At 34.7% G+C, this 59,853-nt stretch overlaps 1 protein-coding gene across 1 annotated transcript; it reads left to right on the top strand.

The window, feature by feature from the left end:
* The first annotated feature begins 11,600 nt into the window (after positions 1 to 11,600).
* LOC146914289 (lupeol synthase-like) lies at positions 11,601 to 51,067 on the top strand. The gene is made up of 17 exons (XM_085717158.1): positions 11,601 to 11,838; positions 22,516 to 22,701; positions 23,261 to 23,350; positions 29,863 to 30,060; positions 30,663 to 30,747; positions 33,303 to 33,469; positions 34,708 to 34,896; positions 35,142 to 35,255; positions 36,470 to 36,712; positions 37,853 to 37,951; positions 38,261 to 38,317; positions 38,410 to 38,456; positions 39,003 to 39,146; positions 42,237 to 42,414; positions 43,072 to 43,152; positions 43,246 to 43,329; positions 50,663 to 51,067. Exons 1-17 carry the CDS (start codon positions 11,644 to 11,646, stop codon positions 50,792 to 50,794), a joined length of 2,289 nt encoding a protein of 762 aa, XP_085573284.1. The 5' UTR covers positions 11,601 to 11,643; the 3' UTR covers positions 50,795 to 51,067.
* The last annotated feature ends 8,786 nt before the right edge of the window (positions 51,068 to 59,853 follow it).

Here is a 59,853-nt window from a genome sequence, read left to right as displayed (position 1 = left end):
AAATATATTTATGGACAATAAATATATTTTTGTAGCATATGAAGGAAGATTTGATACAAATATATTTTTAAAAGGAATATTTGATGCAAATATATTTTGTGCTAAAGGGAAAAAAGTAAAGAAACGTATCTTCAGCGTGATATCCGTTCCAAAATGACAAGTTATATTTCACTATAAATACAGATCTTGTATCAGATGAAAATTTGGAGAGAGTAGAAAACAAGGGTTTAGAATCCAACAACAAAACTAGTGTTTGTAGAGTTTTTTCCTGGCAAAAAACACTAGGATTGGGATTGGATCATCATTAATTCACCTTGTAGAAACACTATTAGGATAGAGTCTCTTGGTCACGGGAAGAGATTCCGGACTTTGGGTAGAATTAGGTTTGAAGACTGATTCTTGTAACCCTTTTGATATCTCTTTAGTAAATCTACTCAATCGATATAGCAGAACAGAGAGATGATCTCTCCCCCAGACAAATATTTGTGTGTTCTCTCTCTTTCTTTCTCTTTTGTTGTTCTAACTTTTGTTTGTGTTTGTAACTGTCACCCACGTTTGTTTTGGTTGCTTGATTAACTTGCTCCACACATCAATTATTTTATTGGTGTGATTTTTAACGAATTCACAACAATTGGCGCCCACCTTTGGGCAAGGAGAAAATTGATAATCAAGTACCATTAGTTCAAAGTGGGATATTGAGAAGTTTAGCGGAAGTAATGATTTTTGGTTATGAAAGGTCAGGAAGGAAGCGATTTTCATACAGAAAAAGTGTGCACAACCTTTGAAGGATGAAGGTGCGTTACCAGTCACCATGTCACAAGCGGAGAAGACCGAGATGGTGGACAAGGCCAGAAGTGCCATTGTCTTGTGGTCAATGTATATGACCAACTCTTTGGCTCATAGGCAATTCCTAAAAAAACAACTTTACTCATTCAAGATGGTGGAGTCAAAGGCCATCTTGGAACAACTTACGAAGTTCAAAAAAATCTTTGATGACTTGGAGAACATTGAGGTGCATCTTGAGGATGAAGATAAAGCTATACTCTTGTTGTGTGCTCTACCGAGATCATTTGAATCTTTCAAGGACGCAATGTTCAATGGAAAAAATGGCATTGTCACCTTAGAAGAAGTCCAAGGACTTAAGAATTTATGAAAACGGTTATGGCCTAAGTGTTTCAAGAGGAAATGCTGGAGGTAGAGGTAACCGAGGAAAGAGTGGTAACAAGTTCAAGTTTAAGTGTTTTAACTGTAACAAGATGGGTCACTTCAAGAAGGATTGTCCTTAGATCAACGGTAACTCCGCACAAATCATCTCTGAGGGTTTTGAGGATGCAGGTGTTTTGGTGGTGTCTCTTTGGGCTGATGAAGAAGGTGATGTTTCTCACATTGGGAGTGATGCCTTGTAGAGCGATGGTCATCTGATGAGACGTTAAACACTTAACATCAGGCTGGAGAGGCGGTGGGAAGAATACTAATGGTCAGTTTGAAAAGGCGGAGGTAATAATATTCATATTCAACCTTAAAGGTGGAGTTTCAAGGTGAAAGACATAGTGGGTGTACGCATTTGGAAGTTGAGGTAGAGAAAGCTCAGCTTGAGGTGGAGTTGATGACACCGGGAATGGTACGACTATGGAGACCTTGGGTGCTAGGCTCTAGTTGTGAGCAAGGGAATTATTCAAGAAGACGGAAGGCATTTCGGAGTTTGAAGAATGTATGACATGGCTTGTGGGATTACCATAAAAGACCAAGGGTAATTGGAAGCAAGAGAAGATGAAGCATGGAGAGAGCATAATGGTGGTTGATGGTTAAATTGGCATCATCACTAATTTAGAGTCAAGATGCAGAAATTTTGAAATTGACTCAAGATATGATGGATGAAGGATATTGTTGCTAAAAATATAAAAGATTTATTTTAAATATATTTTGTGTGCTTCTAGAAGATTGTTGTTGAAAATATATTTAGGGACAATAAATATATTTTTGTACCGTATGAAAATATATTTATGGACAATAAATATATTTTTGTACTGTATGAAGGAAGATTTGATACAGGCAGGCAGAACATAGGGTTGAGGAGAGAGACTCCTCTTGATGATCCTAGTGTTTGCCTTCCTCTTCAATTGCCTAGTTCTGAAAGAATAATTGTGAATGAGAGATGTTATGTTTATAGGCATATTTCTAGTTGGGTTTGAGTTGAAAAACTGGGATTTTTCTCCAAAGCTAGAGAGAAAATACAACAAAAAGTTGTATTTTTCAAGAACAGACGTGTGTCGCGCATGGGAACACACGCCTAGATGCGTGAAACATGACAGAGAGCAACACGCCTAAGGCGTGTGATGATCACACCGGGGCGTGTGGCTTCAACTCATGTGACAATATTGTCTTTTTGTTCATATTTTTAAGTGTTTTCCTTCTTCAATTTGGTCTTAGGACTTGGGACATAATTTCCCTTCCTTATAATGTCTTTAAAGGTCCCTTGAATCTTAATTTCATGTCTTCCATAACTTCATATGGTGTCTTGTTTGCTGAATTACATGATTTTCAATACAATACTAAAAAATATCTATAAAATTTCCTGATTTAGGGAAGAAATAGAATTGTATGACTCTATATGAAAATATTACAAAATGTCCCTTAACCGACGATCAACTTCTATAAAATACCTATTAATGACTCCAATAACTACTAGATGACATAAAAACATGCTCGAAAAAACATAAAATGACATGTCATCAATAGTCAAAAGTTTGTTGCTGGCTAGCAAAGCATCACGTGTTTTTGGGTCAAAAACAGATATTTGCAAAATGAAATTAGTTACTCCGTAATTATATGTAATCACGATGATAAAGCTAAAAAAAAATAAAAAATCAAAATAATAGGTAAAACACCTTCCGCGGTCCTTTAAGTTATATGTTTATAATAAATTAGTCCTTTAAGTATTTTTTTTTGTTTCCAATTGATTTTTTAAGTAATTTTTTGTTACGAATTGGTCCTTTAAGTCATATAATATTTACATTTTCATCCATCTTTTCAACCAACTTCGTCAAAAAGTGCTTATAGACCATTTAACATTAAGATGGTAGGTCCAAAAGTGTTTATGACAACAAACATGATTACTTACACACATTTTCTTCTTCTTCTTCTTATTATTTTTGAATTCAAGCCTAATTTTACAGATAAATGTTTGATCAACAACATTATACATCAAGTAATCGGTCAATTTTGGTTTGAATCAAGATCGAAAAATCAACTTAAAATTAAACATCCACACAAACACTTTTTAATTGAGTTTGATGAAATTAGGATAATTGTGCAAATATTTTATGACTTAAACGACCAATTTGTAACGAAAAAAACTTAATGGACTAACTTGTTATAATCATCTAACTCAAAGGACCATAAATGATATTTGGTCTTTTTTATTTTGCAAAATGACAATTAAGCACATAAAATTAAAAAAGATCATGAGTTTAAAAAAACAATTATAAAAATTTGCTGGAGTACGATTTTTATATATTGTTGGCAGATAGATTAGATGATACTCAACCAAACTTTAAAGTACATCATTTAATATTATTTCTCACAAATCCCATATCTTCAACGAAAATCAAGCTTAATAACACATGTAGCTGGAGTAAACAAGCTTGTGCCTTCATTAACCAACCAATAGGAAATAGATATTTTTACTCATCATAATATTTGGAAAGATGCTTTTAAATTAACATCGAAAAGTACCATTCACAACTTGTTAGAGAAAGTAAACTTACATTCATTTAGGTGGATGAAGGTCAATTAACATCTCATATTTAATCGAAAAGTACCATTCACAACTTGTTAGAGAAAGTAAACTTACATTCATTTAGGTGGATGAAGGTCAATTAACATCTCATATTTATTAATTGGCATATAACAACATATTATTGAATGCATGTGTAAATTAATTACCAGCGGCATAACATTTTTTCTTTTTTTGGTCAAGTAGTCTAGTGGGTAGAGCTCACAAAATTTAATTGTGGAGAAGTGGAGTGTCCGGGGTTCGAACCCCGGCTCCTGCATGTAAAATACAATATCCCTACCAACTGAGTTAAGCTCACGGGATAGTGACATAACATATTTATTAAACCCTATTTCAATTAGCAGTACGTCTCTTTTGTATTATTATAAAAAATGGCCTGCATAACGAGCAGCATAATTATCGGAATAATTAAATTCTAACAGAGAAAGCTATAACTTTAAGATCTGTATAGTAAAAAGTCCACGGTCCGACGTAGAGTTTCAGTTTCCTTTTGCCACTTTTCAATAGTTTCCCTTTGTTATCACAACAATGCTATTGAAGCACACCCTTTTTAAGACAAAAAAACTTGGAACATTTTATTTGATATTAATCCAGTAATCCATGATAGTACATTAATAAAGATATAGCCTATATTTGGTATTGCGGTGGGTATGCCAGAATCACGGTGACCCACCATAATTTTCCAAAAGTTACCATTTGTAGCTTCTGCACAATGCATTGACTCGCCGTGACTCGGACATATTCACCGTGACACCGAACATGCACATAGAAATTAGTTTGAGATGTTACCCGTGATAAAGCATAAACTAGGTCATTCAATAGTGTTTGTGAGCCTCCATAATCAGGGGCGGAGCTACATATGCCCTTGTGTGGGCATGTGCCTCCACAAATATTCTAATTCTAATACTAGTAATAGTGTTAAGCCTACTTCATGCCTCCATTAGTTAGTAAAAAAAACTTATATTATCAAAGTAAAATTAGTCAAATTATTTAATATCTCAATTATTGATAAATTGATCTATTAATCATGATATATTTTTCCGTGAGTTTAGCTCAATTATTAGGGACATTGCATAATATATGTAGGAGTCGTGTTTTGAACTCGGAACACCCAACTTCTCCATATTTAAAATGTGTGAGCTCAAATTACCAACCCCCAAAAAAAAATCATAATATATATTTTTTGTGCTATGAGTGATTCATTTGTAATAAAATTTTGTTTTAAATTAAATGATCATTTCAATTTTTAATGCAATCTTAATTACTTTTTCTAATTGTAAACTAATAATTGCACTATTCTTAATTATGAGTGGAAATAGAGACATTACATAATATATGTAGGAACCAGAAATTATATTAGGGACAATTGCATAATATACGTAGGAGCCAGAAATTTCTGGCATCTGAATATTGCCCCCACAATCTAAAATTTCTGCCTCCTCCACTATCCATAATGGTGCCAAATTCAGTTATATCTATGCTACATCCCTGGTACTAGTTAGCAACTTTCTTCGAGTTCACCTCAAAATTAACATTCACCAACCGTCATTCATTGATCCACGTAATAGCATGATAGAGTCTCAGCCCTCCCGTGTCAATTTAACAAACGGGTGAAAACCAAGAATTTAGCAAGGAAACATGCACCGGTGTCATCACAAATGTACATGCAAATACCTACTACATTGTTTGAAGTCGAGAAAGAAGCATCAATATTACACTTTAGCGTCCCTAAAACCGGTTGTTTCCACCCTTGCATCGAGGTCAACGGCAGATGGTGATGTTGCGTCCTCAAACATGTGATGCCCGTGCGTACAACACCAACAACATTGAGCTGCTTGTTTCTAACACGTACACATATCTTTCTCTTTCGATAATATTACTACTCAATTCAAACTCTTATTGCCATAGTCTCAAATTACAGATCGTCATCAAGATGCCCGTAGGATAATAGCCATTAGTTTCGTTTGAGAATGGGACAACTACTTCAATAGTACAAACATAATTTCATCAATATTGTTATGCTTCTTTTTTTTTTTTTAGGGAATATTGCTACGCTTCTATTGTACCATGTCGATATTGTTGGAGTAAACCCTAATAGCCAATATATATATATATATATATATATATATATATATATATATATATATATATATATATATATATATATATAGGAAAATGCTACTTCTTAAGAAAAAAAGCTTCAAGAATTTTTCAAGAAATAGTTGGCAAATTTTAATTGGATGATTTATTTGTCCACTTCCTATTTTTCAGCCACACCTCCTTGAATTGTGGCAAATAGTGCATTGTGATTGGCTATTCTTTATTCTTGAAGAATTCTTGATGTTATTTTTCTAGAAATATAGCATTGCTCATATATATATATATATATATATATATATATATATATATATATATATTTGACTTTGTTTCGTGATCTTGATATAAAAATATATTTGTAAATATATAATAATAATAATAATAATAATAATAATAATAATAATAATAATAATAATTATAAGATAGCTTCTTAATGATTTTTTTGTATTTTAAAATAATAAAGTCCCTAAAATAGTTTTTCCATTTAATGAAACATTAAGTACGTCTTAATCGTGAAACCTCATTAAACGTAAGGACATTACTCTAAAAACATCCATAGACTAGCTTTATCGTAAAACATCCGAAGAAGATAAACAAGTAGACCATTGAAGGTGTCGATGACTACAAAATCTTCAAAGTAGCTATGGCGATCGATCACCCCAAAGATTTCTCTTCATTTCCCAAATGTCTCTAGGTAACCTCTTAGATGATCAAAGGAGGAGGCTACCCAATGGTCAGTCATTGGCTACCCAATGACTGTACCCCTCATGAGACATCATGTACACCAACTTATTCGAGACTCTTCAGCTGATGGAGAAAAATTCAGTACCTTATGATGGTTTCGAGCTCTATGGATTCAACAACTCCTCAACGAAGCCCTAGGAGCATGTCGAGCTCCTGTTCATCTAATTTGGCGAAAGAGCTGGGTCAAGATTCTTCAACGACCCATCTCAAAATGAAATATCACACCAAGAATGATGTAGTTGCTACACTTCATGTAGATATTGAAGTTGCACGCAGATGTTTCCTTGCTGCAAACAAAAATTAAATCTCGGTCTCTATTCTAAAAACCTTGCTAAGGGTAAAGAAAAGAAGTCTATTGCGAACAACTGTTAGCCTATATTTATTAATGTGTTTTTTGACAGTCAAGGTGGTGATCAGAGTCACATAATTCTCTAAGTCCAAGATAAAAGCCAGTTGATTTCGACACGTGAAGTTTTTGACTAGAAAGGATTAATTCCTTTCAAGAAACAAGCTTAAAGGTTCAGACACGTGGAAAGAAGGCTAAAGTTATCGAAGGGATGTAGTTTCTAGCCGTTAGTCTAATTAGTTATTTTCTCTTATGTGTATATAGTAGTTTTTCATAAGAAAAACAGGTCACAATTAATCATTATCAAAAGTTCTTATACTCGAATTATCCAAGCACACAAAGAGAAAAAAGTCAGAATCGATGTAATATGATTTGATGTACCATTTTCATTTCAATGCAATGCAATTACTTTTTCTTTAAGTTTCTTTGCCTTTAAAATCTTAAGTATTTACTTGTTTCATGTTGCTGATTTATGTCGAAAAGACATTTATCTTCATCCTAAAACCGTTTCATTCATCTTATTCATAATCAAATTCATGAATATGATGAACATTCATACATTTTTTGGAAAATCATTCCACAACAAGTTCTAGGATTTCTAGTTTGATCCTGCAAGTAATTTTTAAAAACTAGTCTTATTGTTTACCAAAAATACCGGTAAACAAATTAACACGCCCAATAAGACCTTGTTTGTGCAATTTTTGGAAGAAAATTCCATTACACCAAAATTTTTCGAAAAAGTTCTTGTGAAAAAAAGTATTTTTGGAAAAATTCAATTGTCTTTGATAAATTTTTTTGGAGAAAACTTTATCTTGTGCATGCATTTAAGAAGTGGCGGCAAAGCCCTTAAAGAAATGACTCGTCCCAATAAAAATACTATAGGTACTTCTGCATCATCTACACAAAGTAGTGCACAATCTTCACATATTTCATTAGGAAGAAACTAGAAACTTAAAACTTAAGGGATATGGCCCAACTGACTGTAGAGTTTGACGGGCCAAAAGACTGAAGGCTGAAAAAGCCAGAACTAGTAAATATCATAAAAAAAAGGTTGCTTATATTGAAACTAACAATCGTGACCAGGAATTCGGCATATAGTCTATGAGGATGTCAAAGATAATGAGGTTAATGTTGCTGAATTAAAATATGGGTCTGTTTATACATGTAAATTGTTAAGGCCATCTGACGGGAAAATCCTGTCGAACCAAAAAATGATAAATATGTCCCTAAGACTTATACATTTGAAGTAACTAAATATGATGAAATTTTCGATCTCTTAGTTGATGATGGTCAGGGTATAGCGCCTATGGGTTTAAAAACCCCACCATTAGAGCAATGTAAAAAGAGATGTTTTTGTAAATTTCATAATTTTTTGGAACATAAAACCTCACACTGTGTTCTTTTCAGGGATTTGGTTCAGAAAGCTCTTAATGAAGGTAGGCTGAAATTTGGTAAGAAGGCTAAGACCTAAATGCAAGTAGATGTTGATCCCTTGAAGGTTGTGGATGTTATGTATGTTAAGTCTCTTGATTGTATGTGGTAGATGCAATCATAGATGCTTTGGAGAATTCCTGGTCACTATAGCCTTTTTCAAACCACCCTGGTTGTCATTATCCTTTGTGAAACCACTTTTAGCCTGTATGCATTAATTTTTTTCTTGGGTACTTTTATTTGTCTCCAAATTTTAGTTTCCCTTCATTCATAGCCTTTTGAACCAAATTCATGAAGAGTACACAACGTGTGGTTTTATGTCCCATAAATTATGATATTTACAAAAACCTCTCTTTTCAAGCCCTTAGGCATTACCACTTAACCATCAGCAACTAAAAGATCAAAAATCTCAACACATTTGGTTACATCAAACATATAGGTTTTAGGAAAATATTTCTCATTTTTTGTTTCGACATGATTTTTCCCATCAGATGGCCTTAACAACTTGCATGTATAAGGAGGCCATGGCTTTAACTCAGCAACATTAACCTCATAATCTTCGACATCTTCAAAGGCTACGTCGAATTTCTGGTCACTATCATTGGTTTCTACATAAGCAACATTTTCTCTTTTGTATTTATGATTTCTAGCTTTTTCATCCCTCAGTCTTTTGACCTGTCGAACTATATCGGCCATATCTCTCAAGTGTTGAGTATTTAACTTCTTCCTAATGGAATAGTGTAGACTACCAGCGGCCATTTCGACTAACTCATGTTTAGGAACTTGAGTGAAAACATCTAGCCTTTAACAATCTGAATCTATTCAAATAATCATCAATGCATTCAGTTGTATTTCTCCTAACACTTGCCAATTCCTTTAGACTTATCATAGATTGTCCCATGTAGAATTGTTCATGAAACAACCTTACGAACTAAGTCCAATGTTAAATCGAATGTGGCGCTAATGTGGTAAACCAAGTGAAGGCATTTTTTGTTAGAGAATTTGAAAAAAAAAAAACTTCAATATTAAATTATCATTATTTGATATGTCTGGGAAGCTCAGTTTGTAACACATACTCTGACAAAGAAGGAACAAAGTTTGGCCTATGTAACCCTATTTTTAAGCCATTTTGAGCCATAATGGTTTCGACCAAATAGGCTATGTTATTATGTGCCCCTATGTTTTGTTGTTGGACATTCCTAACAACTTCATCTGCATCATGATTCCTATTTACCAAAATCACTTCTGGTTGTGTCCTAATTACTAGTTCAACTGGTTGGGGTTGAGGCACCGATTGTTGACTTTGAACCACAGGTTCGACAACTAGCAAAGGTTGATGAGTTTGGATTTGAGGAATTTGTTGATGAACAGTTTGTGGAGGAGCAAAGAAATCTGTTATTCTTCCGATTTGAGTGGCTAACGCTTGGTAACTTTGGTTTGTGCTTTGAATCAAATGATTAAACATTGTACCAATTTGTTGTGTTAACATGTTAACTATCTCATGATTGCTCGCATCCATTTGCTGCCTTAGGGAAATCATAAATTTTGTAGTTAAGGCTGGTGGAGTATTTCAAACTTGAATGGCTATGTGTATTAAATGGTGTAAGTGGATTTGTATGGCCTGCAAATGTAGATGCATTGTTAAGAAAACTTGTGATCATAGAAGTTGGCATACCAAAAGGTTGTTCCCTAGAAAGGTTATGCATGGTTATGAACCTATCATCAAGTCTAGCCCTAACTTGAGGAGAGATAGGAATGCTAGTAGACACAGGGATACCAGCCGTGAATGGAGGCAAAAAGGTCCCCATTTCTGGTTGTGTCACTGTAGCAATAGTTGTAGAAACGATTGCAGGAGCGATTACTCCCATTTCCGTCGAAACTGGCATAGCCATGGCAGTTGACATACTGGCACATATTGTCGGGGCAGAGACCTGCGTAGATTGTGCTTGTGAAGAAGACTGTGATGATTGTGATGACGCAGAAGTACCACTATTGGTGGGTCTAGACATTACATTCAAAGCTTTACCACTTCTTAAATGCATGCACAGATAAGTGTATTACCAAAAAAAAGTTCACCAAAAACAGTTACAAATTTCTAGAAAACGGTTTTCACAAGAATATTTAAAAAATAATTTGAAAATTTATGGAAGTTACTTCTAAAAATTGCACAAACAGGGTCCTACTGAGCGTACCAATTTTTTTACCGGTGTTTTTGGTAGACAAGAAGACTGGTTTTGATAATTACAAGAAGGATCAAACCAGAAATTTGAGGACAAGAAGACTGGTTTTACCGAAGTTGTGCATGAAAACAAATGTCTTTCAACACAAAAAGGTAAAGAAAATGCATGTAAAATACTTAAATCTTTAAAACACAGAAACTTAAAGAAAAGGTAAATTGCATTGCATTAATGTAAAGGTTGTTCGACAAATCAGATTACATACATTCTGTATGACTCTTTTCTCTAAACGCTGGTACTTCGAGTGCTAGAATTCTATAAGTGATTTGCGACCTATTTTTCATATGAAAAACTATTATTTATACATAGTGAAAACAACTGCAAAAAGCTAACTGCCACGAACTGCACTTCTTCCATCGAAAAACTACTTGTCCCCCGCGTCTTCAATAAGAAAACTGCTGCTTTTGAATTTGAATTATGTCTGCTTCGACAACAACTGCTTAGCTTTGACTAAACTTCTCTCTACTTTGCCTCTTGTCGAACTCCAAAGAAGATCCGCGGAGACCAAATGGGCATTAGGAGTGAAAGGCGTCCCACATGTGAGGGTGCGGTAAGCCCCTCTAACCGTATACCTTGCTACTAGATCAGGTAACCAAGTCAAGACATCATCAATATTAACCTGCATACAGCACAATAGTCAACAATTTACATGTAAATTTATTTATGTTTATTAGTTACTAATAAACACATGAATCTTATAGTAAAAAGATTTCAAAATTTCAATTTACATTAAAATATTTAATATAAAAATATGCATATCATTAAATGATTGAATGATCGATATACACTCAATCAAGCTTCAAATATCAGAGCGTTCACCGTTAAACTATTATTATTATTATATTTATCTTTAATGTCTTGTGGGTTGCGATTATATATTATATTAATGTAATGACATTATAGGATTCATAGTTTCCGTATTTATATATAGCAGCTGCGGTTGTCACATAAGAACGAAGAGCAACGTAGAAAAGAAAACATAAAAGGAAAAGATGTGGAAGTTGAAGATAGCAGAAGGAGGAGAAAGGTTGATTTCTGTGAACAATTTCATAGGACGTCAGCATTGGGAATTCGATCCAAATGCTGGAACTCAACAAGAACGAGATGAGATAGAAAGGCTACGCCATGAATTCACCACAAACCGACTTTCCATCAAACAAAGTGCTGACCTCTTCATGAGAATGCAGGTAATTAAGGAGATATACTCATAAAAGTATATCTCCTCTCCCTCTCTAGACCTCCATTTATCATTTTTTTAAGAATTTTTTATATTTTTTTTAGTTTGGGAGGTAGGTAATATATGGTCAAAGTTGTTGAATATGCTTTATTCAATTTGACCACCTAAAATGTCATTAGATTGAATAGAATCTCAGACTTTAAGGAGGAACACACTCTCAGGTCCCAAATTATAATACCACCAAACCAATCCAAGTAGTTGAATGAATTCAACAATTATCTATGTTTGGATGTAAACATGTTCTAGATCTAACATAATATAAAAAAATGAGAAATGATATTTGTACAACCATTTTCTAACAACTTTTTCACAACTTTCTCTCTCATCTTTTTGACACATCTCTCTTCTTTTTTCTCTCTCTATTGTTTTTGACCAATCATATGAGAGAGAAACAAAGTTGTCATGAGAGTTGTAAGAAAGAGATGTACAAATATCATTACTCATAAAAAATATACATACTTTGGATCTAACAATATTAATATATTCCTTAAAAAAACAATACTATTATACTAATATATAGTACAATCATGTTCTAGATCTAAGAAACTAAAGACGTAAAAACTTGCATGATCTAAGAAACTAAAGACGTTAAAACTTGCATAATAATTAATATGAAAAGAATCTCGTGGGGAAGACATTAACAAACTATATAATAGGAGAGGAAGCGTTGAGAGAAATGGTTGTTGCATTAATGAATGTGAATACATAAAGTACAAGCTCACGTGCCCGTCTTTCTGACATTAACAAACTCACTTGTTCGTCTTTTTACTTTATTTATTATGTTAAAGTTTGAAAATTATGAACGATAATTTTTTATGAAATTTTGATTAAGACTAAAAATATAAATGTTTGTTGCTTTCAAGTTATAACAAACTAAACTAATCATGATTATCTTATTTCAATGACACCAATAATATAATAAAAAAATATAATCTAATTTTTTTTAATGACACCAACAATTTTATTATAGAAAAAGTTGTTTAAGGGTATAATTGGAATGATGAAAAAGTAAGTATAAATATACTCATCTAGTTTGTTACACTTTTTAAATGATAAAGAAAAAAACAAAAATATATATTCATATCATGTTTGTTACGTTTGTTTTAATATTTAAATGTATTCATATCAATTTGTATTGAAAATTGAGGGTATTTTTGGAAAGAAAAATCCAACCCAAAGTGCTGAAAGGGATAGTTTTCTTTATATATAGTATAAATATAGTATAAAAGTATAGATACTTCATCCGTCTCACAATAGTATAAAAGTATAGATACTTCATCCGTCTCACAATATTAGTCGTTTAAGGTTTGAGCACGATTATTAAAGAAATGATAAATTGTGTTGATTTCAATAGTCAAATTAGTGACATTTATTAAAACACCCTTATTAATTGTAGTTAGTTGAGTAGTTAATTTGATTGAAATTCAATAAATAAGGGTATAATAGTGGAAAAAAATAATAAATGCTGCATTAGTATTGTAAAATAACAAAAAAAAAATGCTAAAGAAATAATAATTAAGAGACGGAGGGAGTACTTAACTTGAACTTGTAATCATAGCTAGCTATCACAATCACTCTAACCATAATATTCTAACTAACTTGGAGCTGTCATAACAAAAAAATCTAGTTGGAGCATAGTAGATGTTTACCATGCCCAACTTAGAAGCATGTAAAGAGAAACTATTTAGAGTATGGCATTTGATAGAAACCCCCAAGCTGAACTGATGAAGATATAGGAAGAAGTGTCACGGTTCCAACTTTAGCCTTTTCTCGAACAAGATGACAATTATTTCCTAAGTGTTTAATGTACCACGAAAAGGGTAGGACATAAGTGCAGTGTGCTTTGATTATCACAATAGAGGACAAGGGTACAACAACATATGATTTTTTTAACGGTATAATTTATTTATAATTGAGTCCGTGCACAAGAGAAACATGGACCGACATACAAAAATTACAAAGCAAAAGTGTCGTATATACGTGAAACACAAAAAAGAAACCCACAAAAACACCAATACAAACATCACTTAATTGAGGGACACCAACACCAAGAAGAAAACTAACCACCAACACCAAAGTCAACACCTAAATCAAAGTGAAGCCCCAAAACTTCCTCGCGAATGACAAAAGAAACAAAATTCAATTACCTATCAACTGCTGCTGACGAAACCCTTCCAAAAAATCATCCAACCGACCAAAACTCTGAAAATAGAACTTCATCTTCTTATCACCATAGTTGAGCCCAATTAAACACCTGAAAATGACTGACATCAACACTCCTTCGGATCCCACCACCCGACCACGGTGCGTAGGAATATTTTGAGACTTTAACTCTGAAAGAATGAGGAGTTGTTCGACTCGGAAATAACAATGCTTGCAAAGTCAAAGGCATGGGACTCCTAAATTCCTTCTAAGGGATATGAGGTTTGTTCCCGAACTTAAGCGAATTTACTTTCCCTAAGCATGTTTGATAGTCTAAGTTATTTACTAGAATTGAGCATGGGGTTTGTAAAATTTCGCATGGTGCATTAATTACTGTTAAAGTGTCTAAGATGAATGGTTTATACATTTTAGATGGTTTCATTGTAATTGGTCATGCATCGGTAGCTAGTGTAGCACCTCATAGTAATTCTGAATTGTTGCAATTAAGATTCAGGCATGTCAGTGAAAGAGGTTTAGTAGAAATAGCTAAACAAGGTTTGCTAGGATAGATAATAATACTCTTCAATCCGTTTCAAGCTAGTTGCGTTTGTTAGGGTCTCAAGTCTAGCTACCCTCAAAATAATGGCAATGAATTATATCATGTTCAAATCGCAATGGATTTCATAACAGATAAGAAATTAAATCATGTTCGAATCCCACAGCATCTTCAAAAGACATACTTATATTTGAAAAATTTGAAATTAATAAATAAAAACACCAGTTTGAGGGCATTTAGAATTAGGAATTTCATTCAAAAGGAATAATAATAATTGCAGCTCAAAATGAATGAGTATGAAAACCTGAGTTGGAGATATGATAGAGAGATGTGATTACCACAACCAAGGAAGAAAGTCTTTGAATGTTTTCATGCCTGATACTTGTTGGTTTTTAACTATGTGGTTCTTCTGTTACCCCAAAAAAACACCTTTTTTTTTTAATCGGCAAATATTATTAAACGTCATTCCCGCAAGACGCAAGGTATGGACGAAACAAGATACAAATGGTGCTGCATATAGACGGTACACCATAACCACCTAAGAACACCCCTGAAGATAAACCCACCAAAACATATCATCACCTAAAACAGACTCCAAAAAAACAAGCACTGTAAACATGGTATCCACCACCGCCCATCGTCACTACTCACCCCCAAAGAATACCCTCAAAATAAAACTCCCAGACCCTAACACCCAAGCTGAGCCACATTACAAAAAGCACCTGACCGAAGGATCATGCAGCTTCCACAACCTCGCGACCTCCAATCTATCGAAAGAGCATAAAACAAAAGCCCAAAAACCAACTTGAGTCAAAAGAACTGACTCCCGATCTTGAATCAAAAGTGATCAGTCCACCAGACTTTATTACCAAGTTAGCAGGGCACCCCTCGCCCCCGGTACACTGGTGAAAAACCAAATCAAGTCAAACAAAGATTGCAGCTAGACCCCGACTTCCGATCTCGAAGCCAAAGGAACCGGCCCACCGAAAACCAGCACACAATATGTAAGTCGAAAGACATGGCATGCGAAGATTAAACAACAAACAAATCAAAAGGAAAAGGCTCAACACAATGAGACACGCACCCTCCAAACTCTGTAAACACCTAAACCACCCAAAAGTCACAAACAAGAGCTAGTGACGACGAACAAGGACCCGTGTAACAGATGTTACTTCCAAAGGAAATCACCCCAACAAGCACCCGCTTCCACACTTAAAACACCAATCATCACCACACATCATCACCCCCACCACACTTCACCACCACCACCACGCATCACCACCCCCACCACAATTGAATAACCACCACCACCACTGCATCACCACCGCGCATCACCACCAGCATCACTGTATCACTACACCGCCAAACATCCTCACCAAGAAACAAGCGACAACACAAACATAAATCTAGAGGAAGACGAAATCCAACAACAAAACACGGGCAGCGACGCTGGTTTGAAGCGGAACCACAACCCATACCATAAAAAGGCAGTCGTCTGTGACAAGGAGAATGTGTTCGTCGCCGTAGTAAAAGAGAACCAATGGTGGAACAAAAAACGGCGGATCTGAACAGCACTTCTCGGATCACGAAACACGTGACCTCCTCGCACCACATCACCACCACCACACAACCTAAACTGCCAACCCACCAAGCTCGTAACACACCACACAAAACTGTGACCTCCTCACATCATTGCCTCACAACCACGACACCCACCATCACAACCTCAACATCACCACACAACCACGGTCACCACCATACCTTGACCTCCTCACACCACCGCGGCTGCGCCAACGACGATTTTCAGAACCACCACCGGTGCATAACATGTTGAACCCATTTTATTTCTACACGGTTTAGTGATGGACACTTTGGTTACTCTTTAAGTAGTCTTTGAATTCTCATGTTTTTATCATAATCCCCCCTGTTGCTCAAAGAATGCTGGAAATGAGAGATTCAATATGGTGCAAATTTTAATTATAATGCACTTCTATTTGTGTTCATTAAGTGCTAATAATCATTATATAGTATATACTTACCACCATGGCACATCTTCAGTAAGAATCCCATCCACTCATTGTCTTGATATGTCAGTTACTATTGATGATTTGTTTCCTATTCAATGCAATTCCACATAAAAAGAGAAAATGTGTGTCAATCATGTAACCCAATAATTTGAAACTTGGTATAACCACATGATAGCTATAAAAACTCATATGTCACTAGTATTTGCTTTACCTCAACAACAACAACAAAACAAAAACAATTTTCTTTTTTAGCATAGAAAAAGAATATGGCTATAAGCCTACAAATGTAAAATGTTATCGGAACATCGCAACTAACAGTGGATAAACAATGGTTTGCTGGCAAGAACACACACTCAGTGTTATCAATCGCATTATTGTTTATTTAACTAAAGAACACACACTCAATATTATCAATCAAATTATTGTTTGTACCTAATTCATAAACAATTGAATGTATTTCTTCTAGCACAATGAGACATCTTACTTACCTGCAATATTTCTCATCTGAAGAAGATGTGAAGTTATTCAAACTAAATATTATTTTCTCACCCAATATCAATGTGAAAAACATGATTTTAGCAAAAATTCGAATTCAAAACTGGCCACTTTAAAAACTAAAAATTATCTATACTATATATAAAGAAAACTACCCCTTTCAGCACACTTTTGGGTTGGAATTTTCTTTCCAAAAATACCCTTAATTTTAAATACAAATAGCCAATTATAAAATAACATGTGGATTAATAATTAATGTCACTAATCGTCACCGTTAACTTTCTTTTACCACCGTTAACAATAGATCAAACTCACAAAAAGTTTAAAAATTATATTTGCCTTCTTTATGTCTCTTCTCATGAATTCAAATCGATCCAGAATTCATCATAGTACCCTCTGATCACATCTCATCACCTCTAAAAAATTAGAAAGTTCCAAGGCTCACGAACTTAATTAATACTTCTGAAGCACCTTTGAATGGAATATCTTTAAGGTCCACTTCATGAATTGAATATCTTTCTGTTTTATCCTTCGAGCAATTTACTTTCCGCCAACATTACAATTCAAGCTTTGCTTTTACTTTTTTTTGTTAGAAGAACGAATGAATCAGAATTTGAGAAAATCAAAGTTGAACAATAATCACTTATGAAAAAAAATAATCCAAAGTTTATATATTTTCCAGCTTTATTTCTCACGAGTCTATGAGTTTTTTTAATTTTGTTTTAAACAAAAATAATAGCCGATGAGGATTGGACTATAAATCCTCTAAAAAAAAATTAGTAACAAACGTGAGCAAAAAATATTGTTAAAGATTGGACTTTAAATCCTCTAAAAAAATATTAGTAACAAACATGAGCAAAAAATAATGTTAAAGATTAGACTTTAAATCCTCTAATAAAAGATTAGTAACAAACGTGAGAAAAAAAAGATTAGTAACAAACTAAGCAAAAAATAATGTTAAAAATTAGACTTTAAATCATCTGATAAAAATTTTGGTAACAAACGTGAGCAAAATATTATGATTCAAAATCTTTTAGAAAAAGATTTGTTAGCACTATATTAAATGGGCTATAAATCCTCTAAAAAAAGATTAGTAACAAACGTGAACAAAAAATATTGTTAAAGATTGGATTTTAAATCCTCTAAAAAAATATTAATAACAAACATGAGCAAAAAATAATGTTAAATATTAGATTTTAAATCCTCTAATAAAAGATTAGTAACAAACGTGAGCAAAAAAAAAAAAGATTAGTAACAAACATGAGAAAAAAAATAATGTTAAAAATTGGACTTTAAATCCTCTGATAAAAATATTAGTAATAAACTTGAGAAAAATATTATGATTCAAAATCCTAAAAGATTTGTTAGCACTATATTAAAAATATTAATAAGTAGGGTTCTAACAGTTCATAGTTCGTTCCCGCATTGTTTAGTTTTTCTCAACCTCTATCCGCCCTTGCATCAGAATTCAGAATTAACCTGTAAGTTTTTTTTTCTTTCTTTCATGTTACAACTAATCAAAGTTGATTAATTTTATGGATTATTTGACTTTGTTGGTTTATAAGTGATTATGATTCAAATTATTTACGATTAATTTTAAGAATTATTTGACTTTGCTGGTTTATAATTGCTTATACAAACTATGATAGTGTGCTTTTTTTTTTTTTTTTTATCTATAAGCACACCTTTGGGTTGAACTTTTCTTTCAAAAAATACCCTTAATTTTAAATACAAATAGCCAATTATAAAATAATACGTGGATTAGTAATCCATGTCACTAATCGTCGCCGTTAACCCTCTTTTACCTCTGTTAACCAAAGATCAAACTCACAAGAAAACTAGCACAAAACAACAACTCATGTTACTTTTTTATCAATCGCTTTTATTTTGTACATCTGTGTTGTTCCCCTCAATACAACCGACAAAGATTGTCAAGTATTTTCATATCCCTTCCACAAAAAACAGTATTCCATATTATTTTATTGATATAAATTACTCATCCTTAGTCTTTGATCAATTGTAACAAACGTGAGTAAAAAATAATGGAAAAGATTGTACTTTAAATCCTCTAAAAAAAAATGAGTAACAAACGTGAGCAAAAAATAATGTTAAATATTGGAATTTAAATCCTCTAAAAAAATTATTAACAAACGTGAGCAAAAAATATTGTTAAAGATTGGACTTTAAATCCTCTAAAAAAAGATTAGTAATAGACGTGAGCAAAAAATATTGTTGAAGATTGGATTATAAATTCTCTAAAAAAAAGATTAGTAACAAACGTGAGCAAAAAATAATGTTAAAGATTGGACTTTAAATCCTCTAAAAAAGATTAGTAACAAACGTGAGAAAAAAATAATGTTAAAGATTGAACTTTAAATACTCTAAACAAAATATTAGTAACAACCGTGAGCAAAAAACAATGTTAAAGATTGAACTTTAAATCCTCTGGAAAAAAATATTAGTAACAAACGTGAGCAAAATATTATGTTAAGATTGGACTTTAAATCCTCTAAAAAAATATTAGTAACAAATGTGAGCAAAAATTAATGTTAAAGGGCAGACCATTCCCAATGTCGGAATCTATCTTCCACGACATGTTTTCAGTCATGGTCAATTATATGTAGCTTTATCGAGAGGAGTTTCTCAAAATTCAACAAAAGTTCTCATTAATGAAGAGAAAATAGAAAGATAAGATGGAGATTTTACGAAAAATGTTGTTTTTAAAGATATTCTTTTATCGCAATCATAACAATGTTTCTTTTACATAAAATGTCATTTATACATTTATGTTATGATGTTACTAATTACTATTAGAATAAACAATAAAATCAATAATTTCCATTAATATTTAAAAGTTTAAAAAATTTAATCAAAATTATACAAACAAACATAATAAAATAATCACATGCGTTAGCGCAGTAGAAAGAGCGGACAGACGGGCACGATAGTGCCCGTCTTTCCGCTAGTAATTATAAATGTAGTATTAGGAATTTGAGATCAGTTTTGACAAACCAAATTATAGCTGAAAGTTCACAAAAGCATTATCAAACAGGTAAGGGATGCAAATGTAAGAAGAAGAAAAACTGATAAGCGCATCCGAGAATTACCTTAATGGTGGGAACTGAATCGTCACCAAGATGCTTTCCAAGGCGTAGAAGAATCTAAATGGTAACAACTATGCACACAAAGCAGACATAGAAACTGCAAAAGCAAAAACACTGGCCCAAACCACAACAATGCAATGAAAGGCGTAGAAACAGTCATGAAAAAATTTGTCGATGCACTGTGAATCAGCCTTCACATATCATAGCACACAACATGACCAAATCAAAGTGCTTAATTACCGAAACAAATATTTCTTATAACTATCAAATACACAAACAAAACCCAAATACCAGTGAACCAAAACTCTAGCTCTAGATTATTAAAAGAAACAAAATATAGGGTGTCGAATATATAAGACAACTAAATCATTGCAAGAAAATTTGATATACAAATAAGTCAAGGGATAAACAACCAAGTTATACTAACCCATCTCATATGTAATAAGAATTTTCATTGTGAAATCACATAATTAAAAAAAAGGTGTTAGAAACAATTTCTTACAGGTAAATCCTTTGAGAAACCAAAGAACATTGCATTGGCAACCCACATAGACGATTGGTCTTCTACATCGAACAGTCACCCTTCTGGCGTCGTCTTTGGATTTTGCATTCAAGAGATTCAGTTAACTATCACATCAAAGCTTCCGACGCTAGTTTCAAAAGATGGTCGCAAGCGAGTATTTGAGTGTCATCATCCCACTATTCGATCATGCGACCTCTCTCAGACGAAATTGAAGAATGAAAAAGATGATTAAATGATTGAAGCTAAAGGAAAGAGGGAAATCTGAAACCAATTGGTTTGGCCATGGTGATGGTAGCAAGGTCGTTGAGAGAGGGAGAGAGAACTGACCGTGGCAGTAGCCTTCACCAACAGGTTTGACCCGTACTTTATACACTTTGTCACATGCCAGAATTTGTATGCTGTCAAAACAAATGAACCACACAATCTATCATAAATTCAAGAAACAAATAAATATACAAAATGAAAATTTTGAATGTATAAGCATCAACTGGATTTTACTTGTTCCTCACAATATTATCAATTTATGTATACCATCCAAACTCATCCCCTCTCTTATATTCTCTTCCATTGCAGTCAAACAACATCATGACCTAAAATTAAACTATGCAATCAAACCTGATGTCACATAATTTCATAGAGTCAAAACGAAACAAAAATAAATTATTCAGTTGCTCTCAATTTCACAATAAATGATCGGATATCATAAGAGAAACAAATGCATTACCTGAATGGTTGAAACCAAATCGTCACAGCAACAAAGGAAATTCTACAAACAATGATATATAACTTGTCAAAACATAAGAAATTACACAACAACAAATGCATCCAACATCCTTGAAGTGTTTCTGTCAAATTACATAGATTTATTCATATCTTTAACATTCTTTATCAAATTCTTTTACCACTTTTCATTCTGAACAACACCATTGTTTACCCAATAAAACCACAAAAATACAAATTTAAATAATTTACCGACAATTTGAATGAGATAGAAACAAACCCCGATTTTATTTTCATTTTATAATAACAAATTAGCATGCAACTGAATGTGATAGATTTATTACCTGGAGAAATGCAAACCAACAAATCGAGATGCGGAGAATTTCATGACTGTATTTGATGTGTGATTCTCTTCAGGGTATGTTCACTCTCTCAACTCACGGTTCTCGCAGCAGTTTTTAGTGAGGTAGCCAGAACTGGAGGAGATCAGAATGAAGAAAAGCAGCGATTGAGAGAGGAGAAGAGCGAAAATGAAAGAGAAAAAAAAGGTCATGATGTGAGCAAGAAGAAAGTGTTGGGTCGAAATCATAGACGGTTGCGGCGGAGGTGAAATGGCCACAGGCGATGGTGCGGATACGGCGGAGGACTGCTAGATTCCGATGGCAGAGGTCTATGGTGGTATTCAGAGAATGGGTGTGAGAGAAAAGGGAGAGAGAAATGGGGTTAGGTCAGAGTGATGGTTTCCAAAGAAGAGAAAGAGGCTCGTTGAGCAGTGGGGAGAGTAATTACCATAGTTTTCCAATGCATTTCAAATATCCAATTTTGGAGCCATTTTCTTAGATTTAGGGTTATGGAATTAGGGTTTGCATGTTTGCTAGGATTAGATATAGTAAAGGATAAGCTATATTGAGAGTTAAAGTAATTTTGGGAATAGTAAATATTCAAAGTACAATCTCTCATAAGTCTAATTCATTGTTGAGAGATCTAGTTCTGTGTATTACATTTTAATAATTTTATTGTCAATTATAAATGTGATGGTTGAATGTTGAATTACACGCAGCTCACAAAGGAGAACCAATGTGGCCCAATTCCACCAGCAGTGAAACTAAGAAACACAGATATCACAACAGAAGAAGCATTGATTACTACAATTAGAAGGGCTATCGGTTTCTATTCCTCAATTCAAGCTCATGATGGGCATTGGCCTGCTGAATGCGCTGGCTCTATGCTTTATGTTCCACCACTGGTGAGATTCAATTTTGGTTAATATCTGTTCTAAAATGAGTGATTTAGTTGATTGTTTCACACATGTTAATACATATTTGATATTTAAATTCTTTATTTATTTTTTATTAAAATTATAAAAAGTTGATATTTTAAAAATATTTATTGAGATAAATCCAACATCGGATATATGATATGTAAGTATTGTTGCCATATTTTAATCTTGGTTGGTTGCGATATTGTTGCAATATTTTCATCTTGTCTCGACATGTAATTAGATCTTGACAAGAAAAGAAAGGAATTGTTGCGATATTTTATGAAATGTATTATAATAAATTGTGCAAAAATGTTGTTGTACATTATTGTATCTTTTGTCGATCAAAAATTGGGATCAATTAGTTAATGAGTTTTACTGAAAAGACAAATGATATGGGTCCCTTTTCTTATAAATAGAAGGGTTAATATAAAATAATTGTTAACTCTTTTTGTTTTAGTTCTTTTCTATTTTTTTTATTTTTCTATTATTTAATAAAGATATGGCGACCACTACATATTGATATTTGTAATTAAAATTTATACAGGTAATGGTCCTGTATATTACAGGATCCCTTGATGAAGTGTTAGGACCGGAACATAAGAAGGAAATTATTCGATACTTGTATAATCATCAGGTACATATGTATGTAGCGTTTTCTTACATTAGTAAAAAAAAAAAAAAATTCCTATCAAGCACAAGGTGTTACAAAGTAGCATAACCAACACAAATTCACAGGTTTGACCACCAATAATAAAAATAAAAAAAATAAAAAATCAAGTTTGGAAGCCTTCAACCACCATCAATAATGAAGCTTGATGTGTTTACCGATCTTGACTGACTTGTTACATTTTATTAGGTATTTGCAATTTCTTTATCAAATCAGAATAAAAAGGAACTCGATCGATGAATAACAAGTTGGGTTCATTCATTTCATATAGGTCGTCTATTTTCTAAAATTAAGATACTTGTTATGAAATACCTTTTGTTTAACTATAATAAGATTAGAGAAATGTTAGCAACAGACATTTTAGCACACACTTTTCAGCACACACTCTTTAATTGGTTCAAATTTGCATGACCCCACCAAAGTCATATGGGACCCGCATAAATTGGTAGGACTCATGTGAATTTGAACCAATCAAAAAGAGCGTTGAAAAGTGTGTTAAAATGAGTGATGCTAACATTCCATAATAAAGGGCTATATTTCATTTGAAGATCAATTAGAGATAAGGGATACAATACAAACATGAATCCTGAACAAAACATGAACGTAAAAACGACCCCAACCCAAGCTCTTCTGCTAGAACTTAGTGGATGAACCCTATTAAGAATAGTCGGTGATTGAAAAGAAAAAAATGATAATTGGTTAGAGTTCCAATGAGTAAGTGTTTGTAGATATCATAAATGATAGGAACACTCACTTTCTAACATCTTTTCTAAACACCCACTCGTATATTGCACAAAATCCATATAATTGGTCTGATCATTTTTTTTAAGATCCATTTTCAAAATGTAAAATCCACGTGAGTTTCACCTAATAATAAAATGAGTATTATAGAGTGTTAAAGAGAGAATGTTCACATTATTAAAAAGATTTTTCTTTAGGCATCTATTGTTGGGGTATAACAGTGTTGAATGTGAAGTTGGTGAAGGTTTCTTTGTGAAGAAGAAATAGAAAAAATAACAGAAACTGTTTTAGGGTTAGGGTTTTAGAGAGAAGAATAGAAAAGATAATGAAATTGTGAAAAACTAATATTATTCATGAGGGTTACAATGTTTATATATACAAGAGTAACCTAGTGTTACTTGCTTATCAAGTAACTAACAAAACGTAACTAAATCTAGCTAAACATAAGGAAATCTGTTATTACTTATTCACCAAGTAACAAAACCCTAACATGAAGGAAAACATACAATAGTTTTGAATTACACACCAATACTCCTCCTTAATTCAAACTATCAAAGCAAAACACACCCAGCTCTCTTCTAAGCTTCAGAAACTGGGCTCTTTTCACAGGTTTGGTGAAGATGTCAGCAACTTGATTAAGTGTTGAGCAGTACTCAACATTGATCTTACATCTGTTCACTTGGTCCCTCAAGTAGTGGAACCTGGTCTCTATGTGTTTGCTTTTACCATGTGCAATAGGGTTTTTAGCTAGATTTATTGCAGACTTGTTGTCAATCAGAAGCTTGATAGGTTGCTGAATGTTGATCATCAGATCCTCCAAAACATTCCTCAACCAGTTTGCTTGACAAGCTGCTGCAGAACCTGCAACATATTCTGCTTCACAGCTAGAGAGAGCCACTATTGACTGCTTCTTTGAGGTCCATGATATAGGTGCTCCCTGCAACATGAATACAAAACCTGTAGTGCTCCTCCTATCTATCTTATCCCCACACCAGTCTGCATCAGAGTAGCCTGTCATGCTGAGCTGCTCAGTTTCATGTGCATCAGGGAACAAGATTCCATACTGTAGAGTACCATTTATGTATCTTAGAATCTTCTTAGCTGCTAAGAAATGAGTTTTACTAGGGTTACTCATAAACCTACTTACAATTCCAACTGCATAGCTAATGTCTGGCCTGCTTTGACATAGGTATCTCAGTGAACCAATGAGACTCCTGAACATAGTTGGATCAACAGCTTCATCATCTTCTATTACTTCACTTCTAATGTTAGAATCTGCAGGAGTGATTGATGAATTGCAGTCTAACATATTGAATTTCTTCAGTATCTCTGTAGCATACTTTGCTTGATGAAGTATCAATCCCTTTGAAGTTCTCAGAAACTCCATTCCCAGAAAGTAAGCAAGCTTTCCCAAATCTGTCATTTCAAACTCAGACTTCATGACAGATTTGAATTCTTCAATGTCTTTCATGTTGCTTCCAGTTACCAACAGGTCATCCACATATAGACATATGATCAGTAACCTTGTTTCTGAGCTTCCTTTTACATAAACTCCATGTTCAGCTATGCATTTCTTAAAGCTTTGATCAACAAAAAACTTGTCAATTCTTTTGTTCCAGGCACTGGGTGCCTGCTTCAAACCATATAAAGCCTTGTTCAGTTTGAACACCCTATCTTCTTTCCCTTTGATAATGAATCCTGGAGGTTGTGTAACATACACAGTCTCTTCTAATGTACCATTTAGAAAAGCTGATTTCACATCCAGGTGATATAGAGGCCATGCTTTACTGGTTGCTACAGCTATTACCAACCTGATAGTTTCATGCCTAGCAACTGGTGAAAACACTTCAGTGTAATCAAGACTCTCCTTCTGTAGAAACCCTCTAGCTACAAGTCTGGCATTGTGCTTTACCACTTTGCCTTCAGGGTTCAATTTCAGCTTGAAAACCCATTTAACATCTATTGCCTTATTTCCATCAGGCAGCTTGACCAAATCCCATGTCTGATTCTTCTCTATAGAATTCAGTTCTTCCTGCATAGCTTCTTTCCAGTTTTCATCACTCAAAGCAGCCTTATAATCTACAGGTTCAGTGTCTGCAAACATTGCAAAGTGTACCAGTTCTCCATCTGGATTTACTTCATCATCACCAGTTACTTCACAGTCCTGTAGTCTTCTTGGGATTTGTCTGTTTCTCTGTGGTCTAGCTGTAGTGGTTGGCTCCTCATCAGGTACTTCTTCAATTACAACTTCTTCATCTGTAATGAGTTCATCAGGCTCTTTGTCACCTTCAATGATGACATGCTTCTCAGATAGACTGCATTTGTTTGAATTCCAATCCCAGAATTCATCCTCAAGCACTTTCACATCTCTACTTATCACAATTTTTTTAGAGTGTGGCTCAAGTAACCTGTATGCTCCAGTGTTATGATATCCAACCAGTATCATTGCTTCACTCTTGTCCTCCAACTTCTTTCTTCTAGAGTCAGGAACATGCTTATAGCAGATTGAGCCAAAAATCTTCAAGTGACTGATTGATGGTTTTCTTCCTGACCAAATCTCTTCAGGTACCTTATCCTTCATCTTCTTAGTAGGACACTTGTTAAGAATATGAGCAGCAGTATTGACTGCTTCACCCCAGAACTCATGAGGAAGCTTCTTCTCTTTCAGCATACTTCTGGCCATATCAAGGAGACTTCTGTTTCTCCTTTCAGCAAGTCCATTATGTTGAGGAGTGTAGGGAGCTGTGACTTCATGAATGATGCCCTGATTTGAGCAATAGGATTCAAAATCTCTAGAGGTATACTCACCACCTCCATCAGTTCTTAGGATCTTCAGCTTCATACCACTCTGATTTTCAACTAATACCTTGAACTTCTTAAAAACTTCTAGAGCTTCACTCTTAAGTTTTATCAGATATAACCACAGCATCCTTGAATATTCATCCACAAATGTGATGAAATACCTATTTCCACTGTATGTAGGAGTTTCTATAGGTCCACATATATCTGAATGCACCACATTCAATACATGCTTTGCTCTCATCTTCAAATCAGACTTGAAAGCTGACCTAGAATGCTTTCCTACTAAATATATGCTACATGATTTCTCAGGGATCTTTACATTTAACTCCCCAATAACCATATTCTTAGTTTTCAGTAGACATAGACTCCTATAGTTCAAGTGTCCATACCTTCTATGCCAGAGTTCAGATTCTTCATCTTTCACTGAAGCTTTATAACAAATTTGCTCCTTATTCACTATGCTGGTTTTGAAGGTTCTGTTCTTAGTAAGCTTTGACTGCAGTATGAGCTTCCTCAATGGATTGTATAGCTTTAAGGTTTCATCCTCCATAGTTACTGAATAACCTTTCTCTATGAGCTGACCTACACTCATGAGATTGCACTTCATTCCAGGAACATAGAGTACCTCTTCTATCACTGCTCTTTTTCCATCACTTCCTTGTATGATCACATTTCCCATACCTTCAGCTTTCATACTTCTGCAGTCTGCCAATCTTACACTGGTTTTCTTGCTATCATCAAATTCACCCAGCGATTCCTTCTTACCAGTCATGTGATTTGAGCATCCGGTATCAAGATACCAAGTATCTGATACTGCTTCTGACTCTTTATCACTTGTAGTAGCCATTAACATGACTGTATCAGCACCAGAGTGTGAATCTTCTTGAGCCACATTAGCTTCTTGCTCTTTGTTCTTTCCCTTTCTGTCTTTATTGAACCAGCATTCAGAAGCATAATGTCCATATTTTTCACAACAATAACATTGTACCTTTCTTTTATCTTTCTTCCCTTGATTCTTGGAAGAAGATTCAGCTCCATTCTTTGAAGATTCAGGTTTATCACCTTGTTTCTGATTATTCTTTCCCTTTCTTTTCTTCCACAATTCTTTCTTGGACTCTTCTTGCTTGAATCTTGCAAGCAATGCCTGTTCCTCATCTTTCTCCACCTTTCTGCCAGTTATCTTCATCTCATGAGCCTCTAATGCTCCTTGAAGTTCTTCAATCTTCACTTCATTCAAATCCTTGGTTTCCTCATACGTTATCACCAAGTGATCAAATTGAGATGGGAGAGTCCTCAGAATCTTCTCCATAACTGATCTATCAGAAAGGGTTTCACCACAAAGCTTCATCTGATTTGTGATTGTTAGAACAGATGAGAAATAATCCTCAATCTTTTCTTCATCCTTCATTTGAAGCAACTCATACTGTCTTCTCAAAGCCTGTAACTTTATCTTCTTCACTTTATCATCTCCACTGAAATACTTCACCAATGTATCCCATGCCTCCTTTGAACTTTCTGCATCAGCAATTTTCTCAAACACCTTGTTGTCAACGCATTGATGAATGTAGAATAGAGCCTTGCTATCTTTCTTCTTGGCTTCTCTGTGTGTATTTCTCTGAACATCAGTGGGATTTTCTGGAAGTGGCTCGAAACCATTGCTAACAATTTCAAGAACATCTTGAAACCCAAACATCACCTTCATCTGCTTAACCCATCTATCCCAATTCTTCTTTCCATCAAGAACTGGCAAGTGCACAGCGATATTCCCATTGGGATTCATGGTTGATCTTCTTCTTGGATCGAACTATGCTCTGATACCAATTGTTGGGGTATAACAGTGTTGAATGTGAAGTTGGTGAAGGTTTCTTTGTGAAGAAGAAACAGAAAAAATAACAGAAACTGTTTTAGGGTTAGGGTTTTAGAGAGAAGAATAGAAAAGATAATGAAATTGTGAAAAACTAATATTATTCATGAGGGTTACAATGTTTATATATACAAGAGTAACCTAGTGTTACTTGCTTATCAAGTAACTAACAAAACGTAACTAAATCTAGCTAAACATAAGGAAATCTGTTATTACTTATTCACCAAGTAACAAAACCCTAACATGAAGGAAAACATACAATAGTTTTGAATTACACACCAATATCTATGACTTTCTCACGGACATCTCAAACTACCGAAAAGTCTCCAAGGCAATTAGCTATTGTTCACTGGGGGATCGACATAAAACTCGTTCCCATGATTTTAAGAAAAACGCAATCCGGGGATGGAAAACAAACCCAAGACACAAAACAGCATGTCTAGACACACTCACACACAAACACCATTCAACATGCAATACTTTATCCAAAATCAATTAAATTGCTCATAATTCAACAATAATACATCATCATTCAAAAACATTACACCATAACTCAAAAACAAAGTATTTGTTAAGTTGCGTCTTCAAATCATCCAACTTGTTGGTAGGGGTTTAAAAATCTTAACGGTCTTGTTGAAAGCTTCATATCTCACTTGACATTCCACTTTTTCATCCTGAGACATGATTCATTTGAGAGAAATAGATATAAGAGAAAATATAAAAATAAAATGCAATGAAAGAAAGTATAAAATGAATGGCGTGAAAATCTGGAGACATATATTAATATAAAATGAGGTGCAATATTATCCACATATGTTGTCGGTGCTTTGACCACCGCATAAAACATGAATTTCTAAAACTGGAGACATATATTAATATAAATCACATTACATTGATTCAATTTTTAGACTCAATTATTAATACCGTAATACTAACACACTAAATTCATTTTTTGGACAAGTAGATGTTGCATTGATAAACATTTATATCAGCTATATAACATATAAAAGTGATCCCTAAAATATCTTAGAATTGATTTGAATTGTTATTGGTAAATATGACGGGGTGACAGAACAAAGATGGTGGATGGGGATTGAATATAGAGACTCACAGTACAATGTTTGGATCTGCATTGTGTTATATTGCATTGAGGATACTTGGAGAAGAACTTGAAGATGGTGAAAACATGGCAATGGACAGAGGAAGAAGATGGATCCTTGACCATGGTGGTCTCGTAGCTATGCCAGCATCAGGAACATTTTGGGTCACGGTAAACTTCATTTCTTCAATGATATTATGACATATTCCATTCATCCCATGTTAATAGTTTTTTTTAACAATTTTACTTAAAAATTAAAACAAATTATTACATTTTTTTTTACCAAAAAAAATATATAAAAATGATTACAATGAGTGTAACAATTTTACAAAATACTCTTTACTGATTATTGGATACTCCCTCCAGTCTTTTTTTATAAGAAACAAAAAACATAAATCATCAAAACCAAAAAAATATTAATAATAGTTATGTTCATTTAATATTTTTATAAATTTCACACACACACACACACACACACACACACACACACACACACACACATATATATATATATATATATATATATTCTATTATCATTATTGTATGTATTATGTGATGCGGACAACACAAATCTTGCAATAAAATTAAAATAAAATCCTTTTGAAAAAAAGCTAAAATCAAATAGTTAATATATATTAAAATAGTTTACTTTGAAATACTTTTATTTATTAGGAAGATTTTTTTTTCTGTAGGGGAGGATGATATTTTTTTCTGTACATAGTATAACTGTATATCACCAAACTAATTGGCTAGCTCATGACAAGACACTGTAGGTACTTGGAGTTTATGAGTGGGCAGGCTGCAATCCAATTCCACCAGAGTTTTGGTTACTGCCCAAATTCAGCATTCTTCATCCAGGTTCCTTTCTTACCTTATTTTTCTTTAATTAGGTTGGCACCAAAAGCTATCTTCTATCATTTGCAGCATCATATTAAATTTATTGTTAATTAAAATTAAAAGATATAAAAAATAACTTGGGAGGACTAAGCCAAATTCCAACAAGACAATAAAGGGTTTCAAAAACTACCTCATCAAAAACTTTATTCTAAATAGCCAGTTGGATAAAATTTGATGAAGGAAAAAAATGTATAGTTGAATAACGCAACTAGCAACAAAATCAAACTCAAAACAAAAGCATCGAGTTATGCATCTTCAAAATTTATAACTTGGAAGACCTGATCTTGATAAATCTTCTTGGATACGTCTTTCATTTGCTAAATGCTATTTCTCTAGAAAATAGCATCAAAAAAATTTCAAGACACAGCTGACAAGTTTTAATTGCATGATTTATTTGTTCACTTCCTTTTTTTCAGCTACACCTTCTTGAATTGTGGCAAATAGTGCATTGTGATTGGCTGCTCTTTATTTTTGAAGAATTCTTGATGTTATTTTTCCAGAGATATAGCATTGCTCTTGAAAAATCTTGATAAATCTTCTTGTATACGTCTTTCATTTACTATTTCAAATATTGGGTGCGCCAAATATAAACTTATAAAAAAGATATCCAAAGATTTACTTACTATTGTGTGTAAAATAGTGGTAAGAAGATTTCTTTGGCCGTTGGAAACTCTCCCTCTTATACAAATGGGGATTGGAAAATTTAGATAGTTCTTCATGGTAAATCTTATGCGGTAGTTAAGGATGGTTGGGACATTGGAAAGTCTATCAGGATGAAGTATAAGGGTGATAAAGCAAATATCTTTAATGCACTATCTAGGGTAGAAGGAAAAGGGAGACACATCAGTGAGGGTAGAGTATCTAAATGGTTGACAAGATTTATGGTTGAGGCTATGAGGGGTGATTAATAATTACAGGGGAGGTAATTGGTGTTTAAGTGGTGATTTTTATGCTATTCGTCCTGTTGAAGAGCGGAGAAGTAGGGTGATTGGCTTGAGTCATGAGAACTATTCACAATTTAATTAGTTCATTGACACCAATATGGTATTTGATTCCTCTCTATGGGAGGCACTACATTTGGTTTCGAGGGGACGACTTTTCCATGAGTCGTTTAGACAAATTTTTATTATCTGAAGATTGGCATGCTAAATGGCCTAGTTGTATTCAGAGGGCATTAATCTGTGAATTGTCTAATCATTGTTCGTTTATGGTTACGATGGATGGAAAAAATTGTGGTCCACGTCCACAACATATGTTAAAATGTTGAGCGGACCATCCTGGTTATGAACGGTTTGTATGTGATCAGTGGAATTTGTTTTCGGTGGATGGTTAAGAGATTACGTGCCGAAAGAAAAACTAAAATTGATAAAAGGAAGTTTGAAAGTCTGGCGACATAGGTCATGAGGTGGGGGATGGGTCTTCAACGTTATTTTTGTGGGATCCGTGGTTGGAGGAGGGGAGGGGGGATTTAAAGGCTATGTTAAGTCTCCTTTTTGCTTTAGTTGAGAATAAATTATGAAGGTGGAAGAAATGTATGCTTTAGAATTTTTGGCACTTTAAAATTTCATGATTAATCCACCCCTTATCTAAAAATTCTAATTTTATCTAGGAGGCTATTTTAATTTTCTAAATATGCCTGCAAATAATAATGAAAAAATTGTACCTATAGATCACCTTTCTGGAGTTCATGTCTACAATGAAAAAAAATGTCTATGTTTCTTTAGTTCAGCACCTGAAGAATTATTGTTAGCAAAACAAAAAAAAAACATTAAGCGAAAAAAATAATTGAGGAAATTTTGTTTAGGCAAAAAACAAAAATTCATGTGGCTGAAAAGTTAGATTTCGTGCACGTCAGCACCTCTTAAGTGAGTGGGCTGCTGGGGGACTAAAATAGTATGAATCTCAAATCACAGAAATAGAATTTGTATTTTTTTTTTTACGTACGGGGGCTATTTCTAGAATTCACGTATATTAAATGGGTTATTTTAATAATTAACCCTAATATTTATGAGCAAAACTTGTGTGGTCACAAACCTAAATCTAAATCCAATATGAACTTTCACACAAATACAAAGAGAAGGAAAAAAGAGAAGGAATAAAAAGATCAGATGTACTACTAACCATTGTTTTACGGTGGTGACAATTTTACATATGGAGTAGTTGAATTTGAATATCAAAGCTTATAGTTTTATAGCTTTTCAAATTTGTAACTATGCTCAATTTTGTTTTTCATCACTATCATGTGAACACTCAACCGATAGATGTTGACACGGCATTGATGACACAGTCACTCAATGCCATGCAACATCAAAACACGTACGATGTGGCTGGCCTTATCATCTAACTTGGATGAGATGACTTCAAGGACTAGAATAACAAAATCTATTATTTTTCAAAGGACTAAAACTAGGAAGTGATCATATTACATAGAGCAAAAATATACATTATCCCATTAATTATCATAATTCTTCTTTGATTACAATTTAATTGTTTATGTCTTTTCTGTAAACATGCAGGGAAAATGTTGTGCTACACTCGGTTGCTTTATATGAATATGTCATATTTATATGGGAAGAAGTATGTGGGCAATATAACTAGCCTAATTAGATCACTTAGAGAAGAACTTTACAACGAGCCTTATGATGAAATCAACTGGAATAGAGCTCGAAACACTGCAACCAAGGTTCGTGAGCGTGACATCTATAATCTTTTTTTTTTTTTTTTTGGTGGTGTCCGGGGTTCGAACCCCGAACATTGCATATATTATGCATTGTGCTTACCAGCTAAGCTCACGGGACTGACATCTATAATCTATATCTTCTTTTGGTACTTCTATAATCTATATTTTTTTTAGTAATCCAAGTTAAATTAAAGGAAACACAAGGAGCACTTCAATCCAAATACACTAACAACAAATACAATCAAACTCACTTAAGACACGTGAACACAAATTACCATAAACACTACCACCCCTAACAAGATTAAGTATCTAACCTTTCTCTTACATCTGCCTTAACCAAGTAACTATGCTACAGAAAATGTCGAAACTACGACCATGATGAGGTGCCTCAATAATGTCGAACCAACGATAAGTTTTCTACCAAATAGCAGAAGAAAAGGGGTAAGTAAAAATTAAATGCACAATCTCACCATTGTTGGAGGCAATTACAACAGACCCCTAAGCTGCAAAGCATCCATGGTTGAAAATGAATCAACAAGAAACCTCCAAAATTAACCGCCAATTGGAATTACTTTGCGTTTAAACAAATATCCCTGGTAGGCAACCTATTACGGAGAAGCCACCAAGCAAATAACGAGATCTTCAAGGGAAGATCCTTGTGCAAAATATGCTTAGAAACAGCTGTAAAATGACGTGTTTCCTGACTCATCAGGTGCTGATAAGCACCACGAACAGAATAACCAACACCCGGATAAAGCGTCCAAAACCACTTATCCTCAACAGTAGTCTGCAAAAACACATTATTAAGCAAATCCTCACACTTCACTACCAACTCCTCCTTTCAAACCCACAATAGACGCCTTCAGCCTCATCTCCCTCACCCCACCCTAAAAGAAACATAATTAAGGATCTTTTCATCTCATTTTAAATGTATTATTTTTGTTGTACATGATTTAAGAAAATTATTACTCCCTCTGTTTCAAAATATAAGCAAAATTCACTTTTTAGGTTCATTCATTTAATGATGTATGTGATCCATATTATGAACCACATACATCATTAAATGAATGAACCTAAAAAGTGAATTTTACTTATATTTTGAAACGGATGGAGTAATTGCTTTGATTTTGATAAGAAAATAAATTTGATTTACTAAAATGCCATTATTAATTTTATTTAATGACTACTTAACTTAATTGAGAATAAAAATAATTATATATATATATGGCACGAATTTTCAGGTTGATTTGTACTTCCCACATGCTTTGATCCAAGATATGTTATGGGATTTTCTTTATCACGTGGGAGAGCGTTTGATGAATTGTTGGCCTTTTTCCAAGCTTCGACAAAAGGCATTAGAAATCGCAATTAAACATGTACATTATGAGAGTGAAAACAGTAGATACCTTTGCTATGGAAGTCCTGAGAAGGTAACCAAAGGAGCAACAATAATACATTACTCCATCTATCTAAAATTATAAGCAAAAACTAGTTTAAAAAATTGATGTATTAGTTCCAATTTTTGGCGAAATACATTACATTAACTTTTGCTTATAATTTCTTTAGCTATGACGTGGTCCATATTATTTATAATATTAATTGGTCATTTTTTTTTAATCAACTTTTACTTATATTTTCTTTTGTTATGACACCTAATTGAAATACATGGATGCAGATGTACTGTTTGCTAGCTTGTTGGGTTGAGGACCCAAATTCAGAGGCATACAAACGTCATTTAGCCCGAATTCCAGATTATTTTTGGGTAGCAGAAGATGGTTTGAAAGTTCAGGTTAGATCTATCATTTTTGGGAAAATATTGAAATAGAGGTGTAAATTCAGAGAAAGAAAAATCCCCTACTTATCTTAAATTATGGTTATTGTTTGAAGAAAAAAGACATATGGCCAACATTGGTAGCAAAAATCGATGCAAGGGTACAAATTTGAACTGAATTTTTTAAAATGTTGTCGTTGGAGTGTTTTATGATTTTCCATCGATTATAAAAACATCATATAGTATGTCTCTCACAAGCTTAGCTCAATTAGTAAGAATATTGTTATATGTAAGTGTTGGAGTTCAAACGTCGGAGACTGTATTTATTCATCTTTAAAGGTGAATTCCTAACCAATAGGCTACTAGACAAAAACACACACATATGCAGAGTACATATTTTTTAATAAAATTTTGCAGAAAAATTTATAATATTATAAGAATTTCTCCAAAAATAATAGAATTGTTTAACAAAACATGAATTAAATATAAATTTTTATGTTTTTCGCGGCATTTTTAATGTTTTGGAGATATTTTTATAGTATTCTACACATTTCTGTACAATTTTATTCAAAAATACAAAATTGACGTAAAAATAAAGAACAAAAGTAATGATTGAAAATTTTATAGGGACTAAAACGATGATATATTTATCGAGACCAAAAACATATTTAACTCATATACATACATACATACATACATACATACATACATACATACATACATACATACATACATACATACATACATACATACATATATATATATATATATATATATATATATATATATAAATTGTATCATATAACATTTCATTATTAATCAATGTGACATCTTTGACTAATTAATGGACAACCTCAGTCACGTGCCTCTTAATAAACTCAATATGAAAGTTTGTTAAATGAGAACTACAAAATTGGACATTGTTATCCATAATGACACCAAATTCAGTTATATCACCTCCTCCTCTATCAAAGTAATTAGCTACATTTGTGAGTTGTGGGTCATGCATCCATAGAATTGCATGATAGTGTCAGAAAGCCTCCCCTATATCAACCGAACATAATGGAGTGAATCTCATTGTTTTTGAGAGAAAATGATGGCCTTCTACATCTCTAGTGCAAATGCATATTCCTACTTTAATACTGCCAATTTTTTAACCATGAACGTTTAATTTAATGATTAATCATGTAAAATTATAATTGAGCTAGCTATGTAATATTATGCATTTCTAGGGCTTTGGTTGTCAGACATGGGATGCAGCATTTTCTGTACAAGCAATAGTTGGATGTAACTTGAGTAAGGAGTATGGTCCTATGCTTAAGAAAGCACATCAATTTCTGAAGGCTTCACAGGCTGCTGAGAACCCTACGGGTGATTTCAAAGCAATGTATAGACACATTAGGAAAGGAGGTTGGACATTCTCAATACAAGATGAAGGATGGCAAACCTCTGACTGCACTGCTGAGGGACTCAAGGTACTCTTCTCCCCAGCCATTCTAAAGGCCCACTCTGTCCCCTAGACAAAGTTTTATCTTCGTCGGCGCCGTCGACCGGTCCGATCACTACCCCGCCACTCGCTTCTTCCTTTCTCCTATTTTCATCATGGTTTCTGCAATCAGCAACATACTTTCTCAAAGATTCACAACATACATATCCTGCAAAAAGGGAAATCATGCTCTTCCTACTTCTCTTGACACATAAATTATTGACTATTTTTCCTAAATCAGTTCCATTTTTACTTTCCGATCAAGTCTATTATATGCATGGTTGAAGATGGTTGAGGATCTGCCTACAGTTTAGAAATGAAGCACGCACAATTTTCACACAAAGTGAACATGTGATGATGATGACGTGGCCTAGAGGAAAAGAAGAATACGGATAGATGTGCCCAAATAAAAAACTAAGTTAGCGTGAATTTACACAATACCCATTAATTTAATTTATTTTTAAAAAGAAAATATGGGCATTTTTGGTATATGTGAAAAGGTGTATGATGCTAATGCACACCTTCTAATTTTGGCTTAATTACTTTTTTTGGTCCCTTAATTTATTTTTTGGTTTCGTTTTGGTCTCTAACTATTAAAAGTTTCGTTTCGGTCCCTTAACTTATTTTTGGGTTTTCTTTTGGTCCCTTAACTATTAAATGTTTCGTTTTGGTCCCTTAACTTATTTTTTGGTTTCGTTTTGGTCTCTTAACTTATTTTTTTTGTTTCGTTTTGGTCCCTTAACTCTAATACATTCATCCTAACATAAAGGACCAAAGTGGTTGACAGAGGAAGAGTTAAGGGACCAAAACGAAACCTAAAAATAAGTTAAGGGACCAAAACGAAACTTTTAATAATTAAGGGACCAAAACGAAACCAAAAAGTAAGTTAAGAGACCAAAACGAAACTTTTAATAGTTAAGGGACCAAAACGAAACTAAAAAATAAGCTAAGGGACCAAAAAAGTAATTAAGCCTCTAATTTTTGAGTGGGTGTGCATTAGCATTCCCCCCCCTGTGTGTGTGTGTATATATATATATATATATATATATATATATATATATATATATATATATATATGCATTGATTAGTTTATATATAGATGGATTATTGATCATGACAATACATGCAGGCCACACTCCTATTGTCACAAATGCCAAGTGATCTTGTTGGAGAAAAAATGGAAACAGATCGATTCTATGATGCTGTTAACATCATCCTCTCTCTACAAGTATGTATTTCTATAAACATTTTTCCTTCAAATTCATATATATACATATGTGTATATATATATATACATATGTGTGTATATATACATATGTATATATATATATATATACATATGTATATATATATATATATATATACATATGTATATATATATATATATATACATATGTATATATATATATATATATATATATATATATATATATATATATATATATATATGTATATATACACACACTGTTGTTCATTTCTTTTGTAACACAACTACTAATATCGACCGTTTCAAAAAATAAATACCATTTAAATACAGAGCAGTAATGGAGGGTTCACTGTTTGGGAGCCTCAAAATGCATACCGTTGGTTAGAGGTTAGAATTGCAAATCTCATGAGTATAAATTAACATATAAAAGAATAATTAAGATCTGAATAATTTAATTCATTTATGTATGTCTGCTGCAGATATTCAATCCAAGTGAAATCTTTGAAGACACTCTAATTGAGAGAGAGTAAGACAAGAATATTACAATTTTTGATAATTTACCACTTATTAGTTTTGGTCTTTGATATTTGTTTTAGTCTTAAAAAATTTGTACATATTTTGAAATTGATTTTTGTGATATTCATTTTTGTCTTTATTTTAAGAGAGTAAAATCAAATAAGTTATATATTACATAAACCAATTTTAATATTAATAAAATTTTCAGGACCTAAAACAGTTAAAAAATATTCAAAAGTAAAATGCGGTATATTTGTAAAGACTAAAAATAAAAATATATGTTTACATATCCTAAAAGGAAATTATATCTTTGCATTAACAAACACAAACTGAAACAAATATTGTATCCTTCAAAAAAAAAAAAATATATATATATATATATATATATATATATATATATATATATATATATATATGTATCACCAATGTAATTCACTTGAGTTTGTCTGAAAGTGTTAGCTTCAGACTTTAGAAATATATTATCTATGTATTCATTGTTGAGGCATACATTTAACAATTGGAACTAATTAACTGCATCTATTTGTAAATGAAATAGGTATAATGAGTGCACTGGATCAGCAATACAAGCTCTAGCTCTCTTCACAAGCCTATACCCAAACCATAGAACAAAGGAAATACATCAATGCATTGATAAAGCAATTTGTTACCTTGAAAAGACACAAAATCCTGACGGCTCCTGGTAATCTCTATTTTTTTATATAGTTTCTTTAATATATATTCCGACTTAAATAGGTGTCATCTTTACTATCTATCTGTCTTAAATTATTTGTATTTTGTTATAATAGCAAAACATTTATTATTTCTTTCCACTATATTACTTATATTTATTGCATCTCAAAAAAGTAAAAAATAACCGTGTTAAACTAAAAAAATGAAACTTAATTTGAGACGGAAGAAGTAAGTTTATGGTTGTATACTACTCCCTCTATCCTTAATTATGAACACTTAAAACTTCTAATAGGTAGGATGCTTTTAATATGGATCTCAGAACAATATCCTATAAGGTGTAGATCTTAATTTTTTTTTTTTTTTAGTAAATTAGCACATATACTCTCTTTTTCTATTATTATATTACTAAAATTTCCGAGAGTTCACCTTTATACTCTTAAAGTGGTCTAGAGTAGAACGCTCGTATTAGGGTTGTCCCTATCATATTTTGTTCTCTATGTGAATTATTAATTTGGTACTCTATTTTTTATAAGTGATATAAAAAAAATTATTGTTTCTTATAAGACTCCTTAGAAGACTCAAGGTTTATTTGTGTGCATTTAGATGAATTTTCATCAGTGTTTCTTTCTGTGAATTTGACATTTTTAAGTAAACGCACATTCAATTTCCATTTCATATGCCATTATTTCAGCACTAACAATGACACTTGTAAAACTAGCTTTTCTATATTTTTTCAAGTGAGTAATCAAATATTTTACTAATTGTATAGCCACATCAATGTTCATGTCTTTTTTTTATTAACAACATATGACAACTCAAACCAAATAACAAATTATATGATTTACAAACTAAGGTAAAAAGAAATTTTTGGTGTCTTGTGCGTCGCTCCACCCGCGCGTCGCTCCACCCGCACACCCTCTTGGCCGCCTTTGGCTCGTAACTTTTTTTTTTTTTGTTAAGTAGTTTAGTGATTAGAATTCATCTTTTTTAAAGTGAATAAATGAGATGTCCGGGGTTCGAACCCCAGCTCCTGCATATAATAATGCATGTCCATGTCAACTGAGTTATGCTCGCGAGGACGGCTCGTAACTATTCTATCTAGGGGTGGGCATGGTTCGGTTAACCATATTAACCGAACCGAACTGAACCGAAGTGTTGAAATGGTTCGGAATAACCAAACCGAACCGTTTAAGGTTTGGAACTAACCGAACTGAACCAAAGTTATGGTTCGGTTAACCGTTTGCTTGCCTATTAACCGAACCGAACCAAAACCAAAATTTTGAACCAAAATGTATTTTTTATCCTATATTTTAAGTACGCAAATTACATTAACATGGTGAAACAACTTCCCTTCACTTCATGTTACTTCAAATATTGATCTCTAAGCATGGTTTAGGGTATTTAAATGTGACTGTTATTTACTATTTCACATATTATTTATAGCCTATATCATAATAACACGATATACACTAACATGGTGAATAAACTGCTATTCACTTAATATTACTTTTGTCCATATTGATCTCCAAGCATGGTTTATGGTATTTAAACGTGACTGCATTTTTGTTTTGGGTTATGACAGATCAATGAAACAGTGAATTTTAGTTTAAAAACATTGTTCATTCATAAAACTACATGTAACAATAACCAAACATGCAAGCTGAAAATTAATACAATGCGCATATGGATATCTTTTGGCAGGAACAGTACTTTAAATTCTCTTTTTTACTACTATTTTGAAGCATCAATATTATATGGATCAGAAGTAGAAATTTTAAAGTGCCAATATTGTATTTTGAAGCATCAATATTATATGCAGGGGCGGAGCCACAGCAAGCATTCTGTGGGCATGTGCCTGCACAAAATTTTCATTTTAGTATATAGTGGTATTGTGTTGTGCAACTAGCTGCCCTCCTTTTTTTGGTTTTTTTAATTACTGCTCTCATGATTTGAATGTTAAAGAAAAAAACTCACTGCATCAAATTAAAACTAGTCCAAATACTTTTTGTTAGAGGAATCTATTCCAATTACTATTTTTTTAAAAAGGCTATTCCAATTACTTAATATCTCATTTATTGATAAATTGATTAATTGATCATAATATATATTTTGTGATTATTTATAATAATTTATTTTTTCAAATCTAATGATCATTTTAATTTTACTAAATTATATCAGAGGTCCTTTAAGTTATTTAATTGTAATAAATTGAACATTTACGTTTTTTTCGTACCTCTTAGTCTTTTAAGTTATTTAACCGTAACAATTTGAGAGATTTTAGATCTTAGAAATTGAAGTTTTTCGACGTTTAAAATTTACAATTAAATAACTTAAAGGATCTAAGTTGTATGGAAAATACTTAATTTCAGGACCAATTTGTTACAATTAATTAATTTAAAGAGGGTAGTACGAAAAAAAAAACTTAAAACCAACTCGTTATAATTAAATAACTTAAAGGACCTCTTGTGTAATCTAGCCTTTCAATTTTCAATGCAAACTTTATTACTTCCTCCGTCCTGAAATTACTTAGTTGCACGTTTCATTCACATATATCAATACATAATTTTGATCTTTAATACTTATAATCATCTATTAGCAAAAATTATAGAAAAAGATAATATTTTGAAAATACTCATGAGACAAATCCACATCTTATATGCCCCCACAATCTAAATTTTCTGGCTCCGCTACTGATTATATGGATCAAGTGAAAAATAACAGGTGTTGTGTGATTGTGTTATATGGTTATGGTTCGGTTCAGTTCGGTTTGGATAACTGTGGTTATTAATGGTTCGGTTCGGTTAATTAACTGTTATCAAAATAATGGTTCAGTTCAAAAATTTGTGAAATGGTTCAGTTAATTTTGATATGGTTCGGTTCGGTTAACCGGTTCGGTTCGGTTATTGGTTAATTTTGCCCACCCCTAATTCTATCTGAGTGTAATTATACATATTTTCTTTTTAACTTATTATAGCAGCTACAAGATATGGTCCTTTTCTTTTTTTCGGTAAATAATATATGGTCCATTTATAGCATAAAAGAAACAAATTGATTCATAATTTACCATGGATGTAATTAACCATCAACACTTATACCGCAGGTACGCATCTTGGGGAAATTGCTATACGTATGGTACTTGGTTTGCTGTGAAGGGGCTAACAGCTTGGGGAAAAAACTATAGTAATAGCCATTCACTGAGAAAAGCTTGTCAATTTTTGTTATCTAAGCAGCTTTCTAATGGAGGATGGGGAGAGAGTTACTTGTCAAACGAAAAAAAGGTCTAGCTATTTATTTATCTAAGACTAACTTTCTTAGTTATGGAATCTAATGAGAGATATTTACTTTTATTTCTAAAAACATATATATTTTGCAGAGTAAATAGTCAATTACCATCTGAAATTGTAACTTTTGTTAAAAACTCTCCTGAATTTTGCAAAACTTGAAAAGAAAAAAAAAAAACCCCCCAAAATTGTTAACTGCCACATGGTCAGAAAAGTCATGCCACGTCAGAAAAGGCATGCCACGGCTACATGGCAAGACTTTTCTGACCATGTGGCAGTGTCACATGGCAGTTAACGGCCACGTCAACATGTTGGATGGAGGAAATTAACGGATGGGGTATTTGGTAGACGTTTGACAATTTTGAGGGGTTTGATGTTTTGCAAAATTCAGGGTTTTTTTTTTTTACATTTTTGTGGGGTAATTGACTATTTACTCATATTTTGCATCACTTTATATTTTTCAAGTGATCCCCGTGATCATAACTCAGTTAGCAGGGATAATGCATTATTATATTCAGGGGCCGAAGTTCGAACCCTGAACGCTTCACTGAGCCACTAGACTACTAAACAAAAAAAAAGTTTTTCAAGTGATTATTGTCATTTCATGTATTAATAGAAAAAAAAATTAAACTCAAGTTTTTCCTTGTTAAGTAGGTTTATACAAACCTAGAGGACAACCGTGCACATTTAGTTCAAACTTCATGGGCTTTGTTGGCCCTCATTAACGCAGGGCAGGTTAGTGAATTAAAGTTACTTCATAGATTCATATGTACATTATATGTAAGTAATTAGTTTGCTAATTAATTATATGTTCATGTTTTAAAAAAGGCTGAAATAGATCCTATACCCATACACCGTGGAATGAAGCTACTTATCAATTCACAAATGGAAGATGGAGACTTCCCACAACAGGTAATTTGATTATGTATTACATAGCTTAGAATATTGGCTTCTTCATAAAATAGCTTAGAATATTGCATTTCGTAAAGAAAAAAATCTGAATTCTTCACTAACCAAACAAAAATTTCAACTATTAGCACTTAGCAATCATATAATAAGTTTGTTACTCTATTGGTTGTATATATTATAGAAAAATGCTAATAACACCCACATATATATATATATATATATATATATATATATGGGGTTTACTAGAACACACCCACTAGTTTTTATGTGGGAGTGTTTTAGCAAGCTACACCTTAGGGTGTATTTAACTACTTTTTAGTTATAACTTGCTAAAACACACCTTCTAAAAAATAAGTGGGTGTATCCTAGCAAATGCCTATAGGAGTTGCTAACGTACACCCACTTATTTTTTAGAAGGTGTGTTTTAGCAACATTCACCTTAAGGTGTATTTAACAACTTTTTAGTTATATCTTTGCTAAAACACACCTTAATAAAAACTAGTGGGTGTATCCTAGCAAACCCCTATAATAAAAACTACCGGAAGGAAGGGAAGCTCTTGATGATGGGTCCTCGACTGGCTCACGTGATGGGGAGATGGGAAGAGATTTGGAAGATGTTTTTTCAGAGGATGATGGATCTCCTAGGGGTCAGCAGGGTGTAGGGCCTCCCATTAGTCAACCTTGTGTACAGCAAAAACAGGTGTCAGGAGATAACATAGTACTGCTGGGGGAGGATATCAGGGAATCCCAGTCACCAAACACATCAAATGGGGTTAAGTTTTTGAATGATCCAATCGTTGGTAGCTTAGTGGCGGCTAGTGTTGAGGGCTCTGACTTGAGGAGGTTTGAAGTGGACAAGTGCCTTTGTGCTGAAGGAGACAGGAGGGAGCTTTTGTTGGAAAGTGAGCAGGAGTGGTTGGGTTCTGCTTCCAACGCGCCAACAGGAGCTCACGCGCTAGCTTCACAGGATGGGAAGGCATTCTCTCCTCACGCGCTTGAGTTGGTGGGGCCATCAGGACTTGCTCCTGGACTTTCTTTTGGGCCCGTGAATTTGCAAGCCCAAGGTTTGGAGGTGAATTCTTTTACTTCCAGAACGAAAGGGGAGGTGCAGCCAGCACTTATTGCATCGTCCTTCTCTGTTGTTTCTGTTCGTGGCAAAGGTCTGGGCTCGTCTGGGGCAGTCCAAGGAGGTGATGAGGATTCTATTGAAGAGGTGGGTTTTATGGCACAGGGAGAACCGCTGGTTAATCAACATATAAGGTTTGCTTCGGAAGAATCTAATTGCTCGGACTATAGCGACTCTATTGAAGATTCTGTGGGGGATATTCAAAGGATTCTGAAGGTTAGACAGAAGAATAGAAAGAAGAAGAAAGACATTTCTTTGGCGCTCAAATTATCAGGGTCGCCCATAGAAAATCATCTTGATGGTAGTCCGATAGGGTTGAACCATGATAAGAAGAGGCGCATTAAACGCTCTTCTGGTAGGAGGGCCGCATCTTACCCGGTGAATAGAGAGGATGGGTGGTGTGATGAAGTTGACTCGGTGACTGGAGGAGGTGGGGGAGGAAGGCGTGTTGGGCACTCTCTTGGTTCTGGAATCGATTTTATGTGTAGAGGAGATGCGGAGGAGGTGTATGGAGTCCATGCTCGTAAACAATGTGGGGGAGGCAATCATCTTAAGGTACTTGCAGCATCCAAAGAATTACATATCCAAAAGAAGTCAGGGGTATCGTTTCCTTTGAAGGAGGGAGGAATTATAGACAAACTTGTTAATCTTGAAGTTAAGGCTAAGAAAGTCAAGGATGGTAATGTGGGTTCTCGGGTGGTTTTATGATTATTTCAACTTTCAATGTGAGGGGGTTGGGGGGAAGGATCAAGAAAAATAAGACTCGTGAGTTGGTTAGGCAAAATAATATTGATTTCTTGGCAATTCAAGAGACAAAGCTGGATGCCATTACGCCATCTTTATGTTATTCTATTTGGGGTAATGAAGATTGTGATTGGGTGTTTAGAGCGTCGGAAGGTAACAGTGGTGGTATTCTTTCTATTTGGAGGAAGTCTTGTGCGTCTTTAATCACGACTTTCCAAGGGGATGGTTATGTTGGGGTGGAGTTGGAGTGGGGGGTTGATAACTCAAAATGCTTTATTATTAATGTTTATTCCAAATGTGACTTGCCGGCTAAGAGAAGGTTATGGGAAGATCTTATTGGAGAGCGTAATGGTAGAGGTGTTGGGGCGTGGTGCGTCCTTGGAGATTTTAATGTGGTTAGAAGAAGGGATGAGAGGAGAGGAGTTAATGCGGAGGCGTCGTCGGCACATACATTAGAGATGTTCTTGTTCAATGCCTTTTTAGGAGAGATGGATTTGGAGGATTTAAATGTGTTGGGCCGTAGGTTTACGTGGTATCATCCTAATGGGCGATCGATGAGTAGGATTGATAGGATGCTCATATCGGAGGAATGGGCAAATTTGTGGGGGGATAATGCCCTTTGGGTCTTACCAAGAGATGTCTCCGATCATTGTCCTTTAGTGCTCAAGAATGAGGCTTGGAATTGGGGACCTTCCCCGTTCCGTTTCAATAATTTTTGGCTTCAACATAGGGATTTCAAGGGGGTGGTGGAGGAGGCTTGGAGGAATCTAAATGTTTCCGGTTGGATGAGCTTTGTGCTTAAGGAAAAGTTGAAAGGCCTTAAGTATTCTCTTAAGGATTGGAATAAGGAGGAATATGGGGGTATGGAGGGGAAGGTTGATTTGCTTGTTGAGGAGATTAGAGTTCTTGATGAAAAAGGGGAGGATGGGGTGTTGACGGATTGGGAAGTGGGTAGCCGAAAGACCAAGTTTGATGAGCTTTGGAAACTTCTTAAAGCCAAGGACGCCTCGGTAGCTCAAAGGTCGAGATCTAGGTGGTTAAAAGAGGGTGATGCCAACTCAAAGTTTTTCCATAAATGCATTAAATTAAGAAGGAGTAGAAATTCCATCAAGGCTCTCAAGGAGGGTGATGGGTGGGTTGTTACTCCTTTTGACGTTCGTAGGAAGGTGGTGAATTATTTTAAGGAGCACTTTTCGGATGATAAATGGGAGAGGCCAAAGTTGGACGGGGTGAATTTTAGTATGCTTTCCGATAGTGATAATGCGAGCTTGGTGGCGCCTTTCTCCTTGTTGGAAATAGAGGCGGTAGTGAAGGATAGTGATGGAGGTAAAAGTCCGGGTCCGGATGGCTTCAACTTTGCGTTTGTTAAGGAGTTTTGGTACTTGATCAAAGGGGAGGTGAGAATCATGTTTGACCAATTCCATGCTAATGAGGTTCTACCTAAAGGTATGTTGGCGTTCTTTGTCACGTTGATTCCCAAAGTCTCATCCCCGTTGGAATTGAAGGACTTTAGGCCTATTTCTCTTCTTGGGTGTCTATATAAATTACTTGCTAAGGTTTTGGCTAGGAGGTTAGCAAGTGCCATGAATTCTATCATCTCTAATTCTCAATCGGCTTTTCTTAAAGGGAGGCATTTAGTGGATGGTGTGTTGGTTGTGAACGAGTTGGTGGATTATGCGAAGAAAATGAAGAAGGATTGTCTTATTTTTAAGGTAGACTTTGAGAAGGCGTATGATTCGGTGGATTGGGGATTTTTGGAGTATATGATGAGGAGAGTCGGTATGTGTGAGAAGTGGGTGGCTTGGATGAAGGCTTGTGTCTTTGGTGGGAATATGTCCGTGCTTGTGAATGGTAGTCCGACGGAGGAGATTTGCATTCAAAGAGGTCTTAAACAAGGAGACCCTCTTGCTCCTTTTTTGTTCTTATTAGTGGCGGAAGGCTTTAGTGGTTTGATGAGGAATGCGGTTGATCGCAACGTGTTTGAGGGTTTTGCATTTGGAAATGGCGGTTTAGTGGTCTCCCACCTTCAATACGCCGATGACACTCTTTGTATTGGGAAACCAACGGTGGAAAATCTTTGGGCTATGAAATCCCTTCTAAGAGGTTTTGAGTTGGTGTCGGGATTAAAGATTAATTTTCTCAAGAGCTCTTTGATTGGAGTTAATGTTGATAGTGAGTTTTTGGAGATGGCTTGCAACTTTTTGAATTGTAGTAAGGGGAGGGTTCCTTTCAATTATTTGGGTCTTCCGGTAGGAGCTAATCCGAAGAGTATGTCTACTTGGGAGCCGTTGTTGGAAAATTTAAGTGGAAGGTTGAATTCGTGGGGGCATAAGTATATTAGCTTCGGAGGTAGAATTGTCCTCTTAAATTCGGTTCTCAATGCTATTCCTATTTTTTTCTTGTCCTTTATGAAGATGCCGGTGCAAGCTTGGAAGAAGATGATCCGTATTCAAAGAGAATTTCTTTGGGGAGGAGTTGGTCAAGACAAGAAAATTAGTTGGGTAAAATGGGAGACGGTGTGTCTAAGTAAGAGGAATGGAGGTTTGGGGGTTAAGGATATTAGGGATATGAATGATAGCCTTTTGGCGAGGTGGAGATGGAGACTTCTAGAAGGGGATGGTGCGTTATGGAAGCTTGTCTTGGAGGAAAAGTATGGTGCGGTGACCGGGAGTTTGGTGGATAGGATTCCTAGTAGTCGGCCGGCTTTAGCCTCTTCGTGGTGGAAGAATATTGTTAAACTAGGAGATTGTGGTGGGCTTAATTGGTTTAATTCGGAAGTGGTCCGGAAAGTTGGTAATGGCCTTTCGACTAATTTTTGGAATGATAAATGGAGAGGGGATATTTGCTTCCGGATGAAATATCCTCGCCTTTACTCTATTTCTACTCAAAAAGAGGCTAAGGTGGGTGAATTGGGTGTAACCTCGGCTTTTGGCACGGATTGGAATTTCAATTGGAGAAGACATCTCTTTATGTGGGAGGAGGAGGTCCTTCTTAGTCTTAAGGAGGATGTGGAAGGAGTGAGGTTGTCTAATGATCCCGATGTTTGGAGGTGGAAGTTAGAGGATTCCGGAGTATTTTCGGTAGCTTCGTCTTACTCCAAGTTGGAAGGGCTCCGTTTGGGGGAAAATCGGTGGTTGGAGGAGGATAAAAGAGTGTTTGAGAAGTTGTGGAGGAGCCCGGCACCTTCAAAAGTGGTGGCTTTTGTGTGGAGAATTTTACTTGAGAGAATTCCAACAAAAGTTAATCTTGCTTTACGCAAAGTGATTGCCTCGGAAGACTCTAAATTGTGTGTGATGTGCAATAGGTTGGATGAATCAGCCGTCCACTTATTTCTCCATTGTGAGGTGGCTAGTCTGGTGTGGTTTAATTTGATGGTGTGGTTGGAAAATTTGTTTATTACCCCTCCTAATCTCTTTGTGCATTGGGAATGTTGGAACGGGGGTGAATCTATTAAAAATGTAAAGAAGGGGTTGAGTTTGATTTGGCATGCTACAATATGGGTGTTGTGGAAATCCCGGAATGACAAAATCTTTAAAAATGTCGGATTTATGGTGAGCGCTATAGTGGAAGAGGTGAAGGTGTTGTCGTGGAGGTGGGTGCTTAGTAGATTGCCTTCCCCGGTTTGCTTATTCTATGAATGGAGTTGGAATCCCAAGTGGTGCCTTGCGAGGGTTTCTAGTCGTCCTTGATGTTACAGTGTAGGTTGCTTTTGGGCTGTCTGGACTGGTGTGGTTGCTTCTGTTTGGGAGTTTGGTTTGGTTTTTGCTGGTTTGTTATTTGGGAGCGGGTGTTGCAGGTTTGGCTGCGGGTACAGCAGTTTGCTGGCGTGGTTTGCCTGGCTGTTGGGGAGGCCTCCTTTTGGTGCTGTGAGGGCTTCATGTGCTCCTGTTGTGTTGCTGCTGTCCTCCTATTTTGCGGCCTTGTGGTGTTTATCCTTGGGCTTCCTTTTTGCTGCTTTGTTGCCTAGGTGGTGAGGCTGTGGTATGCTTGTGGTCTGGTTGCATGTATACTTCCGCATCACTATTTGGTGTGTTGTTTTTTGTTCTTTTTTGGGTGGTTTTTTAGGGGTTTTTGTTCGAGCCGGTAGTGTTACGGCAACCGATTTCCCCTTGTAATTTTTTTTCTCCTCCCTTGCCTATTAGTGCACCTCGCACGGGCTTGATGGTTAATAATATTTTGCCATTTCAAAAAAAAAAATATATATATATATATATATATATATATTAGCACAACTATTGCTTTCTTTCTATACAAGTAATCTTAGCAATGGATGAATATTGAGAGAATGAGAAGAATGGAGAATGAGAAAGTGGTTATTGAGAGAGAAGAAAGTGTTGGATGTTTGTTATGGTTTTCATTGATTAATGAAAAGAGATTTACAATTTATTTATATACATGACTTGGAGAGTAAGTCATCTAGTAACTAACTAACAAACTTATCCACGGGTAAAGTTAATTATAAAACTAACCCTACTAAATGATTATGGATCAATCACATCTAATAATATAAACATTCATTTACTTTTTAGGTGAAATTTATATAGATCACACCAGTGGCGAAGCCACAGTCAACTGAGGGGATGCAAGTGAATCCCCTCAAGTTTTCAAATTAGCACCAAATTTCTATGTTTTTATGATATTGAATTTGAACCCCTCACATTTCAGTCTTGCACCAATTCTCCAATTAAAGTTACTCCACACACGCCCAATCAGGGCCGACCCTGTAAAATCGAAGGCTCGACTCTCTTGGAAAAAATTGGCCCCTAAAAAACACAATTTTTTTGTAAAAGAGAGAAAACTATAGTGTTTTTTTTATTTAATTTTTTTAGAGAATAATTATAATTTTGTTGTTAGAACTTTGCGATTTTATACGACAAATGCCATTAGACCTCTAATAAAAGAGAAGAGAGAGTATTGAGAATATAGACCTCAAATCCATTAAAACTAGGCCCAAAAGACACCTATCATGCTGAAAAATAATACTTAAAGAATTGCCTTCACAGGGAGTTGAACTCCAGTCAACTAACATAACACCCGTGTGTTTTACCACTGGGTCACACCTTCACTGTTAAAAGTTACAATGAGGCCCAGCTCTATAGAGCTGTTTGCACCTCTCCAGGGACGGCCCTACGCCCAATGACAACTAGAGTGGTTATACACAGTCAAAGCCCATAATTTAATAATATATTTAGGTTATATATTTAGGATAATGTTAAAAAGTGTATTTAGGGAACTTGTTAACAAATTATACTCCGTACAATTATTAGTATAAACAAAAATTCATCTTTTATGTATATCAAATAACTGATGCATATGAATCATATGGTCGGAGTGGTTTGTTAAAGATTCACAATGTCATTTTCTCACTAGAAATAGTAGTGGTCATCCTAAAATTATGGTACATACATAAATTTCATTCAATACGAAAGATTCAATTGCTTATAACTAAGCATTACATTGAAACAGGAAGCAACAGGAGTATTTTTTAGGATATGTACCAACAACTACACATCGCATCGAAACATCTATTCGATATGGGCTATGGGAGAGTATCGCCGCCGAGTCTTGTCTGCACAAATACCAAATGCTACAACTTGATTTCTTCAACTTAAGCACTTGAATATTTGAATATGATCATAATAATCATAAGCACTTTCTTGCTTCTTCTTTTACTTTGAAGCTTACTTTACCATTTGGTCGTATAATTTCTAAACCTGTAATGACTTTGTTTATGACAAGTGTGCTCTATTTCTTTATGTTTGACATCATTGTGAGATAAATCTCTTAACTCAGGAAATAACACTAATTTATGACTTTGTAAACACTTTATATGTGTTTATCTAAAGAAATAACGCCTAATCAGCTTAGCCACTTGTTCGTCAATATTTGAAATACTGTTGGAGATAGAGGAAGAAAAAAGGCACACAAACGTGAGAATAAGAATTTGGCATTAATGTTTCTTTTTAAGAGAAAAATGCTAACTAGTGCTCTTTTTAATACAAATTTTTTCTTTTTCCTTTTTAAATAGTGTTCCGAAGGTACTAGTTAGCATAAACTTTCTTTTTATTGCCATGCCCTTTCAATACATAGAACCTCTATGCATAGAAAGTTCTAGTAAATAAGTGAATTAATGCATCTTGGAGTATTACATAATGTCCTTCTCTAGGAATATGAAAAACTGTAAATTACTCCCTCCGGTCCTATTTATAAGAGAAAATTGGGTCAACAAAACTCAATGTATGTAGACTGAATTTTTAACCAAATACATTAATGTTTGTTGACTCAAGTTTCTCTTATAAAGAGGACCGGAGGGAGTATAATTTAACAACCCGTCTTAATTTGTAATTTTCATAATATTTTTAAATTGTTCAATTTTCTCAATGGACACTGCATTGGTGAGAACATTAATTTGTTGGCTGTTTTGTGGTCTTGATGTATTCACCTACAAGAGAATATCTGCTACCAGAATTTGCTTCCAAATCTGTTTCTAGTCAATCTCAAGTTAATTGGTTACCATTTGACTTAAACTTACTTTAACGAAACGCTCCCAAACTTGTTCGCGTCCTATCATAAGCACCGCTTACACAAAAACAAACATGATCTGGAAATACATCGATCTGCGACGTCTCTCTCTTTCTCTCTCTCTCTCTCAACAATCTAAACCATTTCTTATCACCACGTTCCTTCGATCATCGTTGTTTCTACAATCGCTGATCTAAGGTTTTTACCTCTTTTCTCAGATAATTTCTAATATTTTCTTCTTCCGTAGTATTTGAATGCCAAGTGTTGAAATTGATGGATGAAGATTATTTTTGCTAAAAATATAAAAGATTTGTTTTAAATATATTTTGTGTGCTTCGAAGATTGTTGCTGAAAATATATTTATGGACAATAAATATATTTTTGTAGCATATGAAGGAAGATTTGATACAAATATATTTTTAAAAGGAATATTTGATGCAAATATATTTTGTGCTAAAGGGAAAAAAGTAAAGAAACGTATCTTCAGCGTGATATCCGTTCCAAAATGACAAGTTATATTTCTCTATAAATACAGATCTTGTATCAGATGAAAATTTGGAGAGAGTAGAAAACAAGGGTTTAGAATCCAACAACAAAACTAGTGTTTGTAGAGTTTTTTCCTGGCAAAAAACACTAGGATTGGGATTGGATCATCATTAATTCACCTTGTAGAAACACTATTAGGATAGAGTCTCTTGGTCACGGGAAGAGATTTCGGACTTTGGGTAGAATTAGGTTTGAAGACTGATTCTTGTAACCCTTTTGATATCTCTTTAGTAAATCTACTCAATCAATATAGCAGAATAGAGAGATGATCTCTCCCCCAGACAAATATTTGTGTGTTCTCTCTCTTTCTTTCTCTTTTGTTGTTCTAACTTTTGTTTGTGTTTGTAACTGTCACCCACGTTTGTTTTGGTTGCTTGATTAACTTGCTCCACACTGATAAGTGTCATAAAAGTGTTAATTTCATGTTATATTTTAAGCACTTTGTGTTGCTTGCTTTGCAAGTAATTGAAGGAAAAGCCGAGAAATAAGTGTTAAATACCTTATTACGCTTTACTTATCATTACTCTATCTTTTTGTGCAGGAATTAGCCTCAAGACACTGATCAAAGACCAAAAATCATGAAAAAGTGCAAAATGGCAGAAGCTGTCCAGCAAGCTTGAAGAAATGGCGCTAATAGCGTATTCTACGCTATTAGCGTGTTCAATGAAGTGTCAAGGTCCAGAGAGATACGCTATTAGCGTATCTGGAGCGAAGCCAAGAAGAAGTCATGAAGAAATACGCTATTAGCGTGATCTACGCTATTAGCGTAAATGCTCCAGAGAACCACGCTATTAGCGTAATTTGGGCGAAGCAGGGCCCAAGGACCAACGTGGCAGAATCTCATTGGCCACCAAATAGGCCGACCTACTTCGCTAATAGCGTGGATTTCGCTATTAGCGTAGGTGTTTTATCTTGGTTTTCGGGTGTCAAACATTGATTACGTTTGAACCTTTTAAACCGGTGATATCTTATTTTTTCTTGGGAAGGGAAAAAAGTAAGCAAAACCCTTGAGAATTGAGGTCCGGGAGTTGTTTTCGCTACGGGAAGGTGTTAGGCACCCATAACGACTATAGTAACCTATAGGAACCGTCTTTAATTTCTACGCGCGCGCTTTATTTTTAAATGCTATTTTGAAAATATTTATTAAACCTAAGAATATTCTAAGTGAAGAATTGGAGGGAGAAGAATGTGTTTGAATTTTTGTTTTATTTGAATTGAAGGAATTTTGTTCCTTGCCTACGTACCCGTTTAAGGGATCAAATCCACCGTAGTTCTCTCTCAAAAATGTTTTTGTTTTTGTTGGTTGATTTTAAGTTTGAAAATAGGATTTTGAAGAATGGAGATTGAGAGGCCTTGAAGGCATGAGAATTTGAGAAAAGAGTGGAGTTGGATTAGTTATTTGCAAAAGAAAGTCAAAGTAGGATTAAAGTTCATTGAAATTTGATTAAGAAAATGAAAAGGGAAAATACAATGGGATTTTGATCCCAAGGTTTATTGTGAAAAAGATTTGGGATATATTGTTCATATTTTTTGGAAAATTGATTTTTCTAAGTATGAGTCCTAGGCATTCATCTAAACATACAATCCTAAACATACATCTAAACATGCATATTCTAACTATATGGTGATGTGTGTGCATGTGTCGGTGCTTGTGTCGGTGTACATCATTAGAGTCCATTGTCCTTTACATCATACCCTAGATACATTCTATGGCCTCTTTGCCAAGAGAATTAAAAGTGCATGAAGGAAAATATTACAAAACACCTAAATGTTTACATTCTAACTTTGGTACAAATTAAATTGCAAGAAAGAAATAGAGAGGAATATGGGATGAAATGGAGATGCTTATGAAATGATTAAACATGAAATGAAAGGAGTTAGTAGCACATGACAATATCAAAAGAAATAAAGCAAGAGAAACACTAGAATATAAAGGATAGAAAATGAGTGCAAACATGGCTAAAATTTATTCATAGAATGCAAGAACCATATGACCTATAATTCTCACATTCCAATGCATTTTTAAAGGTTTAGAAACAAGTCTTGGAATGGGAATTAAGGCAACATGATTTACTTGGCATTTTAGAACAAATTTTAAGCATATTTACATTATTTAACTACACAATGACTTGCAAGCTAAGTAACTAACTAAATTCACCATTATGCAACAATACTAAACACAAACAGCAGCTAAAACCCTATGAGATCAAGTGGTATAGGTCACAAGTGCTCATCAAGCAATTGGGATTGAAACCAAGCAAAGTTTCACTCATTTTTAGCACAAAATATCACAAGAATGACAAGAAAATCAAACACATTATTCCTACCAATTTTATTATGCAAAATTATCACAAGAACATCACAAAATTATCAAGAAATATGTATGGAAATTTTTGGAGTTTTTAGAGAATTTTTAACCACAAAAAAACATGTGAATTTCACAATTTTTAACAAACAATGGCAAACTCTTAACAAGAAAATACTACCTATTTTTCAACCAATATTTAACACATAAAAACACAAAAAAAATGTCAAGAAAGCAATCAAAAACACATAGAATTTTTTAGGAAATTTTTAGAAAAGTTTTGGACAGACAGGGGGTGAAAGTAGCAAAAAAAACAGTGAAACACGCAGAAAAGGGGGGTACAAAGAGCAAAAGCATGGAACATGGGCTTAAGCTGCAAGAAAAGGGTCCTGGAGCGGGTCCAAAACGGGTCGCACCGGTTCAAGGCTTTATAAGCCAATGAACCGGTTTATACCTCATTTCACCCCTTTCTTTCTCTCTCTAAGACCTGCAAGCTCTCTCCCTCTCACTCTAGGACAGGCTAACGGAGAGGATGAAGATAGGTGTTCCGGTGCGGTGGTGACCGGCCGTTGACGGCGGCGCCGCCGCACCGGAAGTTTTAACTTCCTCTTTTCTTTGAAATTTTTACACCATTCAGAAGCTCTCTTCATCCTCTCTTCAAATCTGTTACTAGATTTTTGAAACGACCTTCGCATACTTCTAGATCTACATGTCTTTAATTCGTACAAAAATTCAAACACGTAGAAAAAGGAACGACGAATTTACCTCAAGTTTTGAACGGAGGAGACACTGAATCACAAGGGAAAGCTTCAAGATCTTGCTGATTCCGAAAATAAATCGGGGAGGATCCCTTATTCTCCTTCTTTTTCTCTGTCGAACCGGTTCCTAACACTTTCCTTTTCTTTGTGTTGAATGCGTGCTGAGATCGTTGTTTTTGCGTGATTTGAATCGGTTACAGTCTGTAACGAATTCAGATCGCAATTCCTGGTTTGAATCCTTGTTCTGGTGCTTTTTGTGACGAATTGATGAACAAATTTGGTAGATTTGTGTTGAGAATTAGTTGAATTGGTGATTGTGTTGGTTTCTGACGAGTTGAGAAAGTTAGGGTTTCCAATAGAGGCGATGAAATTGTGATGGTTTTGTGTTGTTACTGATTCTGTTGTGGTGGTTTTAGGTGGTTACAGATTCTGTTGTGGTGGTTTTGGATTCGGTTATGGAGGAGCTTGTTGAAGTTCTTGATGAACTTCAAGCAAGTTCTTCAGATTTCTGGTGTTTGATTTGTTTTGATGGAGAGAGAGAGTGTGAGAAGTGTTTTTGATGAGTTGTCAAAAAATGAATGGTTTTTCTACTTTGACTGTGACTGGTTAGCTTTATAGGCTGACGCAGTGACTGCTGGACCTGTAAGATAGTGACACGTGGCATTGGACCTTAACTAACTTCTGGACTAAACTGCAAATGACTAAAAATAAAGGACTGAAATGTAAAAATGACAGAAAAAGGACCTAAAAGTAATTAATAATAAAATTGGTAAAAAACGTAATTTGGAAATAAACGTAAAGTGCAACGATTAAAATTGACAAAACGGACTAAAACGAACAAATGGCCTAAATGAGGTACTTTAAAGTACCTCTCTGCCGAAATTTCGTGTGAAATGACCAAAATGCCCCTGGGGCTAAAAACGACTAAAAATGACTCAGATGCAATTGAAAAATGGATTTTTAACAGAAATTGAATCAAAGACTCATATAAGCAAAATTAAAAGACTCAGAGACAATTTTTAGGAGTTTAAACAGGGTTTTAACACATGAAAAGACTAAAATGCCCCTAGGGGCAAAACTGACTCAAAATGACTTTAAATGCAATTTTTAAAATGGATTTTGACGTAGAATGGGACAGGGACTTATTCAAACTACTTGAAAGGACTCAAACAAAATTTTAAAGATTGAAAGAAATTTTGTCATAGGAAATGACTGAAATACCCTTGCATGTAAATTTTGCAAATAACATTGAAATAGAATGCAGAGAAAGGATGCAGTTGGTCAGAGACAGTTCAAATAACTTAAAATGCAAGAAAAAGAGAATTGAGTTAGTATTTTTAGGTCCAAAATTAGGGTATAACAGCTGCCCCTATTTAAGTTTCTTTGTCCGGAGAGTCAAGAGACGAAGTCTTAGAGTTGACGGGACGAAGATACTTAAATATTAACATTTGCACTGCTTTTGGACATAAAAATACGTTTTCAGATTTTCAAAAACATGAATGCCATGCAATACTTTGATTATGAATGCAAGACAAACAACTGGAGTCCATGGAACATGTCATGTCACTGGGGATTCAGATGGACATTGACAGGGTGGACAAGCCAGAGAGTAGCAAATAAGGTACAAGCTGTTCTTTGGGTCGAACTAGCCACTTGACCAAGGAATACAACAAGAGATAGGTGCAAGTTGTTCTTGGGATCAAACTTGGCACTTGACCGGAAACATAGACATATAGGCAGATACGAGCTGTTCTTTGGATCGAACTTGACGCTTGGTTGAAGATACAAACAGATAGGCAGACACAAACTGTTCTTTGGATTGAACTGGCCGTTTAGCTGGAGACATAGACAACAGGGCTGATACAAGCTGCTTCTTTGGATCGAACTTGCTTGTGGGATTATCACCACGTCATGTGGGAAGGTGCAAACTGTTCTTTTTCAAATCGAACTTGCCGTTTGACCGATAACAAAGCATAAGCTGGGTACAAACTGTTCTCTGGATTGAACTTGTCGTTTGTCCGGAAGCATAGGCATATAAGCAGGTACAAGTGGTTCTTTTTGGATCGAACCTGGCACTTGACCGTTACAAGATACAAATTGAAAGTCTGGTTTAACAAGATACCAATTGAGGGTAAATTGTCATTGACTTGATTTGAAAATAGACATGACCATTTTTGTTGGCCCCAAAAGCAAATTGAGAGTAAATTGACATTGATTTGAATTGAAAGTTGACATTGGAAGAGGGGTTGAGAATTGAGATTGAGCAGAGACATAGACATAGACATTGGATTGAGAGTTGAAATTGAAAAAGACATTGGAAACTGGAATTGGATTGAGACATAGACATTGACATTGGATTGGAGAGTTGCAATTGACATTGAAATTGGATCGAAATTGGATTGAAAAATTGACATTGGCATTGGATATTGACATTGACATTGAAATTGGAGATTGACATTGACATTGACATTGACATTTGGATATTGACATTGACATTGACATTGAGATTGGATATTGACATTGGAGATTGTCATTGAAATTGGAATTGAAATTGGAGATTGGAAATTGCTTCGAATTGACATTGAATTGGAATTGGAATTGAGATTGCTTCGAATTTGACAGTTGACATGGTTTGGAATTGAGATTGGAAAGTTGAGATTGCATCGAATTTGACAGTTGAAATTGATTTGAATTTTGACATTGGGATTGGAATTGAAATTGAAATTGAATTGGACAGTTGACAGTTGGATATGCAACATGTATGTCTGATATAGCAAGATTATTGGATGTATGAGCACAAAAGATGCATGATTATGCATGTATGAATGCTTGAAATGCATGATTGATTGGCAGTTGGACAGAGAAGCTTCACAAAGGCAGACGAAACATTGGAAGATTGGGCACGTAGTGGCTCGTGCTGCAACATATTCACAGGGGAAAAACCTCTTTGGAGAGACCGTCGTTGAGAGACGTATCGAAACCATGGCTGAGGGCAATAAAACTTGTAAAGGAGGACCCTTGGAAGGTTCTTGGATACAGGTCGCCGTTGCTAGGCGTGTCAGTGCTGGGTAAACGTTGGATGCTCGCATCTGTGGTCAATGCTTTTCAATATTTCATTCTTTCATTTTTCATCTTCAAACCCCATTTTTGCCTGAACCGCCCTTTCGGGTTTTCGATTTACCGGGGAATAAATTCTTTTCATTGCCCCATTTTTGCCTGAATTTCCTTCATAGGTTGTCAATCAGCGGGGTGCTCATTTTTGCCTAGGCCGCCCTTTCGAGTTTTCAGCTTAGCGAGCATTTTATTTCCATTTTTTCCATTTTTTCTTTTCAATTTCATTCTGTTTTTTCATTCTTGCCATTGACCACAGATCATCCTGGGGAGTAACCTGCTTGTAACATGTATTGAAATAGACATTGACATTCATTCATTCATGCATGTTTCATTGAAATGTACCCTGTTGCTCAGGTTTGCTTTCAAAAATAGACAGAAAAAGATTTTTAATTTTCAAAAATGTTTGTTTCAGACATTGACATCATCAAATAGAAAGAAAATATTTGTATATAGCATTGAAAGTAGGAAGAAAAATAGAGTTTCAAACAATAGCATAGGCTCAAATCGATGTAGAAGAGCGAAAGTCAGCCAAAGGCGTGACTTCACAGATTTACAAATCTTGGAAAATGGTAATTTTATTGGTTGGTGATACATTGAACACGATGACCGCTACTTTTCATAGAAATTTTGAATTCACAAGTACAGAAGCTTCTGATGAAGACGATCATTGACAGTTGCAGATGCCCCAAAGGGTGATGGTGATTTGCCAGATATAGTTACTTGCCTTTTATTGTCAACCTCATTTTTGCATGAACCGCCCTTTCGGGTTTTCGGCTCATCGAGGCGCTCATTCTTGCCTGAGTTGCGTACAATCTCAGCGAGCTTTTTCATATTCATTTTTTTGTCCCTAACTTTTGCCTGGATCGCCCTTTCGGGTTTTCGATCCACCGGGAAGCGCATTTTTGCCTAGGCCGCCCTTTCGGGTTTTCGACCTACCACGCTGTTCTTTTCTTTTTAGACAAAGTATTTCTTGACTATATCGGCATTAACAGGATTCGGAAGTTCAACACCATCCATGTGTGTAAGAATCAAAGCACCACCAGAGAAAGCCTTCTTGACAACATAAGGACCTTCATAGTTAGGTGTCCACTTGCCCCTTGGGTCGGGTTGCTGACTTATCCTTCTTTTCAATACAAGTTCGCCTTCCTTGAATTCTCGAGGTCGGACTTTCTTGTCAAAAGCATTCTTCATTCGCACTTGATACAACTGTCCATGAGCCAAAGCATTCATACGTTTCTCTTCAATCAGATTCAATTGGTCGTACCGACTTTGACACCATTCAGCCTCAGTTAATTTTGCTTCCATGATCACTCGAAGAGATGGAATCTCCACTTCCAGAGGGAGAACTGCTTCCATACCATACACAAGAGAGAAAGGGGTTGCCCCGGTTGAACTGCGCACTGTAGTACGGT

Source organism: Medicago sativa, chromosome 6 (genome assembly GCF_051527215.1).
Source record: "Medicago sativa cultivar Bolivia chromosome 6, Bolivia_mono, whole genome shotgun sequence".
In the NCBI taxonomy this organism is placed as follows: domain Eukaryota; kingdom Viridiplantae; phylum Streptophyta; class Magnoliopsida; order Fabales; family Fabaceae; genus Medicago; species Medicago sativa.
This window is presented reverse-complemented; position numbering and strand designations above follow the sequence as displayed.

Coding starts and splice junctions, on each gene's coding strand:
- LOC146914289 (XM_085717158.1), top strand. CDS start 11,644: ATGTGGAAGTTGAAGATAGCAGAAGGAGGAGAAAGGTTGATTTCTGTG. Junction 11,839..22,515: donor ACCTCTTCATGAGAATGCAG/GTAATTAAGGAG, acceptor AATTACACGCAG/CTCACAAAGGAGAACCAATG. Junction 33,470..34,707: donor CTCGAAACACTGCAACCAAG/GTTCGTGAGCGT, acceptor ACGAATTTTCAG/GTTGATTTGTACTTCCCACA.